The following is a 72,089-nucleotide window of genomic DNA, read 5'->3' as shown; positions in this document are numbered from 1 at the left end:
GATCTGCGGAGGAGGGTCCGAGCCAAGATGCAGGAGGAACACAACCAGGCCAACGCCACTGGAGGAGGGCCCTCCCGCAGACCCGTACACTACCAGCTCTGGGAGGAGAGGGTGATGGCCATACTGCCGGTGGAGGCAGTGGACACCACCACAGCAGCAGCGCACAGACACACACTACACCCAATGGGTTCCTGGAGATCAGAAACAAACTCACATCAACAAGCCAAGGGCCATTCAATGATCTGCTAACAGTGTGTGCCCAGGAAGCTGGCCTGAGGTGACAGAGGGTGACACACAGAGGGAGGGAGAGGGGGACACAGAGGGAGGGAGAGGGGGACGGAGAGGGAGGGAGAGGGGGACAGAGAGGGTGGGAGAGGGGGACAGAGAGGGTGGGAGAGGGGGACAGAGAGGGTGGGAGACACAGGGACACGGACAGAGGGAGGAGGCTGACACACGGAGGGAGGGAGAGGGGGACAGAGAGGGAGGGAGAGGGGGACAGAGAGGGTGGGAGACACAGGGACACGGACAGAGGGAGGAGGCTGACACACGGAGGGAGGGAGAGGGGGACAGAGAGGGAGGGAGAGGGGGACAGAGAGGGTGGGAGACACAGGGACACGGACAGAGGGAGGAGGCAGACACACGGAGGGAGGGAGAGGGGGACAGAAAGGGAGCAAGACACAGGGAGAGCAAATCAGCCGTGTGGCGTGTGGGAATGTCTGCTCGTCAGCAGGTAGACTGCGTGCATGTAGCCAAGGGTGGCCAGTGCCAGAACCCCCCCTCTTCTCCATGGCAAAACACAGGGCCATGTCACAACCTGTTCACGAGCACAACGACAGCTACCTGCATCATATAAGTGTGTGGATCCACTCCATGTGCACATGTACAGTGCTACACGGAAGGCGCCAATGCATGGCCGCCACACCTGCCCACTCCACTGCTGACTGCAGTCACACTTGACGCAGCAAGTGAGACTGTGCCACACATAGCTAAAGGGGCCAAAGTGGTGCCCAAGGGACACACCCATGCACAAGTGCACTGTGAGTGGAATGCAAGACAGATCCTAATTCCAAGAGGAAAAGTGCCAACTTTGAAACTGATGAAACATGGATGTTGCATGGACCAAAATTAACATTGTCTCTCTCACACACAGGTCAATGTCGTGGTTCACCCCCCAACACTGGGGGGGAAGACTCACAGGACCCGGATCTGCAGGAGCCCGATCCCACCGTCAGCGACCACTCTCACCACTCTGTGGACGACCCCGACCGACCTGGCCCCTCTGGTGTCCAACGACCTGCAGCACCTGCGTCAGGTACAACTGTGCCAACCACCACCCCCACTCCTGCCACATCCCAGGAGACACCCAGGATCCCTTCCCCAACACCACAATGCAGCCAGGCTGGCCAGGAGGGACACGGTGTCCCGGGCACCCAGGAGGAGGCAGGCGACAACGCCAATGCCACCCCTCAGGGGTCCCGGAGACCCGATGTACCCACAAGGGCAGGCCAGGTGCAAGTGGGCAGGGGTGGTGGGAGTGGAGGACGGCGGAGGCGCGAGCCTGACCAGTTGGCTGGGGAACCGGTATTTTCCCATGTCCGTAACATCCTGGACACATTCCGTCAGGACACCACGGGCCTGGCCCAGGTTGTGTCCGTCCTCGAGGGGATCAAGACCCAGCAGGCCCAGCAACATGCGGAGCTACATGCCTGTCTACTGCAACACCAACGGAGGATGGAGGACGGACAGGCTGAGCTTGTGACGGCGTACACGGGAATTCACGATACACTCCGTCGGATGGCCGACAACATGGCCGACCCTCCCTGTGCCAGAAGGTGGAGAACATCACCACCCACAGGGAGGGAGCAGGAGGAGGAGGAGGAAACATCCGATGGAGCATACCAGACGTCGTCACGGCCTGCTTCTGAGGGTCCCCGCAGGAGGGCGGGTCGTCCACGGAAAAGACCGTGAGGGTCGGCGCAACATCACCATCTCCCAGGACACCTGGCCTGGCACCTGGCCCACTGGAGCAACAGCATCACAGCATCAAGAGACATTCACTGCCACATGGCCCTGCTGGTCACTGTCTGACCAATGTTGACAAAGACTGTGGCATGGACTATGAGGATTTCCAATGGCAAGGACACCAACTCCCCTACTGAACTTTGGATTCCAAACTCCCTGAAAGCCCCTCACTTTCGCCCCCCCCCCCCCCCAAAATAATAAATCACACTATGATGAGAAGATGCCTGCTGGTTGCATTATTACCTTACATGTGTCTTGTAAAGTCTAAACATGCCTGAGTTATCTTTTGACTTCAACCATCCACACCCTGGGGCCTGAGTCTGGCACAGGACACACGGGTCACAGTGTATTAGGCAAGACAGACATGGAGCACCATACACACCTGTGATGGGGCCAACCAGCTGAGGGGGTGGCCGCACGACCGTGCTGACAGACACATTGAGTACAGCAACAGTCATGCGCAGAGGTCAGGGATCATGTGGAGTGTCCTGGGGGGCACCCAGGTATGTGTAGACAGGTGGCAGAACCATGTCCTGCAAGCTTGAGTCCGGTGGATGCAGAGAATGGGGGCCTGGCCAACGCTGGATGCATGGGGATGGCACATGTCACAATACCCACACAGTCATGGACATCATGCCCAATACACAGTCTCAGCCCACACACACATCTTGCATCCTGCTACTCGACACATTGACACATAGCCACAATCAGGGTATACCATGCCAGACATGCTGGATGCACCGTGGCAACACACCAGCATTGACTGAGAAGAGGCACCTTGGAGGCATAGGGACACCTTTATTAGTCATGTTTTCGGGATTGCAGAGGCAACTTGAAGTACACATGAACACATCTTGTGGAGTAACATGTGGGTCCAACACTGGCACCCCCCTTCTGCAGCACAAATGCGTGTTCGCCATGGAACTGGCACACAATTGTCGGCCAACAGCTAAACACCCACAGCTGCTCACGGAGAGCCTGCCATACACCATAGATCCGCTGATGTGGAAGTCCCACACCATGTCAAGCCAATGCTAACCGTATGTGTCCGAGGGCAGTGTCACACACATTGATGCCATCATCACAATCCACTATCCCATCACTGATGACTGTCAACCAGTCAGACCATCTATTCAGGTCAAAAACAGCTGCATGTCGTGTCCGATGGTGATGCTACATGGCTGCAGAGGAACCAAACATCCACAGGGGCAGTGTGCATACATCGTGACCAACTCCCACACCCAATACACCCCTGATGCATCCCTTACCCTATGGAGACTTCAAAACGTGTCCGTGCCTGTAACGCTGTGCCACAACAATGCAAGCAGCAGACGTCATGCGCAAGTACCTGGGGAAGAGAGACACACAAGAAGTCAGCCACAAAAAGCACAGCCACTTGCATGTGCATTTACTCGACACATGTATGGATGACAACATGCTAGGTCACAATTATGACTGAGGAAATACAACCATCACTGGCACCATCACTCCAGTGACACACCCACACACACCTCTGACTCACGTGCCATACATGCAGGTGGACACACACATCACAACACATGCCACACGGGGACAAATGCGTGCACACTCAGACACTGGTACTCACCACTAAGCAAAGAAGTCGCGTATGAGCCGAGTCCGGATGTCCTCCTGCGGCTCCACATCCTCCACATCACTAGCCCCATTGCCAAGCCCTTCGTCCTCCACGGGTGGATGGTCCTGGTCATCTTGATCCAGGATGAGTGGCACAGCTTTCTCAACTGCCATGTTGTGCAGCATACAGCAGACCATGAAGATTTTGCAGACCTTCGCAGGGGCATATGGGAGGGCGCCGCCGGTCTTGTGGAGGCATCGAAAGCGGCTCTTCAGCAGACCAAACGTCCTCTCTATCACTCGCCTTGTCCGGCCATGGGCGGTGTTGTAGCGGAGCTGGGCCGGCGTGATGGGGTTGCGGAGAGGTGTGAGCAGCCAAGGCATGTTGGGATAGCCAGCGTCCCCTACATGGGAAGCACATGGACATCGTTAGAACTGGTGAAGCGGTCGTGCAGGTAGGCAATGCAAAATACAGGACAGACAGACTGTACCCACCAACAACACATGCTCTTTCGTTGCGCAGCTGCATCATCATTTCAGGCATCCTGCTACACCTCATGATGTAGGCATCGTGTGCTGATCCTGGAAAACGAGCACAGACATGTGAAATCAACATGTTGGACTGACACACCACAAGGGCATTGATGGAGTGGTAGTGCTTCCGATTGCGGTACGCTACCTCCCGTGCGTGTGGTGGTACCAAAGCTACATGTGTCCCATCTATGGACCCAATGACATGGGGCATCCCTCCCAGGGCATAGAATCCACGCTTGACCGCAGTCAACTGTTCAGGGGTTGGGAACTTGATGAAGTCATCCAGGTGAATCAACATGGCCTCTAAGAAATCATGCAGCACACGGCAGAACATGCTCTGGGACATGCCACCAACATGAGCTATGGTATATTGAAAGGTACCCGTGGCGAGAAAATGTAGGGCTGCCATTACCTTCAGCTGGGGTGTCAGTGCCGTAGGATACCTGTGCTGCGGTTCCAGGTGTGGTGCCAGTCTCGCCGTCAACTCCTGAATCAACCGTCGTGGGAAGCGGTAGCTCCGGATCCGATCATTCTCCCACATGTCAGCCAAGTCCGGCATTGCTCGGGGAAGAGGCGGCGCTCTGCAGTAATTTGGAAGTGACAAGGAAGAGTGAGTGCACCACAACAACAAATCATTTGTACTGAGCACTTGTTAATCTGTCAATACACATATGCTACATAGGGAGTCAGGTATGTGCTACATGCCCAGGACAGGTATGGCTGCCAGGTGACACTCCTACCAAGACCCAGCTACACACGGAGATTGAGAACCTCCCCATGCCATGCCATGGGAATAGCTGTGTCCCAGTGCAAGTGAACAGCCAGACGCAAGACAGGAGTGACATACGCCCACACATCAGCAGAAGTAGGATGCCGATTGCAGAGACTGGTAGCGGAACACTAGAGCCACAGGGCACATGACATTACACTAGGACAGCCCACACACCTTGCCATGAAGTTGCACATGTCATGAATCACCACACAATCATTGTGAGGATGCAGACATGTCCTTGTCACGCTACTCCGTGTCCCATGCATACATGTGCACCTCACATCCGATACCACATGTGGCATGGTGTGCGGAACAGTGTGCTATGTCAATCTACACACAGACACATGTTGGTTGCTGCTACAGCTGCAGCTTTTGAGTGTGCTCCAACATCAACCTGATGGGAAGCCCCCACACATACATGACATAGTCACATTGTGCACCGTGGGTAGTGACAAGGCAGGTGTGGTAACCCCTGTACAGGGCATCAGGGGACACTTCCGTGTGTTGGTGTCCGTGCCATGCCAGTGACGCTCACCCCAAGTGTGCAGTACGACATGCACACATGTCAAAGGAGTCAAGGGCATGCCTGGCACACATTGCACCGTCACACAGTACACCTGTACACATCTCATCATACATGTGGTGCCTTCTCCACTCAGGAGTAATGTTCCACATCACAGCCTGTCACACCTGTGCCCCACACATGTAGTAATGCACAGACGATGGCTTGATGTCCATTCCTGGACAAGTATGTCCATCCATGGACAAGTATGTCCATCCATGGACTAGTATGTCCGCCCTATTCCTACCTGTGTGCCCCTATCAACACTGTGATGTGTAAAAACTAGGCCTGGGCGGTAAATTCCGTTCCGTTCGCGGAATTTGCGGACTTTGGGTAATTTCGCGTTCCGCGGAGAACGCGAAATTGCCCAAAAATCTGCGTTCCGCGACTTCGCGAAATTTCTTGCTTGTTCGCGTTCTCAATATGCGTGTTCGCGAGATATTTCACCCCGAGCACGCAAACAGCGATCGCGAACAGGAAAAAAGTATCGCGAACAAGCAATTCCGCGTGTTCGCGGCATTTCTGCGTGTTCGCGGAGATTTTTTACCGTTTCGCGGAGATTTGCGTAACGCGATTACGCAAATTCCGCCCACCCCTAGTAAAAACCGCCGTACTGCTGCTAAGAGGGCCTGTGTACGTTCCCAAATCACTATGGGAGTGCTGCCGTATGTGTACCCATCGTGATGGCGAGCGTACAGGCATTTGTACGGTCCGTACTACTACGAGTACGCATACGCGAGCAGACCCATACTGATAGTGAGCGTAGATGCGTGTGTACGGCCCGTACCACTACGAGTACGCATACGCGAGGACAGCCATAGTGATAGGGCCGTACGCACGCATGTACGCTCACTATCAGTATGGGTCTCCTCGCGTATGGGTACTCGTAGTGGTACGGGCCGTACACAGGCATGTACGCTCACTATCAGTTTGGGTCTCCTCGCGTATGGGTACTCGTAGTGGTACGGGCCGTACACACGCATGTACGCTCACTATCAGTATGGGTCTCCTCGCGTATGCGTACTCGTAGTGGTACGGGCCGTACACACGCATGTACGCTCACTATCACTACGAGTACGCATACGCGAGGACACCCATAGTGATAGTGAACTTAGGCACGTGTGTACGGGCCGTTGCAATGCATTTGGGGTGCCCTAGGGCCCCGAAACGCACCGTACCTGTGTGTGACGCTCCAAATTACATAGGGGACAAGTATTAAGGCCTACATGCATGCTGGTTGTCATGGAGACCAAGTTCAAATTTCGAAATTCTTCTGGAAGGTGCACAGCAGAAGTCAGTTGGAATTATTCAACTTTGTTGCAATGTGTTTGTGGGGCTGACATCATGCAGGAGAATGAAACCGATAGAGAACCCACAGACTGCTAGGTTTGAAGGGATTGGAGGAAACATAGGATGCAAATGTGAGTGACCAATCACTCTGTACTCCTGTGCATGAGATGGGCCAGCAAGGCAGATATAAGGCAGCCAGGTCCCATGAGGGAGCACTTGCCTGCACATCTCTGTATTCCACGACCCAGCTGCTGCTACTGATTCCCTGGAACCATGTCAAGGGCTGTGGAGAGGTCACAGCCATTCACCCTGGAGGAGAACATGGCTTTGGTGGATGTGATCCTCCCACGGTACCCCATGCTGTATGGGCGACCAGGTTATCAGGTGAGTGCAGTGTCCACTGCCACAGACTGTGTCCCTTTTTTGTGACTGTGACTTCTGCCATTGTGTCCAGGTGTGACACACATGCCATGTACTGTAGGGGGGGTGCCAGGGGGGGAATGCCTGATGTCTCCCAGCAGTGCCCTGAGACAGGAGGGGTAGGTGCAGAGTCCTCCCAGCAGTGCCCTGAGACAGGAGGTGTGGGTGCAGAGCCCTCCCAGCAGTGCCCTGAGACAGGAGGGGTGGGGGCCTATCACTCCCAGCAGTGCCCTGAGACAGGAGGGGTGTGTGCAGAGTCCTCCCAGCAGTGCCCTGAGACAGGAGGGGTGTTTGCAGAGTCCTCCCAGCAGTGCCCTGAGACAGGAGGGGTGTGTGCAGAGTCCTCCCAGCAGTGCCCTGAGACAGGAGGGGTGGGGGCCTATCACTCCCAGCAGTGCCCTGAGACAGGAGGGGTGTTTGCAGAGTCCTCCCAGCAGTGCCCTGAGACAGGAGGGGTGTTTGCAGAGTCCTCCCAGCAGTGCCCTGAGACAGGAGGGGTGGGGGCCTATCACTCCCAGCAGTGCCCTGAGACAGGAGGGGTGTTTGCTGAGTCCTCCCAGCAGTGCCCTGAGACAGGAGGGGTGGGTGCAGAGTCCTCCCAGCAGTGCCCTGAGACAGGAGGGGTGGGTGTGATGCACAGTGTGAGGCTGGATCTTTGATTGTGTCGTTGCCCTCATTCCACCTGTGTCCTTTCAATGGCACGTACTGCTTTTGCCCTTCCCCAGAGGATCATGTCCCTATGAAAAAGGTGCAATGCGTTGGATGCATACTAGGCCTTGTTGTAAACAGCGAATGTGTTCTAATCTGTGTCCCTGTGACATGTGCCAGGTGTATTGATGTAGTGTCACTTGTCCATCCTCACAGGTAGACGCCTCTGCCAAGGAGCAGATATGGCTGGACGCCGTCAGCGCCGTGAGGAGGGCGGAAGGTCGGAAGCGGCGCCTGACCCAGGTGAGGAAACGCTGGCAGGATATCCGGTGCTGGACGCGGAGGATCGCACGGGTCCTGCTGGGGGACTCACCTGAGAGCCACAAGAACCGCGGGCGCCGCCGTCTCTCCCACATCCAGAAACGTGTGCTGGCGGTGGTCTTTCCTGACTTGGACAGGCGTCTACAGGAGATGCAGCAGCCGGAAGGGGGTAGGTACATGTGTGTGTTTGTTGTGTTTCACCAGCATTTGTAAGTGCAATGTTCCATGGATACACTTCAAGGGTTTATGGTGCTGTGCAGATCCTATTCCCCACAGTATTGCAGTGCTCTCCTGCCTGCCTTCCCCTCCTTGCAATGTGTTCCCTGGTCTGTGTGTAGTCACTCCATCACAAGGTTATGTAGCCTGACACATTCTCCAAGTGTCCAATGCCTGCAGCATCATGTGTGGGGGTGGTGTGTAACAGGTTTAGTGACCTTGCCTGTGCCCTGTCCAGTTCTGGACTTGTGGGTTCCATGTCAGTTGGCACTAATGCTGATTCCAGACATGGGAGTTAATCTCTTGAGTGCCAGGCCTTCCAGCAGGCATGTCCCATGTGGTGGCCTGTGACATGATGTGCATGATTGTGCGTTACGCATAGTGCAGGGATGTTAGCGTGTGTTGCAGTCATTTCCATTCAGGTGCATGGAGTTGTGTGGCCACTACTGTCCCCAGGGGCATCTTTTCCTAGGTCTCATGTGTGTAAGCCGAGATTGTTGACAATCTCTGTGTCTACAGCATAGGTTGTGCTCTGTGCCATTGTCCCCTGGCACCATGTATATTGATGTGAGATGTATTGCAAGTGTCCACTGTACAGCCTGACCTGATTTTCCTATTACATACTCACGGTGGCCATTGCCTTTGTGTCTTGTTGCAATCATCTGATGATGCCCATTTGTACATGATAATTTGGAAAGCCGCACCTTGGGTAGTTTGTGTGCAATATTGAAGTTTTGCATCCCATGTGTATTTCACCCTGACTAAGAGATGTAAGTGCTTCCTGTGTCTCCACAGATTTGTCTCATGTAGGGGGTGGGTGGTGCGGGCATGGCCTACATGTCAAGACCTGTCATCTCCTTGCTAGGACTGGCCAGTGTGTGATGTTTGTCAGGACATACACTCAAGGTGCATTGTGCCAGTCAGGGTGGGCATGTTCTCAGTATTACCTATGCTGCATGTGCCTCTAGTTCCTGGCTATGGTCCCTGCTCATCCCTATTGACTGCCACGCTGTGTGGTGCAGATGCAGTGCTGGATTGTCCACAGGGCCTTGCTCCTCAGTCAAAATTCCATGTCATCTCATTTGCTATTGTGTCATGCTCTCCATAGTTTTTCCATGGCATGGTGGGTCACACAACTGTGTCTTGCAGGGCCTACATATGTACCTTGTTTTGTAGTTGTAACTCTTCCTTTGTTTCAGGGTATGCACTGTGACCTAAGTAGATTTGACTCATGTGACATATGTATACAGGTCTATGATTAATTTCTGTCTCTTCACCCTGCCCACAGCATCGTCGGGGGACACGGAGGGAGACATGGACACAGACGGCGCGGAGGGACCGAGCACCAGTGCCAGCGGTGACATCGGGGCTGGCACTTCGAGTGGGACTGAGGCGGTGGAGAGTGAACCCGGGGACCTGTCGACTGGCACAACAGAGTATGAAGCTGACGGGTCCGAGGAGGATCACTCCGAGTGGGCGGTGGCTGCACCACCATCTGACAGCAGCCCTACATCTGGCACCGCCCCCTCCATTGCCATCAGCCGCCTCCCACGTGCTCGTGTCTCTTCCCAGCGCGCCCGGTCCCCACATGTCTCCTTCCTGCCAGGCACCGCACCCCCTGCCCCTGTCTCCACTGCTGCCGCCAATGCTGAGTCTGTGGACATCCAGCGGCAGTTGCAGATTGGTCAGACTGCGATCCTTAATGTCCTCCATGGCCACAGCCAGGTCCTCAACAACATGGAGGCATACTTGGAGGGCATTCATTCTTCGCAGGCTGACCAACGCAACTTGCTGAGGTCCATAGACTCCACACTGACTGCAGCAGTGGGTCTCCTGCAGCGCTACGTCCCACCCCCTACCCCTGCTCCTTCCACAATTCCCACTCCCATGCCTGTCCCACATACACACAGACGTAAGCATGCACCCACCACAACAGACACAGGCACCACACCAGCAGGGAAGGTCCGCCGCACACCTCCTGACACGCACACACAGGGTGCAGTAGGCACACCCACTGGGTCGGGGGGAAAACGTGTGACACGCAGCCAGAGTGGGAGTCCGCATTCCACCCAATCCACTCCCTCCAAATCCCCTCCCCTCAGCTCTCCTGGCCACATCTCCCCCAAGGACTCCTTCATGGCCGCTCTGTCCCTGAGCCCCACATTGACACCACCCCGCAAGTGGTCAAGGAGGTCCCCGGTCAGGGTGCTTGAGTCCCCCCCCCCTGTCCACATCCTCCCCCAGTGGCGCTGCGACCCATCCCTCTGACCCCCCCCTCCTTGGGGCCTGTGGTTCCTTCGGGTGCAGGGGAGTCCCTGGAGGACCTTGCGAAGGTGTGCAGTGACATCCTGGCCTCCACCTTTGGGCCTGCCCCTCCCCCTGTGGTGGAGTCCTCCATCCCTGCACCCACGACGCCTACCCTTCACCCTCCTGTCCCTGCAGTGCCTGTTTCCTCACCCCCACATGATGCCCTCACCCCTGTGGAAGACAACGGATTGTAACTGTGCAGGCAAGCTAGGGGACACGCATCCCACTGTGTCCCCCATCCAGCTGGGAATCCTGGACTGCCCTATGGGCTTTGTTAATATTGGACTTACGTCATACTAGTTTTTTGCTCATGCTGAATAAAGCTATTTATTTTTTTCCCTCCGAACACTCCTGCATTGCTGGCATTGCTGTTGGTGGGGCTGCTACATGGTTGTGGGTGTTGGTCATGTGTTGGGTGTGTGGGAAATGTAGTAGTGTGCTGCTCATTGGGTGGACCCTGGGATCTGTGTGCCTCACACGGTGTTAGCTACCTTTCTCCATTCATGTATGCAGTTGCTGCATGTTGCAATTGTCCCAAGGTGTATTCCTTCCTCTGTGTACCCTGACTTCTTCCCTGCAGGGTATCCCCTGACTTTAGCACAGAGCTGTGTGTCCATTAGCTGAGTGTGTGACGGACTCCTTCAACTTTGCACATGCATGCTGAGCGATGTCTCCACCTGCATCATTGGTGGCATCCTTGGTAGTCATTGTACTTGTGTATGTGGCATATTGACATGACTTCATGTGTACATGTTAACTTTTCTGCGCTATGCATGCGTATACTCCCAGCCTCACACACATGTGGTACATGTACTGCAGGGTATTTGTGCACCTGACTGACATTTGTGGGCATGGTATATGTGACTACTAAACCCTTTGCGTTCCATGGGCACTGCTGGGAGTGATAGGCCCCCACCCCTCCTGTCTCAGGGCACTGCTGGGAGGACTCTGCACCCACCCCTCCTGTCTCTGGGCACTGCTGGGAGTGATAGGCCCCCACCCCTCCTGTCTCAGGGCACTGCTGGGAGGACTCTGCACCCACCCCTCCTGTCTCAGGGCACTGCTGGGAGGACTCTGCACACACCCCTCCTGTCTCTGGGCACTGCTGGGAGGACTCTGCACCCACCCCTCCAGTCTCAGGGCACTGCTGGGAGGACTCTGCACCCACCCCTCCTGTCTCTGGGCACTGCTGGGAGGACTCTGCACCCACCCCTCCTGTCTCAGGGCACTGCTGGGAGGACTCTGCACCCACCCCTCCTGTCTCTGGGCACTGCTGGGAGTGATAGGCCCCCACCCCTCCTGTCTCAGGGCACTGCTGGGAGGACTCTGCACCCACCCCTCCTGTCTCTGGGCACTGCTGGGAGTGATAGGCCCCCACCCCTCCTGTCTCAGGGCACTGCTGGGAGGACTCTGCACCCACCCCTCCTGTCTCAGGGCACTGCTGGGAGGACTCTGCACACACCCCTCCTGTCTCTGGGCACTGCTGGGAGGACTCTGCACCCACCCCTCCAGTCTCAGGGCACTGCTGGGAGGACTCTGCACCCACCCCTCCTGTCTCTGGGCACTGCTGGGAGGACTCTGCACCCACCCCTCCTGTCTCAGGGCACTGCTGGGAGGACTCTGCACCCACCCCTCCTGTCTCAGGGCACTGCTGGGAGGACTCTGCACCCACCCCTCCTGTCTCAGGGCACTGCTGGGAGGACTCTGCACCCACCCCTCCTGTCTCAGGGCACTGCTGGGAGGACTCTGCACCCACCCCTCCTGTCTCAGGGCACTGCTGGGAGGACTCTGCACACACCCCTCCTGTCTCTGGGCACTGCTGGGAGGACTCTGCACCCACCCCTCCTGTCTCAGGGCACTGCTGGGAGGACTCTGCACCCACCCCTCCCGTCTCTGGGCACTGCTGGGAGGACTCTGCACCCACCCCTCCTGTCTCAGGGCACTGCTGGGAGGACTCTGCACCCACCCCTCCTGTCTCAGGGCACTACTGGGAGGACTCTGCACCCACCCCTCCTGTCTCAGGGCACTGCTGGGAGGACTCTGCACCCACCCCTCCTGTCTCAGGGCACTGCTGGGAGGACTCTGCACCCACCTCTCCAATTTCACAATATGTACGCTCATGACATGCACGGATGTGGGTACGCTCCATGCATTCGAGGTGGGGGTACGTGTCATACTTACACTGTTGGGGTGGGGGTACGCTCCATGCATTCGAGATGGGGGTACGTGTCGTACTTACACTGTTGGGGTGGGGGTACGCTCCATGCATTCGAGGTGTGGGTACGGGTCGTACTTACACTGTTGGGGTGGGGGTACGCTCCATGCATTCGAGGTGTGGGTACGGGTCGTACTTACACTGTTGGGGTGGGGGTACGCTCCATGCATTGGAGGTGGGGGTACGTGTCGTACTTACACTGTTGGGGTGGGGGTATGCTCCATGCATTGGAGGTGGGGGTACGTGTCGTACTTACACTGTTGGGGTGGGGGTACGCTCCATGCATTCGAGGTGAGGGTACGGGTCGTACTTACACTGTTGGGATGGGGGTACGCTCCATGCATTCGAGGTGAGGGTACGGGTCGTACTTACACTGTTGGGGTGGGGGTACGCTCCATGCATTCGAGGTGAGGGTACGGGTCGTACTTACACTGTTGGGGTGGGGGTACGCTCCATGCATTCGAGGTGAGGGTACGGGTCGTACTTACACTGTTGGGGTGGGGGTACGCTCCATACGTACGCGTGTGAGGGTACGTGTCGTACTTACACTGTTGGGGTGGGGGTACGCTCCATGCATTCGAGGTGAGGGTACGGGTCGTACTTTCACTGTTGGGGTGGGGGTACGCTCCATACGTACGCGTGTGAGGGTACGTGTCGTACTTACACTGTTGGGGTGGCGGTACGCTCCATACGTACGCGGGTGTGGGTACGGGTCGTACTTACACTGTTGGGGTGGGGGTACGCTCCATACGTACGCGTGTGAGGGTACGTGTCGTACTTACACTGTTGGGGTGGGGGTACGCTCCATACGTACGCGGGTGTGGGTACGGGTCGTACTTACACTGTTGGGGTGGGGGTATGCTCCATGCATACGGGGTGGGGGTACGGTCCGTACATGTCCGTCCCCACGCTATGTGATGCTTGTGCGGCCCGTACCCAGGCCTTTGCCACGTGGGTACGAGCCGTCCCGCCATTGTTGGGGTGACGTGGGTGTGGGCGTGGTACGACTCGTACCCACGCTCTTCAGGCGTGGGTACGGGACGTACATGTCTGGTTGTGTTGCTGGTTCGCGTCGTGACGGACTTCCGTTGTGGCGGTCGCTGGCTTAGCTGGACACGCCCCCACCCCCTCGTAGTGACCAGGGCCTGGGAGTCAGGTATGTCCAGGGCATGTGTGCTGTGTGACTTTGGTGGGGGGTTTGTGGCCTGCCCTGGTCCTGCCACCCCCCCCCACCCCACTTTCCCCCCTCCCTTAGTTATTCTGACCTTCTGCGGCGTCTGCGTCGGAACCTGTAGAGGAGGTCGACTGCTATGAGGGCCGGGATGACACGTAGGTTCGGGTCCATGTCTGTCCGTCGCGTACGGGTCCTCCTTGTTCGCGTCGTCCTGTGTGTGCGTCGCGTACGGGTCCTCCTTGTTCGCGTCGTCCTGTGTGTCCGTCGCGTACTGGTCCTCCTTGTTCGCGTCGTCCTGTGTGTCCGTCGCGCACTGGTCCTCCTTGTTCGCGTCGTCCTGTGTGTCCGTCGCGTACTGGTAGTCCTTGTTCGCGTCGTCCTGATTTCCCGGCAGTTTTTGGCAGCCGGAAAATATTCACCGTGCGGGATGACGTCGCTGCGAATCGTAATTCCTGGTTCGTGAATGGCAGGCTGCGAGCGTCCCGACGTCAGGTCGGCGCTTTCCCGGATCGCATTTGTAGGTTTCTTTTGTTCGGTCGGGGTTTTTTACGATTCGTACGGAAATGGTGTTCCCGTGCGAATCGTAATTCCATGTTTGTATATTTTGACGACCGGGTACGCGTCGGACGGAGAATATGCTCCGTCCGACGGTTCGTACCCGGTTTTTACAGGATCGTAATTGGCACCTCTGAGTCTCTCTTGCAGCCACGAGGATACAGTCTCTATCTGATAGTTTCATATTTTGGCGATTATTGCCCAGGGGTGACCCCCTGGGGGAAGAGGGTGGAAGCACCTAGGCTCTGTGTAGTACGAAGAAGACTGATAAGCCCCTCGGACGCAACTGAGCGCGTATCCATCGCTCCAAGAATTGCTGTCCTGGCCTCCTCAACTCGTTCAGGGAACCCCAGGACTCTTATGTTGCTGCACCTTGCATGCCCCTCCGCATCCTCAGCCCGACGCTCAAGGGCCCTCATGGCTGAGGACATCAGGGCCATCTGCTGCGTAAGTGTCACCACTTCTCCTTATAAGTCCACTACGTCTCCCTCTGCTCTGGATACTTTGTCTGCTACTTTATGTAAAGCGAATGTGTGACAGAATATTGACGGACAGAAAATCGACCTGCAAAAATATCGACACAGAAATATAGAAGTCAAAAATATCGAAGTCCAATCTACATAGAGGTAAGTACAAAAATATCGAAAAAGATATATAGGTGCCGATTCCGATCCGTTAAAAATATTCCCCGTACGAATCGTATCCGGATTTTTTTACGTACGAATCGTACAAGTCCCGTACAAACTGCCAAGTACGATTCGTATGTTAAAAAATCCATACGAATCGCATTGGGAAAATTCCCCGACACGTCCTCGGGTCGGAAAAAGTGTCCGACACGTCCCCGGACAGTTTTACGTACGAATCGGGAAACTGAAGTCCGAGCGTGCGAGTACGATCCGTCACGTCCGTCCGAATGCACAACCGTATGGAAAAAACACCGTACGGAGCGAACTTCCATAGCAACCATGGAGACGTCCAAACATGTGCCTGCATACGCGCCGAACACCCCCCCAGCCCACACCCCCCAAGTACGTGCCGTACCCCCAGCCCCCCCCAAGTACGTGCCGTAACCCCACCCCCGTAGGCACGGAGCGTACCCCCACCCCATGTAGGTATGGAGCGTACCCCCACCCCACCCTGTAGGTATGGAGCGTACCCCCACCCCCCGTATGTACGGTGTGTACCCCCAGCACATAGCGCTGGGGGTACGCACCGTACATACGGGGGGTGGGGGTACACACCGTACATACGAGGGGTACGCACCGTACATACGGGGGGTGGGGGTACGCACCGTACATACGAGGGGTACGCACCGTACATACGGGGGTGGGGGTACGGCGAGGACATGGGGGGGTGCTGGGGTATGGCGCGGACATGGGGGGGCTGGGGGTATGGTGCGGACGTGTAGGGATGGGGGTACGGTGCGTACCGGGCCCCCTTTTCGCCATGCATCATGGCGTACTTAGCTTTTCCGGCACTTTTTGGGTCCCGTAAAAATATTGCTGTGCGAAGTGCTGTGGGTACGAATCATACTTGCTGGTCCGTAAAACGCTGCCTGACTCCGTGCGAATGTCGCGTACGCGGTGTCCCGGATCGGAATTGTGGGTATATTTAAGCCGGTCGATGTTTTTTATGATTCGTACGGAAATGGTGTTTCTGTACGAATAGTACTTGCGGGTTGGTAAGGTGGTTTTCCCGGGTACGAGTCGGACGGAGAAAACGCTCCGTCCGACGATTCGTACCCGGTTTTTCCAGGATCGGAATCGGCCCCATAGTTGTCAAAAATATCGAAGTTAAAAATTTCGTTTTTTAAAAGGTTTTAATAATAATGTAAAATTAAGTAAATAATACATATAATTAAAAGTAATATAGTTGAAAATATTAAAAGATATTTAAAAATAATAACTACTACATTAAGAGGCCCATTAGTATGTCAGGCGGATCACCACCGATCCGCCCGACATTTCCTCCCGCCCGCATGTAAATTCCCCCCGCCATATTACTGTGGTGGGGGACCCCGGCGGACGGAAAGACCGTCTGCCGGTTTTCCGCCCGGTCGATGAGTCGACCGGGCGGAAAAGCTGGTAATATGGTGGCGGTGTCTGGTAGACACTGTCATCCATATTAAGATACATGCAGGGTTATGCCTTTCGTTGCCGCCTTGGAAAGGCATGCAGTCTTCTACATTGGGGGCCCATAGCGAGCCCCCAGAGATTCTGGAGAGTCGAGGGTGCACATGGGGGGTACCTATGGTACCCCCCTACATTTCAATGTACAACATGGCAGGCACCACGTGGTGCCTGTCACATTGTGCATTTCAATGCACAACTTGCATTTTTGGCATTGCGGCGGGCGGTGCTTTCAGCACAGCCCACCGCAATGTTAGGAATGACGGATGCGCCCGCCAGTGTAGCAGGTGCATCCTAATGGTATGTGCGGGACCGCTGCATGCATTGTGGCCAGTCCCATTTCCCGGGGGCATGCTAATGCCCCCTAAATGTTAAAATAAATTAAACATATACATATAAATTAATATAAATACTTACTCCGAATAGTGCAACATTAGGGAAAGCGTTGGATAGCGTAGGGGTAAAAATTACTGTTCCCACTCCAGAGAGTGCAACAGTAGGGAAAGCGCTGGATAGCGTAGGGGTAAATTTTACTATTCCCGCTCCAGAAAGTGCAACAGTAGGGAACACGCTGGATAGCGTAGGGGTAAAAATTACTATTCCCACTCCAGGGAGTGCAACAGTAGGGAAAGCGTTGGATAGCGTAGTAGTAAAAATTACTATTCCCACCCCAGAGTGCAACAGTAGGGAAAGCGCTGGATAGCGTAGGGGTAAAAATTACTATTCCCACTCCAGTGAGTGCAACAGTAGGGAAAGCGTTGGACAACGTAGATGTTAAAAATAGCATGCTTATAAATTAAATAAATATTGTAATTAAATAATGATTTATTAATAAACTTAGAAAAAAAATACAAATATATCAAAAATAATAATAACTTTAATAATATTAAATACTTCCCACCCTATTCACCAATAAACACACAACACACTCCACATAAAATTTCACAAAATTAAATTAATTTGCAATTAATGAATTAATAAAAATTAATTTGCAATTAATAATTACATAAAAAAGTAATTATCAATAACAATAAATAATATGTCATAAACATTAATAACCAATTAATGATTAATTAACAAAAATACTTATCAATACCAATAAATAATATTTTTAATACAAATTAATAACACATTAATAAGTAATGGAAACAATATCAATACAAAAAAATAATATTTATTACAAATTAATAACCAATTAATAATTAATTAACTAAAAATATCAATGCCAGTAAATAATATTTAATACAAATGAATACCCAATTAATAATTAATTAACAAACAATTTAATTATCAATACTCTTTTTCTTAATTAATTACTTAATTACAAACAATGTACTTATAACCCTATTCCCCTAAAAACACACAACCCACTCCAAAAATAAATTAATACAAATAAAAAAATGATCAATTAATAATAATTAATTACCAATTAATAATTAATTAGCAATACAATAATTATTAATAACAATAATTAACAAATATTAATTACTTAATTAAAATTAAATCACTTCCCACCCTATTCCCCTATAAACCCACAACCCACTACAGAAATAAAACACAAAATGTAATTAAAATAAATTAATAATTCCTAAAAATTATTATTTAATTTACTATAATTAAATTACTTCCCACCCTATTCCCCTATAAACCCACAATCCGCTACGGTGCTAAAACTCAAAATTTACTTTAAAAATATTACTAATTTTTAAACATTTATACATATATTTGAAAAAACAGTATAATACTTAACAAAAAATATAGAACACATACATATTAAATACATAATAAAATACATAACACTCATAAATATCGATATTATTAACATCGATAATTTAACTATCGATATTACTAACATCTATATTTCTTACCTTAACTTCGATATTCTGGTTGTAGATATTCTTGACTTCGATTTATTGTCCCTACGATATTTAAAACTCGATAGAACTGTGCTACGATATGTAAAAATCGATATTTTGACTGTCCACCACATAAAGTGGCTCTCAGTAGGTTCAAGTCGATAGAAGCAGTCTCAATTTGGCTTTCCAGTGCCTTCCTGGAACCCTGGATGGCCGCTAGGAGCTCAGCGCGTGTTGATTCGTCGGTAGCACCGTCTTCTCCCTCTCAAACTCAAAACTACAGTAAGGAGTTGGCATTTTTAAGTGTGTTTTAGCTTGGCCTCTTTAAGCTTTTAATCATTATTTCTCCCACTCTGTTAAATAGAATTTGCTTAAAGGAGCGCATCTTAGGGGTTAGCAGTCCAGCTTTTTTGACACCTAGCCCATAAATGGAAAGGAAGGACCGTACACGCAGCGGACGCAAGACTACAGTAAAGAGTTGGCGTTTTTAAGCATTTTTAACGTTGGCGTCTTTAAGCTTTTAATCATTATTTCTCCCGCTCTGTTAAATAGAATAGCGCTTAATAGAGCTCAGCACTACCTGCTACTGAGGGGCCGAATCCGATACCGGCCGCAAAACGAACTGACCGACACGGACCCTGACCCAATACCGACCGACACGGACCAGCGCCGTACGACCCATGCAGTACGAGGCAACGCGAGTGAATTACAACCGACAAGTACGGAATACAAGCCGTACGACCGAGCCATAGGGAAAATAGTGATCCGGCTGGAAAACCGACGCGAATTTCACCGACCGACACGAACCCGGAATTAACCCGACCGACCCGTACCCGCGATGTCCAATCCGCGCAGTACGATACAATGCGTGTAAAACCAGACCGACTCGCACGGAGACCAAGCCGCACGATCGACACGCACAGAAAACTGGGCACACAAGCAATAGAGACCTTCACGACCGACACGTATCAAACACAGAAGATAGGCATAGTGAACAAGGCGGAGAAGCCCGCACGAGACAACAGCAGCGTCCATTTCTGTCACATGAACATCTCCTTCATGCCTACAAAACCCAAAGGAAAAAAGACAAAAAAGGACCAAAGAAGCGATGACAAAGCCAATAAATACCAAATAAAGAAACATGGGACAAATACACACCCAAAACTCCAACTATATAGAGGACTACAATCACTACCATCATCCCTTGCAAACAGGAGACACAGCTAGCAGCAAACACCATTACACAGCAACCACAGACACACTCACAACTCACACATCACACAAACCACTCACCATCAGCACCTCATACAAAAGCACACACACATACAGCCAGCAAAACCAACACTAACCCACCCTCACTTGCACCCTCACACACACACATCCCTCACCACCACAACCCATCACCATGCCCCCAAAGAAGAATCCAAAGTTCACAGATAGTGAGTTAGAAGTGCTGGTAGACGAGATCATGAGAGTAGAGCCACATTTGTTTGGTACATTGGTCCAAAGGACCCCCATGTCACAGAAAACAAAGATGTGGGTGAGAATTGTGGACAAGGTGAACGCCCAAGCACCAGCAAGGCGCACAAAGGATGATATCCAGAACAGGGGGTATGACGTGCGCAGGAGGGTCAAGAAACTCTTCGAAAAAGATCATGCCCTGAGTCAGTGCATCGGCAGTGGCCCTCCTGCCAAACCAGTCTACTTCAGGACCTGGGAGGAGAAGGTGCGGGACATCCTACCACCAGAGAGCGTCCATGGCCTAACAGACATACCAGACCTGGTGAGTACACAAACAACATACCCAAGATTTTGTGGCAAGCGACAGTGAAACCATGCACCGCAAGCAAAGCTACACTAACCAATAGATAATCATCCCAAGATGTGTATGCCAGTCAGACAAACACAATACCTGCCATCTCATAGTGACTTGGAACTGTGTCATGACATGCACCAACCTAAAAACAAATAGAGCAAGCCAGTGGCACAAAGCTAAATAGACACTGCCAGACAGTTTGCCACCACAAACACACTACCTCACAGTGCAGCTGACTGACAGGAAGGATTTGTGGGGATGCAGGTGAAGTTAGTGTATGCAAAAGCATGATGGGGCCTGTAGTCACAGAGAATGCTCCCCCTCCTGATAGGCCCATCAAGACTTTACTGAAACATGCCCACATCACAGGGAGTGGAAAATGACTGACAAGATGGCTGACACTGGCTCCTGATGTGGGGAGTACAAGGCCCTGCTAGGGGGTGTGTGCAAATCAGAAGCAGGACACCACTGACTGACATCCTGAAAGACAACTTGCACGCCCTACAATGGAAGCACGTTTCATGATGGGAAGGAGGACTGGCAGCCCTGACCATACCTACCAGCATGTGGAGACACCCCCCCCCCCTCAACACAAACTCCACACAACTCACCGGGTAGAATGCATTGACACACACCTCATTGAAATATCAGCAAAAGATACCCCATACTGGGTGCTGCTGTGTGACGCACAGGGGCTCTCTTTGGACTTGTAGCCAAACAAACACCAGGATTTCACAGTCAGCCATCTTGCCATTGCTGTCACACCCCCTCACAGGGAAGCAGAGTAAAGAGGAAGGAAGTATGGGCATTCTGGGAAGGGGGGTGTAGCCAAAAGTATGATGGGAGTCGCAGTCACAGACAATCTACACCCACCCACATGGCCCAGCAAGCTCACACTGAACCATACTCGCCTCACAGGGAGTGGGAAGAGACTGACAAGATGTCTGACACTGGGCTCTGTTGTGGGAGCACTAGGCCATGCTGGGAAATGGCCAACCACAAACACCAGGACTGCACAATCAGCCATCTTGCCATTGCTGTCACACCCCCTCACAGGGAAGCAGAGTCAAGAGGAAGGAAGTATGGGCATGCTGGGAAGGGGGGGTGTAGCCAAGAGTATGATGGGAGTCGCAGTCACAGACAATCTACACCCACCCACATGGCCCAGCAATCTCACACTGAACCATACTCACCTCACAGGGAGTGGGAAGGGACTGACAAGATGTCTGACACTGGGCACTGTTGTGGGGAGCACAAGGTCATCCTGGGAAATGGCCAACAACAATATCAAACTCTGTCTGTGACAAGCTGGGAAAAAGCAGTGTACAGGCAGGCATCTGTTCGAAAAGTAGAAAAGGTCATGTTTGTGGACCATCAATGCATGCAGAAACATAACTCACATTGTCTCTTCCAAACACAGGTGGTGCTGGCCACCCAGCACAAAATGATGAGGATTCCCCGGCCCAGACTCTGGCAGACACTGAGCTCTCTGGTCTGACTCTCTCTCTGTCCTCTTCTGATGACGACGACCAACCTGGCACCTCCGGTGTGAGCCATCATGCAGCACCAGCAGCATCAACATCTGCACCCCCTGTACCCACGCCTCCAGCATCTGTACACCGACAGGGCACCACCGCCAACACGGACAGACCAAGGCCAATGAACACCCACAGCACAGGGACAAAGGACCCCCAGGAAGCTACAGCAAACATCACCAGCAACACCACCCAAGGCGTCCCAGTGTCACCTGTGCATTCCGCCGCTGGTCCTGCCCGTGTGGATATGGGTGCTTGGAGGGGTGGGAGGCAGAGGGCGCGCCTTGCAGAGGGGTCTGGACTGCATGATGACCCCCACCTGGCACGCATCCTAGATGCGTACCAGGATAGCACCGGAGGATTTGGCCAGGTAGTGGGGATCCTCAAGGACATGCAACACGAGCAGGTGGCCCACCATGCCCGCATGGAGGCCAAGTGGGATGCCCTTACTGCGGTGCATCGGGACATACTCCAATGCCTCCGCCAGATCAACACCAACCTGTCCACACCTCTCTGGGTGGCCACAACATCTGTCGCAACACCATCTGCCAGCGCCACAGGGAGGGAGGAGGACTCTGGCGGAGAGTCCCCTGCACCGCAGAGGCCTGCACATGAGGATCCTCCCCCCCGGAAGAAGACGGGTCGTCCGAAGAAGGACATGTGAGAGGCAGATGTCCCAGCACATCTCCCAGGGACTCTAAACCTGTTCTGGAAACTGTTCTTTGTGCGCAACCCGCTCACGTTGTCCAATCGCACACAACTCGCCCACATGACATGGAGGGTTCATGTTGGGCCAATGAAGCAGATGACTGTGGACTTTACTCTGGACATTTCATCTACCAGCACTTCCAACTCTAATGTGAACTTTGGGTTCCAAAAACAATGTACAGCACCCACCATCCTGTGCACTTCCCTCACACATGTTTGAAAATAAATTCACCAGTACACCATACTTGCCTCTGTTGTGATTCCAACTTGTCATGTTCAGGGAGATGTAGATCTGCTACACAACACAGTGCATGTCAAATACTGCAACAATGTGACCAAGGTGAGTCATGGTGATGTGACACATGTGAGGGAGACACACCACTATGGCACCACAATACATACTCACCATGCCATGTTACTCATCACACAGAATGATGTTGACCTGAAACACATTGGCATGCACAGACACAACACCAACCCCAGTCAGTGGTCACAAGTCCACAGGTGAGGTAAGCAGATGTCACTCAGATGTGGGAAGACAGATAACGCACATAACAAAGCGTAGCACAGGCTTATTACACATCAGCAACACATTTATTCCACAATAGTTGCATGGTAATTCCACTTAACAGTGGACACACACTCACAAATTGTTGGAGAATTGAAGTCCAGGGAGGGTGGTACATCAGTTAATGGGAATTGACAACATCCACATTGGTGTTGGCTTCTGGGTGTTGGGGGTTAGTGTTGACCAAACAACAGGCAAAGTACCCTGGGAAGGACAGACACTAGACATAGTCAAAAGCACAGCAGAACAGGAGAGAAATGCAATACACATGCACAAAACATGTTGCAAGAAACCTACACAAAAACAAGTTAGCAATACTACCCTATTGTGGAGTACACACCACCTGAATGGACACATCACTGCACGCATCCAGTCAAGTGGCACACAGACACACTCAGACAGCAACAGAGCTGCCACAACACATTCCAGGCTACATCCATACATTCACAGAACAACACTTGAAACTCACATTCAGCTGAAGAAGTTGTTGATGAGCTGTGAGCGGTCGTCACCCTCATCCTCATCATCACTGGCATCTTGGCCCAGCCCGGGATCCTCCACAGGTGCCGGCAGTTGGTCATCGTCATCCTGGATGAGAGGCACCTCTTTCCTCACTGCCATGTTGTGTAGCATGCAGCATACAAGGATTATTTTGCACACCTTTACAGGCTCATATGGGAGGGCCCCACCGGTCTTGTCCAGGCAGCGAAAGCAGCTTTTAAGTAGGCCAAATGTCCGCTCAATCACCCTCCTACTCCGACCATGTGCCTCATTGTAGCACAGCTCGGTTGGTGCCACAGGGTTCCTGAGGGGTGTCAGCAACCACGGCATGTTGGGGTATCCGGAGTCACCTACACACACAAAAATGAACAAGTAGCTGAGTTTTGTAGGAGTGCGGAATACAACATTGGCAAACACACACAATGAGAAACAGTCAGTACACACCGACAAGCCAGGCATGCTGAGCTGGCATCTGTAACATCAGCGTTGCAATGAGACTACTCCTCATAATGTAGGCATCGTGCGCAGAACCAGGGAACCGTGCACACACATGTGTGATAGACATGTCTGCAAGACATACCACCAGAGCATTGATGGAGTGGTAGTGCTTCCTGTTCCGGTATGCCTGCTCATGTGCCTGTGGTGGTATCAGGGCCACATGTGTCCCATCAATAGATCCGATGACGTTCGGCATCCTCCCCAGTTTATAAAAGGCATCCTTTATCTCCGGGAGTTCAGCTGGGCTAGGGAACTTGATGTAAAGGTCTAGGAAATGCAACATCCCCTCCAAGAGTTCGCGTAGCACCCGACTAAACATCGTTTGCGACATACCACCAGCAGTAGCCACAGTGTACTGGAAGGTATCAGTAGCAAAGAAGTGCAGGGCTGCCATCACCTTCCCCTCTGGGGTCAGTGCTGTAGGGTATGTCCGGCCAGGTAGCAGATGTGCTGCCAACTGCTCCGCCCACTCCTCAATCAGTGGCCTGGTGAAGCAGTACCGTCTGATGCAGTCGCGTTCCTGCATGGTTGCAAGGTCTGGGAATGGTCGATGGACAGCTGGTGCCCTGCAGTACAGAGATGCACAAAGGAAGATTGTCAGTTCATCCACCCATGTGGCCATGACCAGGCTCAATCGCACATGATAGATCATGGCATTACACAATGTACTGAGTTGTGTGCTGTTGTGCATGGACACATATTTCACCTACAAGACCACCACCTCACATCTCAATTCCACATATCCACATAAGTCCCATGTAGTGCAAAGGCCAATCATCTGGCTCTGTCAACCAACTTATGTACTGCTGCAACGTTCCAAACACACACCACAGTGACTAGTGAGGCCTGATGGCTCCCAGGCATCACAGATCATGCAGAAACACAGGGTTCCTGTATTGCCACATCAACACTGGCATGGACATAGTGTATCATGTACCCACCACAAGGCAAGCGTAAGTCCCACAGGTAGTGGCCACTGTTGTTCCTGCCGGCCCTACATGTACGTCTCTTAGACACACACACACACCGTCAAGGCTGATGCACATACCACATGGATGTGGAGATTACCTCCCATTGGGCACATTTGAACAGACACATCTGAGACACAACATGCACACAGACTGTGGGTGCACATCAGTATTGTGGCTTCAGGTCTCACTGTGACGTACATGCCATCAGCCCTTGAACTCAGGGTGTATGTGACATGCCCCAAACCTATCCAACATGAAACTGTGTCCGTGACTCATGCCCATTACTGTACAATTGCACATCACAGTGGTAATGTGCACAACACACAAAGGATTCTGCCCCCATGTACACGTGCACAGCCTGGGAGAGGCTGCACAAAAGTGCCACCCAACAAAGCAGATGTGGCCCCCCCAAACCAGGGAATGCAGCCTTACATGCCATGGGACACTGTGTGGCCAATGCTGTAGTGTGGTAGGTGTGCACAGGTGTCCCTGGCCAGTAAATGTGTGTTGCATCCGTAGAATAGTCTCACCAATGAGGTCCGACGCGGGTGACAATGCGTACGCATTGCACGGTTCATGACCGAGCTGTGCGTACGCTTTGTCATTGAATACAATGAGGTCCGACGTGGGTGACAATGCGTATGCATTGCACGGTTCATTACCGAGCCGTGCGTACGCTTTGTAATTGAATGCTATGAGGTCCGACGCGGGTGACAATGTGTATGCATTGCACGGTTCATGCCCGAGCCGTGCGTACGCTTTGTCATTAAATGCTATGAGGTCCGACATGGGTGACTATCATGCATACTCGTCGGGCAGGCATGGTCTGAGACAGGCGTACGCCTTGGCCATTGAATCGTATGGAGACGGGTGCATAAGTATTTTCAAAATACGCGTTGTACAGTCAGTTGAACGAGCCGGGCGCACCCATTGGCTCTGGACTGTCATGGAGATGGATGCAGATTCAAAACTTGTACGAGTTGTGCACTGGAAATTCAGTTGGATGCCTACAACAATGTTGCAATTTCAAGTGTTTCATGAAGGTGAAGATTTGAACAATGCGGAAGGCGTGTACGAGTCTTACATTTAAATGGATTGGCCAGATTCATAGAATGCAACCATGTTGGACCTATCACTTTAGACACATGGCACAGATTCTGCCTCTGCAGCACAGATATAAGGCTGGCTGGCCCCCAGGGAGCTCACTTGCCTGCACTAAATGCTACTGGACCACATCCCTGCTATCACTGCTGCTGTCTCTGCATCCTCTGGCTCCTGCTATGGTAAGTACTCTGGAAAGGGCCCCAGCCTTCACTGAGGGGGAGAACCAGGCCCTGCTGGACGGGCTCCTTCTACAGTACAGCAAGCTCTATGGGAAACCAGGGGAGCAGGTGAGTGTGCAGTCCACTGCCTTCCTAATTATGCATGTTGTCTGACTAGCAGGACTAGCAGTGTGTACACCATTGGCAAGCATTCTCACTGACTACTTTCATGACCCAAAGTGTGTAGGTACATGTAATGAACAGGTGTCCTGCTGCTAAAGTGCATTGGTGCTAGCTTAAACTATCCAGGCATTGTTAACATGTCAGACATGCAGGTGATTTTTCCTTCCCCAGGTTGCACTACCTGTGTAACTCATGTCCCTTTGTGATGATGACATGTATATCCAAATGTGTGCTGCACAAATCTGGGGCATGTGTGTTAATGTACTTTTCACTTTGTCATCCTCACAGGTTGATGCCCATCAGAAGCAGGAGATCTGGTTGACCATCGCCCGGGCTGTTCGTTCGGTGGGGGTCTACAAGCGCCGGATCCGCAACTGCCAGAAGAGGTGGCAGGACCTTCGGGGCTGGACCCGGAGGATAGCTAGAGTCCAGCTGAAGCTGTAACCTCCGCGCAGGAGAGGCGGACATCGGACCCTGACCCCGCACATGCTCCGGATCCTGGCGGGGCTCTTCCCGGACCTGGATAGGCAGCTGAAGGCCAGACAGCAGCAGGAAGGGGGTACATCCATGTCTAATCTGTGTACTATGTCTGACATGCCAATTGCAGTCTTTTGGCCTGGTCACACTTCCACATTATGTAGGTCTTGTAGTCCAATACTCAGGTCCCTCAATTGTGTGATGCACCCTCCTCATCTGTTCCACAGGTGTGGCCCCTACAGTCTGTTGCTTGTGTCACTGGGGCACTGTGTCCCTGCAGTCAGCTATGCTTCATCTACCGGACAACATCTGTTCCCGTGACTTTGGTGTGTGTTGCATGGGTGAGACAATTGTTTACCCAATGCCTGAGATCTGACATGTGATCTGTGTGTGCCCTTGAGATGTGTTCCAATTGCTGGTCTGACTCGCCACATGTGGCTGGGGTATTCCAAACAAACCCATGCAGCAGGAGTCTCCAATTTTGGGGCCTCAGGAGTATGTATATCAAGTATGTCACACTTGCTTAGCCACCTGATTACTGTCCAGGGCCAAACACTGTTTCATGTAGACCTGGCCAGTCATGGCTCCTCAAGGGCATTTAGAAACACTCTGTAATCCCACTCCTGTGTATCAAATAACAGGTTGTGCTTAGTGACATGTGCCCTCAGGTGTCTGCCTCTGTGTCATTAGGGTGTGGCTTGGTATTACGTACAACTGGGGTGTCTATGATTCAGAGGTTCAGCATGGCATCTGAGATGTGACTGTGAGAGACAAGACCTGTGTGACATATAGGTGTGTGATCATCTGACAGCGCACAATGGTGTATGCAACTGTGTCCTTCATGCAGCTGGGTTACATGCATGGCAGACTGTGATGTGTTAATCTACAGGGAGTTGTGTTTGCAGAGACTCATGTGTCTGATTTGCATGATGTGGGGTCTTCTGGGTCCTGTACATGTTGTTTGCAGGAGATGGGCAAGTGCGCCGGTCATCTGCAGAGTTAGCTTTACCCCTGAGCTAGGATTGTGAGTCAGTGCATATTGTTGTTGTCTGGATGCCCTGCCCCTGTGACAGGAGACAGTGTTGACTGACTTTCTGGGCATCCCAGTGCCATGGCATTTAACTTGCTATGAGTGATCCTGTATTGTGTTCAAGTGTGCACCATGCACCCCATTGTGGCATTGCCCATCAGGTCATGAGAACAAGCATTTGAAATGAGTCTCTGTCCATCCCTTCATCCGGACACCTGTACTGAGTCAGTTGCAAAAGATGTGCTGTGTGTATAGTGACATACTCCTACATGTTCACTTGCATATCCACATGAGGTGTGGGTGGTGCATGTCGGCTCATTGGGGTGTTAGCATCCAACATGCAACAGACATATGTGTGCAAGTCAAGGAGGGATATGTGTGCCATGGTTGATGTTGTGAATGACAATTGGCTTATTCTAAACAGTGTTGGCACTTTGAGCTGTGTTCAGCTGATGATGCCAGGGCTTGCCCTGTGATGTGATGAACTCACTGTGGTGTGTGCAGTCGGTGCAGGTGACTGATGTTGTTCTTTTACTTGCTATTCCTATCCAGATACATCCACGGCCACTGGAGGGGGCAGCTCCACGGACCAGGAGGAGCCACAGAGCCTGACAGGGACAGAAGGAGAGGAGTTGGGGGGACCCAGTGGCACAGAGGGCGAGTGGAGCCACACAGAGGAGTTGTCAGCACCATCACCCCCAGCTGAGGGCCACAGCAGCTCTGAGGATGACTCCCTTGTGGAGGCGGGTGTCAGCAGCCATCAAACCCCAACTAGTGGCTGTCCCTGCCACTACCACCACCACCACCACCACCACCCTCCCATCGGCTCCCATCCCTGAGGTCCCTGTAGGCTCCCGTGTTCGTGAGTATGTCTCCTTTGTGCCAGGCACCGCACCCCCTGTCCCTGTGTCCCCTGCTGCCCTGAGTGAGGAGTCTGTGGTCTTACTTAGACAGATTCATGTAGGGCAGACGTCGATGATGAAGGTCCTCCATGCACACACAAGTCTGTTGACACAACTGGTGTCGTTCATGGAGGGCATTTCCTCGGGCATGTCTGCCCTACAGAGGACCAATCAGTCCATGGCCTCCTCCCTGACGGCAGCAGTGTCCCTCCTCCAACAGTCCCACACCCCTCCTACCCCTGCACCACCCACGAGCCTACCTGTCCCAAGCACACAAACACCCAAACCAAGGTCTAGACGTGCACACAAGCAAGCGCAGGGGACTGATACCACACTCACAGGGGTTGTTTTGCAGACACACACACAGTTATCCACAACCACTCCGCAGTCCTCCGAGACCTCTCCCTCCCAGCCCCCTTTCCTGGCATCGCCTGCAACCCCATCTCCCCAGAAGCTCTTCCTCTGTGACCATGGCCTCTTCCCCACCGACCCAGCAGATCCTGATTACAAGGGGAAGAGGAAGTCCCCACACACAGAGGGGAGTGCCCTTCACACCCGGACACCCTCCCCCAGGTGCAGTCAGACTGAGACCCCCACCTGCAATCCCCCCGAAGCCGGAAGAGCAAGACCCCCCTGCCACCACACAGCTCCAAGGCAAAGTCTCCGTCCTCCATCCCCCAGACCACCACTTCAGAGGTTTCCACGCCACTCCCTGCCCTGGGTTTACCCACCCACAGATACACCATCCCCAAAATGCTAAGGCCATCCCCCCTACCACTTGCTCCTACACACCTAGTCAGACGGTTAGTGCCACTGATGTGGGGACCATGTCCCCCCTGTCCTGCCGACCTCACCTGCCCCCCATTCCACTCCCATGGATGTGGGCACTGCAGTGGAGTTCATGACCACCCATCTGACTTGGGCACTGAAGTGGGGACCCAATTCACTCCATCTGACCTGCATACTGGAGTTGTGCCGGCACCCACACCATTTGACTTGTGCCCCATAGTTGTGACCGCACCCACCACTTCAGTCAGCTCCACTGCAGTTGCAAGTGTCTCGCCTGCATCCACCACCTCTTCACTGCCTCCTTCTGCTGCGCCCTGATCCTGTCCCTGCGGTGCCTGGCCTGCCCCCATGTATGCCCCTCCGAGGGGATGACCCCGGTCCTTAGCAGTGCAGGCAAGCAACGTGTGACAGTTGTCACTCTAGTTCACTCCTTGCCATTTGGACATGGACTGGCCATTGGCCTTTTGTTTGAACGGATGTTTAACTTTTAAAATATGCTGAATAAAGCTTTTTTCTTTATCCCTGTGAACTTGATTTAGCTGTACATTATGTTGATGATGTTTAACATGCCCTTGCACCTGTAATGCTTGGTTTCCAATGTTGAATACTGATGTGTTGCTGTGAGGTACGCCATGTGGTCCATGAGATATGTATCCTATTCTGGTGGGTATCCATGTCATCCTTTGCAGCTACCTGGGTTTGTCATGATCAACTATTTGTGGACATCTCTGTGAACATTTCATTTGCAAGGTCACATCTCTGGCTTGCACCCATGCACATATGATGTGCTTCCCATTGTCCAATTTGTCAATTCCACAAACTTTGTGCACATCACCACTGGACCTACAGGTGTGGGCATCATTAGTATTGGAGCAACTAGGTCCTCTGTGCATCTTGCTAGACATATGTTTTGAGTATGTGCAGATGACTTAGGGGAGACCCACGTACCCAGGCTGTTGTGACCAGAGCCTTCATTGTGTGGTAACTGATGGCTGACTGACCAAGTGTTCTGCAGACATGAGTGAGAGGTGCTGTGAATATGTTTGGCACAGCTGGGCTTCCACAGGAGTTGGGTCCCCTCAAGTAAGTGTGTTGTCCCGTGACATAGCCTGGGCCCATGGTGTGTGTTTTATGAGCATGTGTGTGTGTCCACATCCCTGTTCATACACAGGCAGTGTTCCCTTGATATGTTCCTGTTGTTGATGCTTGCTGAGTGGTACTGGGTTCATGCCACTACTTTGCAATGTGCTACCAGCTGTGTGGGTGCATGACACACTACTGTTAATTGGTGTATCAGCATTGGAATTTGTCAGTTCTGAGTGGTGATGATGTTGTCAGACACAGATGGGACACAGTCAGCGTTCCCCAAGGCACTTGTTTATTTGCAAAATCATGTAATTGTCCCTAGGTGGTACCTTTCAGGGATTGACACATTTGTATGTGTGTCTGACCGCTCCCACTTGTCAGTTTCATGGCTGCAACGTTGGCAGGTGTCAGCATGTGTGCCTTGTGGTTCTCCTTGGCTTCTGCATTGTCCTGGGACTATGGCAGGTATTCTGAAGGTTACGTGAGCTTTGAAGTCCTGGCCATGTACTGCATACTGTGCAGTGTGTCTGTCATTCCCCAGGGTTGTAAACTGTCCTTGTGTGATGTTTCTGTGCACCTTAGTTCCTCCCAACATTCCTGTGTTTGTCATGGGTGCATGTGCAATGTCACCTGTCCATGTGGGCTTCACAGATGCACATTGTTGCAGTTCAGGGTGCGTGGTGTTGAGGCTGGACTGATGTAAATGTTTGCATGGATGGTCCCCTAGCTCCCGTTTGTCCATGGATGAGGGGCCATGCTGAGTGATTTGTGTTTGTGTATGTGTGATGTACGTTTGTGGAACAGGACACATGCCTGGGTTTCCCAGTTTTTACGGCATCTGCCTTTGTCATCACATTGGAGGTGTCATGCATGCTTGTGTCACCCCAATGTCTGGTCCCTGGGGGTATTGCTGTTGTGTGTCAGTCTCTTGCTATGTTAGTTGGTATTCATTCCAGCTTGTGTCAAATGTGTCTTTTGTGCTCCCTCTCATCTCACAATGCCTGATTGCCCACTAAGGGTGTCCCAATGATGGTTTACTTTTGCATGGCACTGTGTCCACATCTGTGTCACTGTGGATCAGCCCCCCTTATGTGTTGTGTAGTTGCCTTGGGATACTGTGACACACACACACACACACCTGCTGTATCAGATGTGCAGTGTGAGGTTGCCTGTTTCTGTTTGTGCATCTGCATCAGTGCATTGGTATTGCTGTTGTGGGCCTTTGTCTGGATGCTGTTTCTGTGATTTTCCCTGCTGTCCCTGTGAGTCATATCACGTCATTGTGCACATTCATCCTGGTTGTTAGGTGCCATTGCTGGCATGGAATGGGAGTTTGTGAGCTGAAACCTACAGTCTACACAGGTTGTTTTGATTGGTGTGTCTATTTTTGAGATGTGTGTATGCTTGGTGATGGTCAATTCTGCCCTTGTGTCATTGTACACTGTATGCATTGTCAGCCCACATGTGTGGTGCTTGTCTGCACATGGCCAAGAGTGTGTTAGGTTTTCACAGCACTGTTAGCCTCACCACATCGCTGTGGGAATGGGACAAAACCACTACTTTGCCACAGAAGTGTTTAATGTGTTGGGAGCAGGGATCATACATGCTGTTTATTATTTGCAGCTTTGACCATGATGACACTTACCTTTTGGTCACTGTGATGAAGGGGGTTTAGACCCCATCACCACAATGCTCAACAACTGCTGCAGTTTGGAAGACCACACTTAACTTCTGTTCTTCTCAGTGAGGGGGTGTTCTTTTTACATTGCCACAGTGCTATGGTGATGCTTGCCTTGTGTAGGGCACACTCATTTGTTGGTCACACATGTGCTGTTAGTTACATTGTATGTTCGAAGTCATAATCACTGTTGTGGGCATTTGTCACAGACTACACACTGTTGTCATGATGTTAGGGGGGGTGTATTTTGCTGACATACCTAATGTTGGAGTATGATGGATGTGTGGCGCATCACCCATCCTATGAGTGGGGGTGACAGGGGTGATGGGCAACAGGTCCCCTAGGGGTCAGGGTAGCAGGGGTGATGGGCAACATTAGCCGTATGGCTGGGGGTGGCAGGGGTGACGGGCAACATTAGCCCTATGGCTGGGGGTGGCAGGGGTGATGGGCAACATTAGCCCTATGAGTAGGGGTGGCAGGGGTGATGGCCAACATTAGCCCTATGGCTGGGGGTGGCAGGGGTGATGGGCAACAGGTCCCCTATGAGTGGGGGTGGCAGTAGTGATGGGCAACAGGTCCCCTATGAGTGGGGTGGCAGGGGTGATGGGCAACAGGTCCCCTATGAGTGGGGGTGGCAGGGGTGATAGGCAACAGGTCCCCTATAAGTGGGGGTGGCAGGGGTGATGGGCAACATTAGCCCTATGGGTGGAGGTGGCAGGGGTGATGGGCAACAGGTCCCCTATGAGTGGGGGTGGCAGTAGTGATGGGCAACAGGTCCCCTATGAGTGGGGGTGGCAGGGGTGATGGGCAACATTAGTCCTATGGCTGGGGGTGGCAGGGGTGATGGGCAACAGGTCCCCTATGAGTGGGGGTGGCAGGGGTGATGGGCAACATAAGCCCTATGAGTGGGGGTGGCAGGGGTATTGGGCAACATTAGCCCTATGGCTGAGGGTGGCAGGGGTGATGGGCAACATTAGCCCTATGGCTGGGGGTTCCAGGGGTGATGGGCAACATAAGCCCTATGAGTGGGGGTGGCAGGGGTGATGGCCAACATTAGCCCAATGGCTGCGGGTGGCAGGGGTGATGGGCAACAGGTCCCCTATGAGTGGGGGTGGCAGTAGTGATGGGCAACAGGTCCCCTATGAGTGGGGGTGGCAGGGGTGCTGGGCAACAGGTCCCCTATGAGTGGGGGTGGCAGTAGTGATGGGCAACAGGTCCCCTATGAGTAGGGGGTGGCAGGGGTGATGGGCAACATTAGCCCTATGGCTGGGGGTGGCAGGGGTGATGGGCAACAGGTCTCCTATGAGTGGGGGTGGCAATCTCTGCTGCTGTAGGGGCGACAGACAGCCAAGTGGCAGGGAGCATTTACTCTTGCATGTTACTCAATTCAAGGTTCCTCATTAAAAATAAATATGAATTTGCAGATTTCATGTTTCAACACGATCCACATATCACCTTTTTCACAGAGACCTCGACAGACAGTCTTTCTGACCCAGATATTAAAATTGCCATCCCCAATGGCTTCAATATTGAAAGGCTAGATAGAACAGATAAGAGAGGTGAGGGGATCGCGGTTGTGTATCGAAGCTCAGTCAATGCCATCTTTCAGCCAATACCCCATCTAGAGTGCGAGGCCCTCTGTTTCAGTATAAAAATAAACAACTCATACAGGTTCCAGGGACTATTAGTCTATTGAACACCAGGCCCAACGGCCAGTTTCATCCCAAAAATTTCAGACCTTTATGTAATCTTGCACAAATTACTTGAGTTTCACAATTGTAGGGGATTTTAACTTACACCTTGAGCTTTCTATACATATATATCTAACGCGGATACGGATCACTTAGTTGACACTCTTAACAGCTTTCAATCTACACCAGTTAATCGAAGAACCCACCTATTTGACCAATCATAAGCTGGATGGAATTTTCACAAACAATCAAGAACTTAAAATAAATAAAGTCTTGCCACTTTTATGGTCATACCATAAGGCCATTTTTTTCTCAATAAAAGTTCCATGTAATAAAGCGATACCTAACAATACAGCTAGAACTGTTAAATAACGGCGGTGGAAAAATCTTAGGGGCATATCAACAACAACCGGCGATAATTATCTCTAAGCGCACTTAGCGCTAGGATAATTATCGCCGGCTAGCGTGAATTTTCATCGCTGAGATAGCGTGCTATTAGCAACGCTTATCTCAATAGCGATAAAAATCCTCACGCTAACAGGCTAACGTGAGATTATCGCTGGAAACCCAGCGATAATCTCACGTTACCTTGTTGATAGGGACAGGCAAACTTAGCCATGATATCCTCCTTCCATAGGATATCATGGCTAAGTCAGAAAAATACCAGACTTAAAAAAGCAGCGTTAACCGCGGTTAGCGCTGCTTTTTTTGTCTCTAACAGGGTTAGCGACATTCTTGATAATAGGAGAAATGTCGCTTAGCGACATTACTCCTATTATTGTACTCTGAAACGCCCCCTTTACATCTCATTAGAGATGCAAGGGGAAGCGTAGAATAAAAGGGTGCTAACATGCAAATTTGCATGTTAGCACCCTGTTGTTGATAGGGCGCTAGTTTTATCTCTGCTTTTTTGGCTTTTAAAGCCAAAAAAGTAGAGATAAAGCCCTTGTTGATATGCCCCTTAATGCGGAGGCATTGAAGGGCATACTCTGAAAATCAGTTCCTGTTGTAGACAATAATGTCAACAATGCAGCAATCAATTCTACACATTGGTTAGACACAGCATTCCAAAGATTGGTACCGGAAAAAACATTTAAGACTGGAGGAGGACCATCCACTGCAGAGCAGCCAACCCCCCATGAGGAGCTCGTGGAGTCTACTCTCCTGCCTGAGAGCGTTGGTGGTGTGGCTGACATAGACAGCTCCGACCCTGCATCCAGCAGCCAAGGTAAGATGCATGCAAAATCAATCTGCACTCCTCCCCATCCCTTGCACACTTCCCCAATTGCGCATAGTAAACTCCCAAAATGTCAATCCAGGCCAGGTCTTACAGCACACCCAGCAATGCATCATGGGACTCGTAGTACTGTGTCTGATTGTGTGTCCATGACACTATCAAACTTAAATGCAACATGTGTGTTTTGGGGATAAGTGAATGAAACTGTGTCAGAGGATAGCCTTAAACAAAAAGTAACTTTACTGATTTCCACATGCAGACAGTAACACAAACTCATGTAGTCCCCTTTACATCCACAGCACATGGCATGCCACAAGCAGACAGCGCAGAGGGAGAGGAGCCTGCAGACCCTGCGGACTCCAGCGATGACACAGAGCAGCAGCCAATTCAGCGCAGGAAGCACGCACATGTGCCCCCACTGCCCCCATTTGAGGACGAATTCCCAGCAACAGGGGATGACACCAACAGGAGAGAGTGGAGTCAGGGTGTGACACAAACGCTCAGGCATGACGCACAAACCCCAAGGCGAAGGGCACAGGAGACATCCAGATCAAGGCCCAGGAGCAGCACTGCGACAGAATCTGAAGGGTCCGTGTTCTCCGGCCTGGAAGGGAGCATGCTGCAGGAACAGCGCCTGCAAAGTAAGGCACTGCGGTCAATTAATCGCCAGCTATGCCGCATACATAAGGACCAGAGGAACATGGCAGCGGCAATCCATGAGCTCTGTGCCACTTTGAGGGACACTCAGGCTGCCAATGACAGGGCTGGACGATGTGCCAATGCACGCCTACACAATTATACTAAGGCAGTGAACCGCCTCTGCACCACCACCAGCGCCCTCACACGCAGAAGCGTAACAATGCAGGTAGACATGGCACATTGCTGCCAGGACACTGCCCGAGGGCTTGCGCAGGTAACCACTGCTGTGGAGCAGCTGCAGACAGCCAATGCTGGTGGCAGCGCACTAATGGCCTCTGCTGAGAGTGAGGACACATCAAGTCGCAGCAGCATCACTCCCACCTTGCCAGGGGAAAGACGCCGCAGTGCCAAACAGGGTGCAGGCCAAGGGGACAACATGGGGGGCACTCAGCCTGGACGGCACCGAAGGAGGTGATCATCTGTGGGGACACTGACTGCAACACGGGTGCATTAACCCGAAAATGCTGTTTGCACAATTACTTGTGCCTTATCTGCACTGTGTGCACAACATGTGCTGGGGACAGCTACTATTTCTTGCATGTGAAGTGTGATTAAACACTTGACACATCATCAAGCTTTGTTGTCTCATTTCATCATTACTCACCTAGAAGTAGTTTTGTGTGATCTCAGTCCGTCTCTGGCGTCCAGCAGCTGCCCCAACTCCTGCTGCTGGTCTGGCAGGGGGAGCAGGGCGCTCGTCATCCGATGTGTCTGTATCGGTCACATCAATTGGGGTGCCTTTCCTCATTGCCATGTTATGTAGCATTGCACAGCTTGCCACGATTTTACAGCAGGTCTCAGGGCTGTATTGCAGTGCGCCTCCACTTTTATGCAGGCACCTGAAGCGGCTCTTCAGGATTCCAAAGGTTCACTCAATGACGCAGCGTGTAGATCTGTGTGCCCTGTTGTAGCTCCTCTCATTTGCATTTGCAGGATCCAGGTATGGGGTCAGGATGAAGTCGCGCACTGCTTAGGCACTGTCACCTGCATGGAAAAAAACACAATAGGTAAGTCAATGTCCCCCCCCTCAAGTGATGTAGTGGATGTATTGATGTGTGCAATGTATTTACCAAGCAGGTACCCCTCCCCAAACTCTCCAGCACTCAGACGTCTGTGTATTCCACTGTGTCGGAAGATGAAGGAGTCATGTGTACTGCCGGGGTATTTGGGTACGATGTCTGTGATGAGATACTTAGCGTTGCACACAATCTGTATGTTGAGGGAATGGTAGCATTTCCGATTCCTGTAGACATATTCAGTTGCTGCTGGGGGTGTGATGGCCACATGGGTCCCGTCAATGCAGCCAATGACGTGGGGGAAACGTGCAATCTGGTAGAAGTCCAGTATTGTTTGCTGTAATGCCTGTTGGGTGGTGGGGAAGTAAATGTGATGTGAGAGCCTCTGTAGCATTGCATCTAGGAAGGCATGGAAGAAGCGCGAAAGTGCACTCTGTAACACCCCACCAACCTCCGCTATGACCCGTTGAAAACTCCCTGACGCCAGGAGGTGCAGGGAGCACAGGACCTGCACATGTGTGGGAATTGTTTGTGTCCTGCTTGTAGGGTGCTCCAAGTAGGGTTTCAGCTCCTCAATCAGGTACATTATGGTCTGTGGGTGCAGTCTGTACTTGTCATAGATGTCCTCTTCAGTGTGCTGGAACAGGGTGATGCGCAGCCTGAATATACGTTCCTGTCTCATTCTCCTGTGAGCAAGGGCCCGAATACGCAGCCTCCTGGCTATCACGAACATTGCTGCCATTGTGGGTGGGTCTGTTGCATTGTGGGGTGGTTTATGAACCTTGAACCAGTTTACCATCTGCAAGCAATTGGCGTTAATAGCGATTTCTTAAATTGCGAATTCTGGAAATTCGCAAATTGCGACTTTTTAATACATGCGCTTGCGATTTCTTAGTTTGCGATTTCTTATTTTGCGATTTTCGCTAGGCTAAGAAATCGCAACTTAGGTATTCGCTCGATATTTCGCAGTTTTGCTGTGTCGCAGCCTAAGAAATCGCTAATTTAGCAATTTCTTAATTTTCTATGTGGAAGTGTGTCATACATCTGGAATAGCTGTTTTTAGCGATTCGCAGCGTTTGCGACTGATTTTTCCTTTCATACATATGCCCCCTAGATTTGAAAGGTTCTCACCTTTGACTAAGGAAAACATAATTAGTCTCATGAGTTCCATTAAATCTGGGGCCCCTTCGGACCCCTGTCCTCCTAAGGTTATTAACCTAGTGGCCAGCTCTGTAGCCGGAACACTTATAGATTTAACAAGACACTGATTTCTGGGCAATTTCCATCCTTCCATTGGTGAAAAAACCCTCTTTGGACCCTAAGCAGGTGTAAAGTTATAGACCTATATCCTGCCTTCCTCTTCCTGCCAAGATTCTAGAGAAGGCAATGAATGAGGAAATACACATTTTTTTAGATGACAACCAGTTGTTTGATTCTCCTCAATATGGTTCTAGAGCAAACCAGTTTACTGAATCAGCTTTGGTAGCAGCGTCAGAGGAATTAAAAAGAGTGGTTGACAAGGGCGGTAGAGCAGTACTGATTTTATTAGACCGCTCTGTCGCCTTTGATACGCTTCACAATGCACTTCTCATCAAATGACTTCACTCGCTTGGTTTTAGGAATGCTGCACTAACATTGTTGATTTTGATCCTTAACAATATACAAGAGGCCTTTCTCTCTTCCTTGTGGGGTGCGCCATGGGTCTGCTCTTAGTCCCATACTTTTTAATGTATATGTCACTGCCCTTGTTAATCTCATTCACATTTATGGCTTGGCTGTATTCTCCTCTGTCGATGATATGCAAATAGTGTTGTCTATTTAACCGGATGTGAGAAAGGAGGCAAGTAATTTATGTAGATGTATGTCGCAGGTTGTAGGCTGGATGCAGAGAAACTGTCTCAAGCTGAACTCGGAAAAAAATGAAGTTCTGCTCTTTGGAAATGAGACCACCTGTTGGAATGCTTCATGGTGGCTTACGAACCTAGGTACATTACCGAGGCCAGCTCAGAAGGCCAGAAATGTGGGTGTCATTTTGACACCAAACTATGTTTTACAGAACAAATCAATGCTGTTACCTCATCTGGATTCTTTAATAGATTATCCTGTTTATTACTTTTGATCTACAAAAAGACGGTGATGGTGGCTCCCATTTTCTCAAAGATGGATTACTGCAATGCCTTATATTTAGGTACCCTTAAACACATGATAAAGAAACTGCAGCCCTTGCAGAACACAGCAGCAAGGATGCGGCTGAAGGTCCCTAAGTTTGCACTAATATCTCCCCTAATGCACGGCCTGTACTGGGTCCCCATGGAAAAGAGGATTACTTTCAATTCCCAAGGCCCTCTACAGGGCTGGCCCACCCTACTTTCAGGATTGGTTCTCTTAGTAAACTCCCAGCAGGAACCTCAGATCGACCTCTGCATGAATGATTACTGTCCCAAGAATAAACAAAGCAAAATGGGGTGGAAGAATGTTTTCTATTACTGTGGAGGGAAACTATGGAATTCCTTGCCTCTTGCTCTACCCTCACAACCCATCATACAGGAATTCAGAGAACAGTTGAAGACCTGGCTGTTTACTCAATAGATCAATGAGCTGGCCAGATGTGTACATCTGGCAGGAGGTCTCCTTATTATTGTCTGTGTAGCGCTAAGACACCCTTGGATATTGCGGGCTCTATAAAAGTATTTAATTCATTCATTAATTCTTCGCTAGCACATTGTGGGGAGTGTCGATGGGTAGTATTGTATTGACTCCAGTGGAGCGGGCTGTCTTGTCCTTGCCCATCTTGTGTGCACCAGGAACCCCCCTTGCTCTAGACTCAAGGACTTCTTGCTGCGGGTTACGGGTGGTGAGCGCTCGATTTTGCAGCCATCGCCCCCCCGCCTCGTCTTCCTCTTGCTGCCCGTTCCGGAGGCTTGCCTCTGCCTCCCTGTAATTGCTGTTTCCTGATGAGTCTGAATTCCTCTTAAAAAGGAGGTGTGGCCGCTGACAGCCCACTGCCACCTTCCTCACTTGATGATTCTCCCCCTGTTACCTCTGATTCTGAGGTATCCTGGACGTTTGTCAATGACTGCATTGTTTTTTGTTGTAGTTCTTTACTGGAGTTGTCTTATTTCCTGGCAAAGGTCAATACCCTGCCTTGGCTGTAGTCTTTCTTGTCACCAACAAATTTCTGCTCCTTCCCCTGTTTGATCTTTTCTTCATAGTTTTTTAATCTTTTTTTCATCTGTTCCCATATTTCTTCCAGTTTTGTTTGATCTTCTTCTTTTAATAATTCTTCTTCCAATTCCTTGATTTTTTCCAAAGCCTTCTCACGGTCACTCCATGTGAACCTTACGAGTATCTCCAACATCCCCTTATGGGATTGGGCTGTGTGTTCCGCCCATGCATCCAACAACAGGGGATCAGGGTTTTCATAGGCGGGGACAGTGTATATACAAAGGCCCCTGGGGACTCTACCGACCTCTATATAATTTTCTAATTTCCCGCTCATAGAGGCGTTCTAGAGCGGAAAATTATAAGCCATATGAATTACATGCATTATATAAGCCATATGACGAGTGAAATTTATCGGGTGGGTCATTATCATATAAATGTACCATACCGGAGTTCCATCATAGCTATTACAAGATGGCGAAACATTTGCTGGTTATAATGCAATGTGATGTGAACTAGTCCTTTCACAGTTTTGTTTGCCCAGAAATTGACAATGTGTTTGTGTATAGGTAATGCATATAAAAAAGAAATGGCGGCGCCGGCGCTCGTGCAAATATGTGACGTCATGAGCAGTGCGTTGCGGGGGCACGAGTTATAGTTAGCTGAACTAACAATAACGGTGATATTTCTATGGTTTTGTACGAGTGAAATGTACAGCTAACTATAATGCCCCTGAAACCTATGTTTTTTTCAGTGAATTTCTAAGGTTTTTTAAATGCAGTTTCTAACTATAACTTCTGTAAAACCTATGGTTTTTTCAGTGAATTTCAAAGTTTTTTTAAATACTAATTTCTAACTACAATGTCCCTATAACCTATAATCTTTATAAAGTACATTTTAAAAAGACGTGTATAATTTTTATAGTGAAAACTAACTTAACAGTAGTCTTTTATAACTTATAATTATTGCTACTGGTTTTATGGAATTTATTTTTGGGGCAATTCCGTCTGTATTTGTCCATATGTGTTTAAATATTTGTATCTGTATTTACCCATATATATTTTGGGTTTTGTGTAAAAATGAATCTGAAATGAGTATGATTCCACATTTATTTCTCTGATAAATATGCACTCATGCCTGAAGGACTGACCATTTTCAGTCATATAAACACTCTCAGATGATAAAATATGCACAACCTTGATATTAAAATGTGCATGGTTTCTTTTACGAGCATTTATATTGCTGTTTAAGGCTCTTTACTAAAATTCTTTTATTGTTTTAACCCTTTTACATTTAGAACGACAGACCTATTGGCCTGGTAATCAGTAACAGTTTTTAAACTCTCCAACATATGTACATATTAAGGACCTTATACGTGTTACGATGGAAATCGAAACCTTTACAGCTTCACATTTTGTAACTTTTCCCAACACGTGCACAAGTTAAACAGTTAAAACGTGAGCACGTGTAAACTATAAAACGTGACATCTAAATAGGCGGAGCCGTATCATCCTTCCATAGACTACTCAATAACCAAAAAGTATATAAGCCACACCCGTTGTTCAATTAGTTTCATTTTCACGAGTTATTTATCCGTGTCCATTCTGTGATGCAGGTTCCGTTTTCTAGCGTCGGATTCTTGTTTTGCTGCAACAAAACATATTCCGGAGTTGTAAGCTGTTTGATTATGGCATAGTAGATATTTATAATACGTAGCTATTTGTCAATATTTAAATATTTATGTCTAGAAAAAAGTGTAATTGCATGTTTTTGCCTTTTTTTCTGTATCGTCAGCAGCTTGTTTTCAGAAACAGACAGATTACAGCAAAAATTGCTCCTTTTCTTCTCCTTTCAGCTTATATATTGTGACTTTCTATATTATAATATTGACACTGTACATCACTTCCGAGGTGTTGGTGATCCGTCAGCGCAAACCCTCAAGATTTATAATTAACGTCACCAGCTTCAGTTGTTAGTCTGTTTTCTCCTGGGGATCATATACTGTCAATATGTATATTATAATATTAACAGTCATGGGGATCTCAGAGGAGTTCATGACCCGTTGACGCAAAGAGTGAAGATATATAAGCAACGTCACCAGCTTACGGTTTTTAGTCTGTTCCCCCCTTGTGAATATGTATATTCAATTCAATTCAATTCAATTCAATTCAAATCACTTTATTCGATTAATCTCTTGACTGGGGGTGAATGTTTTGATTTGTTCTGCGTGCCGTCCATCAATAGTTCTTTTTGCATTTGTCACCCCGAGTGGGACAGGTATGCGCAGACGTGAGTCCCGTGCTCTCCATGCCACTGGAATCAAGCTATCCCGGCTGAAGAGGGTTGAAACCCCGAAACCAGTCCTAGGATGCTTGTTTCCGGTCCAGGGAGGATCTGACTTAGCAGTTCGGGCTGGACTGTTCCCAAGAGGCACAGGGTGAAGACTGATTTGCATATGGCCAGGTCTAAACTGGGGTGGCATGGTGAGCAAAAGAATGATGGATTTAACCCAGATCTCTTGACTGGGGGTGAATGTTTTGATTTGTTCTGCATTCCGTCCATGAATAGTTATTTTCCCTTTTGATCGGTATACTGTGAATATGTATATTATAATTTTCACAGTCATAATGATCTCAGAGGAGTTTATGACCCATCGCCACGAAGATCAAACATTTCGAAGTCCCGGAGAAAAGAAGCTCTGAAAATATTCACAGCTCGAAAGTAATTCGTTATTGATCTTCTGTTGTATTCATAACTTTATTTTCCTTTTGTTTTTACTGTAACAATGGTGTCCCTCGTTATATTGTAATAGATTGTTCTATTGTTACAGAAGAGGAAATGGAGATTTGTTGGCGCCATCAGAAATACAGCTTACTTAGCTATATAACATACTTGATCAGATATTTTTTCAGTGAGCATATTTTACGAAATTGCAGTCTAAAAAAATATAGCTTTCATACATACTTTCTTACTTTAAACATTTGATAAACCCTACATTTCTGAATGTTATTTTCTAATTTCTATTTTTCTCAGTTGTGGTTCCTATTCACCTTCTACCTATAGAATATATAAGACCAGTACTGTATATTATAGTAGTACTATCCTATATATTCTTAAATGAGTACGTGATTTGTTAGAGGATCAGTGTGCGACCTCTAAGCACTACGACAGAACGTTCCCGAATTCTACAAAATACAAACTTGAAAAATGATAATGCATACATTTCTATGTAATATGTAGTACTTTGTGATAAACTGTGTTTTACTTGTTCTTCTGACCTCAGATGATGTAGTGCGGGAGTCTTTGTTGTAGTACTTCTTTTCTACTTTATCTAAAAGTAACTGATGCCCTCTTATATTATCAAGAATATGGGGCAATACTTTTACAAACTATAGCAGAAAAAGGAGGGTGTGGCCATGCTTAAGTGATATTTTATGAAATTCCATTTTTATTTGTCACCCCTCTAATATATACAGTGTCAGTCTCCGAAGAAAGTTCATTTGTAATTGCTAAATAAAAACCTTTTGAAACCTAAACTGAAATTCTTGCTGCACAACCACACTTCCCCATCAGAAAAGTAAACACCACATTATAAGTAAATAGTGCTCCTGGGAAGTATCCTACCCGCAAACTTAATAAAAAGAAGGCCGTAACACACTCTGTTATTTTTCCGCCATGATTTGCACACCCCACAGCAATTATATAAATAGTCCTTAAAATATTTAAAAAACTAACAATTTTTTCTTCACAGTCCCTCTGCACCACCTTGTGACCACTGTACAGAGTTAATAGTGTTCCTATCCTCCCTTCTACAACTTTTTTATTTTCCCGTACTCCTTCGGAAGTGCATCACAAAATGGCTGACAACAGTGAACCGTTCCCACCCAATAAGGAGCAAACTTGTACTCGGAACACTTTAGCCAATAAAATGTCCATGTTTTTTCGCAGAGGAGGAGGAAATGGCTGCCAACACTTCTACTTGAAATGCTTCACAGCCAATGAACATTAAGCTTGGGAAGGTTCCGCTTGGAACACGTTACCCAATGAGATGTCCCTAATACTCCGGGGAGGGGGAAGGAATCGCTGACAACACTTCTACTTTCAATAGTTTACAGACAATCAACATTAGGCTTGGGAAAGTCCTCCTTGGAACACATCAGCCAATCAGATGTCCCTCCTACTCCGTGGAGGAGAAGGGAATACATACCAACACTTCTACTTTCAATAGTTCGCAACCAATCAACATTAAGCTCTGGAAGGTCCTCCTTATAAGATGTGAGGCAATTAGATGTCCTTGCTACTCTTCGGAGGGGAAGTGAATGGCAGGAAACACTTCTATTTTCGATGGTTTGCAACCAATGAACATTAAGCTTGTTGTTAGAACACCACAGCCAATTAAACATTAATTTTGTTCTGCGCACAGATACAGAACACGCACTACCACATATGAATAAATTTCATGTAACAAAGAGACTCTATCCGCGATAAAAGTGAACGTTGCATAATAAGGAAACATTATTCCGCATTTTATTAAAGGAAGGCCGCAATACGGCTCGTTGTTTTCCCGATATAATTTCCACAGCCTACTGAACCCCCTCCCAACATAAGTGAAGCCCCGGGACTGCAGGGGCCCCAGCGAGCCCCCGCTTTTACTTTTTTTAAGAAATACCACCTGGACCTAGCCCACCCAGGTGCCTCATTAAAATAAAATGCGAGAACCCGCGACCTCAGCGCAAATTGTGCCGATTTTTATTTTTATTTTTAAATGCTTTTTTGGGCCCTGGGGATCCTTCTGGGACTAAATCACTTAGATGAACCAACAATTTGTCGGGTACATCAAACAAGGGTCACAGGGAAAAATGGTTATTGACCACTAGGTTTCTAGTCCCCTAATTCACTATACCTAACAACAAAATAGTGAAACCTAGGGTCAGGATTGCGAGCTCGTGATGAAACTAGTGACTACTTAGGTACATAAAAATGTAAAAAATGTAATTTAATAATCATAAAGAATGAATCCCATCAGCTGCCTAGTTGGTAACCATCATCATTTGGGATTAGGTGTCCCTTGATGTGTACCCCATGACAATCGGGGCAATAACACCAGTAGACAACCAGAGCTTTCAATGATGTGGTGTGGTTAATGCTGATGGAAAAAGCAGTGCAATGTGAAGTGAGAAAACATTAAAATCATCTACTAGAACAAAGCCAGTACTTTATTATTGCTGTACTAGTGACGAAAATAAAATAACAGTGCAAGAGCTGTTTCGGAAAAAATAACTGCTCAAGTTCAGTTAGAAAAAGTGGGTCTACATGTTTCTGCCTATCGATCAAGCGTTGATCAGGCTTTCATCAGGACCTTTGAACTTAGCTACTGCTTTATTTACGTGCAATCCCCAAAGGTGAATACACTCAAAATATGGAAAATATACAACCTACTTTGGTTGCGTATCTCATCCCAGAACACTCAAAATTGATTCTTCATGAGTGTCCTTCCATTTCCTACAAATAAGAAAAAACATTAAATGCCATCCATAGTCTCATAATTAAGTTTTATCCATATTAATTTTAACTGTTCACAGTACTGCCTGCAAAGGTCATGAACAGAAAAAACAAAAGACTTGCTTGCCCGTTCATGTACGGGAGCTCTCCTCACCTCTCCTGGCATCCGCTCAGAGAAATGAGGCCCCGCTCTATGTAAAAGTAAACGGGTATATTATATGTCGGAATAGTTACCCAGTATGTCAATACTATCCAACTGAGAATGTAAAAACACAATAAAACGAAACTCGTGCACATCTCTCATTCCAACAGTCCGAGAAAAAGGAGAAAAATAGATAAGCATCAGTATCTTTCTCGTATAAATAGTTCATACATCTGCCTGCTCATTCTCTACGTGAGTATCGAGAAAATGCAGTTCCTAAAGACTTTATGGAAAGTTGTAATTTAGCTAAGCCATCTTTCATGCCTGTATCTTTAAAAAGCCTCAGCACATATATTTTTTTTGAACTCAAGTTTAAAAGCTGCTTCAGATATAAGTCGTTCTGAACACGTATGGTGACAAAGCTTGAAGCTTTAGGTAAGAGCACTTATTCTTGATACTGAATTGATAACATACCCGTTTGTTAAATTTAAGTTTAAGGTACTCATCAACATCACTCCTCAACTTCAATAGACTTATGTTCCAAAGTCACAGCGTGAATACAGAACTAACCTGTCCGTCGGTACCTCGGTGATTACGCAGAGCAGGAAGGGGAGGCACCGACTGGAAAAGTTCGCCGGTTTAAGTAAACACGGATGTTCTGACGACTGAAACGTGTGTCGGCGTGATGCGCGAAATGCGCGTCACGCCCTCGGTGAATCAAGCTCCCTGGGAGATGTAGTATTCGGACGTGCCGTCAGAAAATTAACGTGCAAGAATTTGTGTCTTTACTCAATTGTACATTCTAAATCTACATCAAAAAGCGTTTCTAAATTAACGCTATGTGCAAGAATATATATACCTAAGAGAACATGTACAAAAGTGAGTAAAATGTGAGATTATACCTATGGGGTGATAAGCCACATACTCACTACGTAAGTACATGTCTTGAATTTAAGAGTTTGGGGGTATCTCAGTGACTTAGAACTCGTTGAGGAAGCGGCATCCATATAATAGAATCTGCTTACACAATGGTAAAGAGCCCAATCTTCCTGAGTAAGCAAAAATGCCCAATCTGCATGAATAGGAAAAATAAATAAACTCTGTGTCTTGATGCTGGCTTACAAAACAATAATGTCAATAAAGACAACATTTAGCCAAATAGTGAGCCGAATCAGGATCATACAAATGGCTGCTCCATATCTTGATTTGGAGAACCTTACGGATAAGGCAATGTTCTAGTAACCGTTATGTTTCATCGGCCTTTACTGTGAAGATTTAGCAGAGACATCATGACCAAAAATCAACAGAATAATAATGCTGAATATCTAATCATGGCTTCAAACCCACCATGGAGTTTATGATATTACAGAGAGACCAACTGTAAGTAGGACACACCCTGTATGTCAATTTGAGAATGTCTCTACAGTGCTGTCCACGGTATTTCGTCGTTCAATCCCTGTATATCACTCTTCAATCTGTAAATCCATTTCTGTTCCCTCTGGAAGAGAAACCGAGTGATGTCACTTATATGAGAGGGAATATGAGGTTGTTCCAGCACTAGCCATCTTAAGTCCTCGACCTTATGTTTGTGGACTAGAAAATGATCAGTGAGTCTTGTAGATTGTTTCTTACAGCGAATTGTACTTTTGTGTTCATTTATCCGGATTTTAACTTTCCGCGTGGTCATGCCTACATACCTAAGATGACAAGGACATGTAATCAGATAGATGACCTTTTCTGAATTACAATTTGTATGTTTGTGTAGGATCCACGGTCTGGTGGTGCCTATGTCTACTTGTTTGATCTGTTGTGTTTGGGCACACACCGAGCACATGCCGCAAGGAAAGTGTCCTTGTACTGCGGGAAGATTCCACAGTGTATTCGTTCTTGTTGTAGTAACGCTCTTAGGTCTTGTATGAACCAGACTATCGCGTATATTGCTCCCTCTTTTAAGTGAAAAGAGTGGGGGAGGAAGCGATTCTGAGCCGATATTCAAAATACGCCAATGTTTGCGTATGGTTTGTTGTACACGGTTCGTCCAAGTACTGAACGTATGCACAAAAGTCAACCTTGTCATTGGTGGTTTCTGAATAGGGGGTTCTAGAAGGGCCTCACGGTTGTTATTAGAGGTTCTCCTCCAGGCTTTCCTAACCAGTTTGTGTGGATAACCACGTTCTTTCAAATGTGTGGACAGGACTTTTGCATGTTTTTGAAACAAGGATACCTCAGAACAATTTCTCAGAATACGGAGAAATTGGCCAACTGACAAATTCTCTCGTAGAGATTTGGGGTGATGACTCTCAAAAGTCAAGAGTGAGTTCCTAGCCATAGGTTTTTTGTACAATTCACTTCCCAAATAGCCTTGGCACGGAAGAATAGAGATATCTAGAAAGGGCAACCTTTCTTTGTTAAATTCCACTGTGAACCTTAAAAAGGTGTTCTGTTGGTTAAGCCATTGGTGGAAAGCTGTGATCTCAGATGCTGTCCCTCTAAAAACAACAAAGATATCATCTATATATCGCTTCCAGAGCAATATCTGATCTCTAAATAGATTGGTCTGGGTAAGGACATGGTCTTGCTCAAAGAGATGTACATACAGATTCGCTAACGAAGGAGCAAAAATGCTGCCCATCGAGGTGCCCGAGATTTGAAGATAGATGTCATCTTCAAATCTAAAAAAATTCTCGGTCATAGCGATTCTCGCACATTCAAGAATGAACGGGACTAGGGTGATCGTATCCGCATTGACCATAGTCTGTTCCAAAAGCCCTCTGATGGCATCCAGGGTTTCTCCTTGTGGAATGGATGTATACAAAGATTCAATATCGAATGATATCAAATAATCTTTGTCAGGATCAAAAGGTGTTTCTGATAAAGCCTCAGGATGTCTTTTGTGTCCTGTAAGTAGGTAGGCATCGTACTGACCATAGGTTTCAAGAAAAAATCCACAAACGTTGACAATGGCTCAAGTAATGAGCCAATCCCTGAGATGATCGGGCGACCAGGAGGGGGTCGCTGAACTTTATGTATTTTCGGGAGGGTATAAAACTGAGGCATGATTGGATGTTTTGTCACTAAAAACTCAGCTTCATTGGATGTGATCCATCCTTCCGATTTAGCTTCTTCAACCAGATTAGTAATTTCATAAGTCAGTCTGGGTGTAGGGTCTGTTTGTAACAGACGATAAGCTCGTGTATCACCCAGTTGACGAAGACATTCTTCTCGGTATGTTACCGAGTCTTGGATCACTATCGCTCCCCCTTTGTCTGCTGGTTTGATCGTTATTGTGACATCTTTAGATAAAGTAGTCAGGGCATTTTTCTCTTTGGTAGATAAGTTCTGATACGATTTCTCTAAAGAATTGTTCAGAGTTTCTATATCATGTAACACGGCCTTTTCGAAAGTAAGTACCTGATGTGGTATTAGGTGATGAGGTGGGTTAAAATTCGAAGGTGGTTTAAGGCCTGTGTTTGTCGTTGATGTATCGATAGATGTTACAGAACTATCTTCTTTGTTCTTAAAGAAGAAATCAAGACGGATCTTTCTAAAAAAACGTGCTAATTCGCATCTCAATTGAAAGGGGTCGCCAGTGTTTGTAGGCACAAAACATAATCCTCGATCAAGTACCTGATTCTCTTCGATGGTACGTTCCCTAGAGCTAAGATTAACTACTAGGTTGTCAGGTTTGTATTCGTGCTGGGTTGTGGTTGGCCCTTCCTGCTTCTCGTATTGGGAGGAAGGGGATCTTGTTCCCACCGCACTTGTTGTTGTCCTCTTCTCTTTCCTCTGTTTCTCCCCCGGCCCTGTCCTAAAAAAGACTGATTCTCATAGAATTGTGGTTGTGATGTAAAATGTGGCATGGGGTGCTGAAATTGAGGAAATTGAGGAAATGGGTAATTCCATGGTGCTGGTTGCCACCACGGACCGTGTTGTTGGTATGAACCTTGTCTGCCCCGTCTCCTATTGTTTCTAGAGTAAGGTCTGGGTCCCTGATGTTCTTGTCCCTCGGTGAAAGATGACTCTGAGTCACTTGAAACATTTTCAGATCCTGAGGAGGAATAATTGGAGCCAGTGCGTCTGCCTCTTTGATTGAACTCTGGAGCTACATATCCTTCCTTGGTATATGGATATACCTTCTCCATTGAGAATTTTGCTAGGTCTTTTTTAAATTTATCAATCTTACTAACCAAAATGGAGTCTTTATATTCTTTGATTGATTTATTGGTCTCTTCCAAATTCTTCTTAAAAAGAGTATTAGTAATGGTGGTCTTAATTTGCCCTTCTAGCACCTGAATCTCAATTAGTATGGCATCAACAATCCTTTTTGCCGTACTAATAATGAGGATCAGCCAATCGCGTGTGCAGCGCCACGCGATCAGCGACCAATCCTTCATAAAGATTTTGTCAGTGAGAAAGAGGCGAGGGGCATTGGTTACCAATAGACCTGTGGGAGCACAGTTGCCTCTAAGATATTCAGCCATTATTGCCCCATGAATAAATGTCCGTGTGTGTGTCCTTTTCAAATCAAGTAAGGATTGCCATTCGTCTTGCGAACTATGTGGTGTCTCTTGAATTGTATCTAAAATACTCGGATTGGCAGCGAGAATGGATTGTAAGACATTGTCATCAAATGACAAGCCTATATTTTCAGCCATGGTAGAAAGATGTGCACGTTTCGTAAATGTGAATGCTTAAGAATCTAACTCACATTGGAAAGATTCAAAATAGACAAGACCCGCAGCCGTGGCTGCTCCAAACACTAAATCACTTAGATGAACCAACAATTTGTCGGGTACATCAAACAAGGGTCAAAGGGAAAAATGTTTATTGACCACTAGGTTTCTAGTCCCCTAATTCACTATACCTAACAACAAAATAGTGAAACCTAGGGTCAGGATTGCGAGCTCGTGATGAAACTAGTGACTACTTAGGCACATAAAAATGTAAAAAATGTAATGTAATAATCATAAAGAATGAATCCCATCAGCTACCTAGTTGGTAACCATCATCATTTGGGATTAGGTGTCCCTTGATGTGTACCCCATGACAATCGGGGCAATAACACCAGTAGACAACCAGAGCTTTCAATGATGTGGTGTGGTTAATGCTGATGGAAAAAGCAGTGCAATGTGAAGTGAGAAAACATTAAAATAATCTACTAGAACAAAGCCAGTACTTTATAATTGCTGTACTAGTGACGAAAATAAAATAACAGTGCAAGAGCTGTTTCGGAAAAAATAACTGCTCAAGTTCAGTTAGAAAAAGTGGGTCTACATGTTTCTGCCTATCGATCAAGCGTTGATCAGGCTTTCATCAGGACCTTTGAACTTAGCTACTGCTTTATTTACGTGCAATCCCCAAAGGTGAATACACTCAAAATATGGAAAATATACAACCTACTTTGGTTGCGTATCTCATCCCAGAACACTCAAAATTGATTCTTCATGAGTGTCCTGGTTTAACACAATTCTATGAGAATCAGTCTTTTTTAGGACAGGGCCGGGGGAGAAACAGAGGAAAGTGAAGAGGACAACAACAAGTGCGGTGGGAACAAGATCCCCTTCCTCCCAATACGAGAAGCAGGAAGGGCCAACCACAACCCAGCACGAGTACAAACCTGACAACCTAGTAGTTAATCTTAGCTCTAGGGAACTTACCATCGAAGAGAATCAGGTACTTGATCGAGGATTAGGTTTTGTGCCTACAAACACTGGCGATCCCTTTCAATTGAGATGCGAATTAGCATGTTTTTTTAGAAAGATCCGTCTTCATTTCTTCTTTAAGAACAAAGAAGATAGTTCTGTAACATCTATCGATACATCAACGACAAACACAGGCCTTAAACCACCTTCGAATTTTAACCCACCTCATCACCTAATACCAGATCAGGTACTTACTTTCGAAAAGGCCGTGTTACATGATATAGAAACTCTGAACAATTCTTTAGAGAAATCGTATCACAACTTACCTACCAAAGAGAAAAATGCCCTGACTACTTTATCTAAAGATGTCACAATAACGATCAAACCAGCAGACAAAGGGGGAGCGATAGTGATCCAAGACTCGGTAACATACCGAGAAGAATGTCTTCGTCAACTGGGTGATACACGACCTTATCGTCTGTTACAAACAGACCCTACACCCAGACTGACTTATGAAATTACTAATCTGGTTGAAGAAGCTAAATCGGAAGGATGGATCACATCCAATAAAGCTGAGTTTTTAGTGACAAAACATCAAATCATGCCTCAGTTTTATACCCTCCCGAAAATACATAAAGTTCAGCGACCCCCTCCTGGTCGCCCGATCATCTCAGGGATTGGCTCATTACTTGAGCCATTGTCCACGTTTGTGGATTTTTTTCTTGAAACCTATGGTCAGTACGATGCCTACTTACTTACAGGACACAAAAGACATCCTGAGGCTTTTATCAGAAACACCTTTTGATCCTGACAAAGATTATCTGATATCATTCGATATTGAATCTTTGTATACATCCATTCCACAAGGAGAAACCCTGGATGCCATCAGAGGGTTTTGGAACAGACTATGGTCAATGCGGATACGATCACCCCAGTCCCGTTCATTCTTGAATGTGCGAGAATCGCTATGACCGAGAATTTTTTTAGATTTGAAGATGACATCTATCTTCAAATCTCGGGCACCTCGATGGGCAGCATTTTTGCTCCTTCGTTAGCGAATCTGTATGTACATCTCTTTGAGCAAGACCATGTCCTTACCCAGACCAATCCATTTAGAGATCAGATATTGCTCTGGAAGCGATATATAGATGATATCCTTGTTGTTTTTAGAGGGACAGCATCAGAGATCACAGCTTTCCACCAATGGCTTAACCAACAGAACACCTTTTTAAGGTTCACAGTGGAATTTAACAAAGAAAGGTTGCCCTTTCTAGATATCTCTATTTTTCCGTGCCAAGGCTATTTGGGAAGTGAATTGTACAAAAAACCTATGGCTAGGAACTCACTCTTGACTTTTGAGAGTCATCACCCCAAATCTCTACGAGAGAATTTGCCAGTTGGCCAATTTCTCCGTATTCGGAGAAATTGTTCTGAGGTATCCTTGTTTCAAAAACATGCAAAAGTCCTGTCCACACATTTGAAAGAATGTGGTTATCCACACAAACTGGTTAGGAAAGCCTGGAAGAGAGCCTCTAATAACAACCGTGAGGCCCTTCTAGAACCCCCTATTCAGAAACCACCAATGACAAGGTTGACTTTTGTGCATACGTTCAGTACTTGGACGAACCGTGTACAACAAACCATACGCAAACATTGGCGTATTTTGAGTATAGGCTCAGAATCGCTTCCTCCCCCACTCTTTTCACTTAAAAGAGGGAGCAATATACGCGATAGTCTGGTTCATACAAGACCTAAGAGCGTTACTACAACAAGAACGAATACACTGTGGAATCTACCCGCAGTACAAGGACACTTTCCTTGCGGCATGTGCTTGGTGTGTGCCCAAACACAACAGATCAAACAAGTAGACATAGGCACCACCAGACCTTGGATCCTACACAAACATACAAATTGTAATTCAGAAAAGGTCATCTATCTGATTACATGTCCTTGTCATCTTAGGTATGTAGGCATGACCACGCGGAAAGTTAAAATCCGGATAAATGAGCACAAAAGTACAATTCCTGTAAGAAACAATCTACAAGACTCACTGATCATTTTCTAGTCCACAAACATAAGGTCGAGGACTTAAGATGGCTAGTGCTGGAACAACCTCATATTCCCTCTCATATAAGTGACATCACTCGGTTTCTCTTCCAGAGGGAACAGAAATGGATTTACAGATTGAAGAGTGATATACAGGGATTGAACGACGAAATACCGTGGACAGCACTGTAGAGACATTCTCAAATTGACATACAGGGTGTGTCCTACTTACAGTTGTTCTTTCTGTAATATCATAAACTCCATGATGGGTTTGAAGCCATGATTAGATATTCAGCATTATTATTCTGTTGATTTTTGGTCAAGATGTCTCTGCTAAATCTTCACAGTAAAGGCCGATGAAACATAACGGTTACTAGAACATTGCCTTATCCGTAAGGTTCTCCAAATCAAGATATGGAGCAGCCATTTGTATGATCCTGATTCGGCTCACTATTTGGCTAAATGTTGTCTTTATTGACATTATTGTTTTGTAAGCCAGCATCAAGACACAGAGTTTATTTATTTTTCCTATTCATGCAGATTGGGCATTTTTGCTTACTCAGGAAGATTGGGCTCTTTACCATTGTGTAAGCAGATTCTATTATATGGTTGCCGCTTCCTCAACGAGTTCTAATTCACTGAGATGCCCCCAAACTCTTAAATTCAAGACATGTACTTACGTAGTGAGTATGTGGCTTATCACCCCATAGCTATAATCTCACATTTTACTCACTTTTGTACATGTTCTCTTAGGTATATATATTCTTGCACATAGCGTTAATTTAGAAACGCTTTTTGATGTAGATTTAGAATGTACAATTGAGTAAAGACACGAATTCTTGCACGTTAATTTTCTGACGGCACCTCCGAATACTACATCTCCCAGGGAGCTTGATTCAGCGAGGGCGTGACGCGCATTTCGCGCATCACGCCGACACACGTTTCAGTCGTCAGAACATCCGTGTTTACTTAAACCGGCGAACTTTTCCAGTCGGTGCCTCCCCTTCCTGCTCTGCGTAATCACCGAGGTACCGACGGACAGGTTAGTTCTGTATTCACGCTGTGACTTTGGAACATAAGTCTATTGAAGTTGAGGAGTGATGTTGATGAGTACCTTAAACTTAAATTTAATAAACGGGTATGTTATCAATTCAGTATCAAGAATAAGTGCTCTTACCTAAAGCTTCAAGCTTTGTCACCATACGCGTTCAGAACGACTTATATCTGATGCAGCTTTTAAACTTGAGTTCAAAAAAAATATATGTGCTGAGGCTTTTTAAAGATATAGGCATGAATGACGGCTTAGCTAAATTACAACTTTCCATAAAGTCTTTAGGAACTGCATTTTCTCGATACTCACGTAGAAAATGAGCAGGCAGATGTATGAACTATTTATACGAGAAAGATACTGATGCTTATCTATTTTTCTCCTTTTTCTCGGACTTTTGGAATGAGAGATGTGCACGAGTTTCGTTTTATTGTGTTTTTACATTCTCAGTTGGATAGTATTGACATACTGGGTGACTATTCCGACATATAATATACCCGTTTACTTTTACATAGAACGGGGCCTCATTTCTCTGAGCGGATGCCAGGAGAGGTGAGGAGAGCTCCTGTACATGAACGGGTAAGCGAGTCTTTTGTTTCTTCTGTTCATGACCTTTGCAGGCAGTACTGTGAACAGTTAAAATTAATATGGATAAAACTTAATTATGAGACTATGGATGGCATTTAATGTTTTTTCTTATTTGTAGGAAATTGAAGGACACTCATGAAGAATCAATTTTGAGTGTTCTGGGATGAGATACGCAACCAGACTATCGCGTTTATTGCTCCCTCTTTTAAGTGAAAAGAGTGGGGGAGGAAGCGATTCTGAGCCGATATTCAAAATACGCCAATGTTTGCATATGGTTTGTTGTACACGGTTCGTCCAAGTACTGAACGTATGCACAAAAGTCAACCTTGTCATTGGTGGTTTCTGAATAGGGGGTTCTAGAAGGGCCTCACGGTTGTTATTAGAGGCTCTCTTCCAGGCTTTCCTAACCAGTTTGTGTGGATAACCACGTTCTTTCAAATGTGTGGACAGGACTTTTGCATGTTTTTGAAACAAGGATACCTCAGAACAATTTCTCCGAATACGGAGAAATTGGCCAACTGGCAAATTCTCTCGTAGAGATTTGGGGTGATGACTCTCAAAAGTCAAGACTGAGTTCCTAGCCATAGGTTTTTTGTACAATTCACTTCCCAAATAGCCTTGGCACGGAAAAATAGAGATATCTAGAAAGGGCAACCTTTCTTTGTTAAATTCCACTGTGAACCTTAAAAAGGTGTTCTGTTGGTTAAGCCATTGGTGGAAAGCTGTGATCTCAGATGCTGTCCCTCTAAAAACAACAAGGATATCATCTATATATCGCTTCCAGAGCAATATCTGATGTCTAAATGGATTGGTCTGGGTAAGGACATGGTCTTGCTCAAAGAGATGTACATACAGATTCGCTAACGAAGGAGCAAAAATGCTGCCCATCGAGGTGCCCGAGATTTGAAGATAGATGTCATCTTCAAATCTAAAAAATTCTCGGTCATAGCGATTCTCGCACATTCAAGAATGAACGGGACTGGGGTGATCGTATCCGCATTGACCATAGTCTGTTCCAAAAGCCCTCTGATGGCATCCAGGGTTTCTCCTTGTGGAATGGATGTATACAAAGATTCAATATCGAATGATATCAAATAATCTTTGTCAGGATCAAAACGTGTTTCTGATAAAATCCTCAGGATGTCTTTTGTGTCCTGTAAGTAAGTAGGCATCGTACTGACCATAGGTTTCAAGAAAAAAATCCACAAACGTGGACAATGGCTCAAGTAATGAGCCAATCCCTGAGATGATCGGGCGACCAGGAGGGGGTCGCTGAACTTTATGTATTTTCGGGAGGGTATAAAACTGAGGCATGATTGGATGTTTTGTCACTAAAAACTCAGCTTCATTGGATGTGATCCATCCTTCCGATTTAGCTTCTTCAACCAGATTAGTAATTTCATAAGTCAGTCTGGGTGTAGGGTCTGTTTGTAACAGACGATAAGCTCGTGTATCACCCAGTTGACGAAGTCATTCTTCTCGGTATGTTACCGAGTCTTGGATCACTATCGCTCCCCCTTTGTCTGCTGGTTTGATCGTTATTGTGACATCTTTAGATAAAGTAGTCAGGGCATTTTTCTCTTTGGTAGGTAAGTTGTGATACGATTTCTCTAAAGAATTGTTCAGAGTTTCTATATCATGTAACACGGCCTTTTCGAAAGTAAGTACCTGATCTGGAATTAGGTGATGAGGTGGGTTAAAATTCGAAGGTGGTTTAAGGCCTGTGTTTGTCGTTGATGTATCGATAGATGTTACAGAACTATCTTCTTTGTTCTTAAAGAAGAAATGAAGACGGATCTTTCTAAAAAAACATGCTAATTCGCATCTCAATTGAAAGGGGTCGCCAGTGTTTGTAGGCACAAAACCTAATCCTCGATCAAGTACCTGATTCTCTTGAAGAATCAATTTAGAGTTTTCTGGGATGAGATACGCAACCAAAGTAGGTTGTATATTTTCCATATTTTGAGTGTATTCACCTTTGGGGATTGCACGTAAATAAAGCAGTAGCTAAGTTCAAAGGTCCTGATGAAAGCCTGATCAACGCTTGATCGATAGGCAGAAACATGTAGACCCACTTTTTCTAACTGAACTTGAGCAGTTATTTTTTCCAAAACAGCTCTTGCACTGTTATTTTATTTTCGTCACTAGTACAGCAAAAATAAAGTACTGGCTTTGTTCTAGTAGATGATTTTAATGTTTTCTCACTTCACATTGCACTGCTTTTTCCATCAGCATTAACCACACCACATCATTGAAAGCTCTGGTTGTCTACTGGTGTTATTGCCCCGATTGTCATGGGGTACACATCAAGGGACACCTAATCCCAAATGATGATGGTTACCAACTAGGTAGCTGATGGGATTCATTCTTTATGATTATTACATTACATTTTTTACATTTTTATGTGCCTAAGTAGATCCTTCTGGGACCCCCTAAGCAGGCCTAAGGTGTCAGGGTGTGTCTACCCTGCCCCCTTCTCTTGTTTTATATCTTTGTTTCTAAGTTTTCTGATGACTCGCTTCTACCAAATCACAAGATGGCTGCCAACACTTCCTGGTTTGGAGTGTTGGCAGCCAATCACAGTGAAGCTCATGCACGGGACTTAGGCTCCGCCCAGATATCGAATCTTTTATATTTCAATTTTCTCAGCAAATACTGAACGGATTTACACCATTTAAAAAAAAAAGTTGCTTTCTAATCCAAGCACTACCTTTCTGCCAAATTTGGGGTAATTCCGTTCAGTAGTTTCGGCTGTAGCCTTGCACAAAGTTTCCTATGGGAAATTGATTTTTTCACTCCTATTTTTTCAATTTCTCAAAAACTACTGAACGGATTTACACCATTTAAAAAAAGGTCGCTTTCTGAAGCAAGCTCTACCTTTCTGCCAAATTTGGGGTAATTCCGTTCAGCAGTTCGGGCTGTAGCCCGTCTCAAAATTTCCTATGGAAATTAACATGGGGAAAATGCATTTTGGGACCCCCTTTTTTCTCAGCCCCCGCTTGACGAATCACCCGCAAACTTTCAGGATAGGAGCTGACCTCAATAGACTTTTTTGGGGGGAGAATTTTGCAAAGATTCGTCAAACGACACCAAAGTTATTAGCAAATCAAAAAATGCTTTTCCTATGGAAACTAGGTTGTAACTATAACTACCTACTGGCGACCACCAGTAGGTAATATATATATATATATATATATATCAGATCTCCTCCTCTGCGAAACAACATGGACATTTTATTGGCTAAAGTGCTCCGAGTACAAGTTTGCTTCTTATTGGGTGGGAACGGTTCACAATTGTCAGCAATTTTGTGACGCACTTCCAAAGGAGTAGGGAAAAACAAAGTAGTAGAGGGGAGGGTAGGAACACATTTAACTCTGTACAGTGGTCACAAGGTGGTTGAGAGAGATTTTGAAGGGAAAAATTGTTTTTGATATATTTTAAGGACTATTTATATAATTGCCGTGGGGTGTGCAAATCATGGCAGAAAAATAACAGAGTGTGTTGCAGTCTTCTTTTTATTAAGTTTGCGGGTGGGATACTTCCCAGGAGCACTACTTACTTATAATGTGGTGTTTACTTTTCTGACAGGGAGGTGTGGTTGCGCAGCACAAATTTCAGTTTAGGTTTCAAACAGTTTTTATTTAGAAATTACAAAGAAACTTTCTTTGGATACTGACGCTGTATATATTAAAGGGGTGACAAATAAAACTGGAATTTCATAAAATATCACTTAAGCGTGACCACACCCTCCTTTTTTCTGCTATAGTTTGTAAAAGTGTTGCCCTTATTTTTGATAATATAAGAGGGCGTCAGTTACTTTTAGATAAAGTAGAAAAGAAGTGCTACAACAAACACTCCCGCACTACATCATCAGAGGTCAGAAGAACAAGTAAAACACAGTTTATCACAAATGACTTCATATTACATAAAAATGTATGCATTATCATTTTTCAAGTTTGTATTTTGTAGAATTCGGGAATGTTCTGTCGTAGTGCTTAGAGGTCGCACACTGTTCCGCTAACAAATCACGTACTCATTTAAGAATTTATAGGATAGTACTATTATAATATACAATACTGGTCTTATATATATTCTATAGGGAGAAGGTGAATAGGAACCGCAACTGAGAAAAATAGAAATTAGAAAATAACATTCAGAAATGTAGGGTTTATCAAATGTTTAAAGTAAGAAAGTATGTATGAAAGCTATATTTTTTTAGACTGCAATTTCGTAAAATATGCTCACTGAAAAAATATCTGATCAAGTAAGTTATAAAGCTAAGTAAGCTGTATTTCATATGCCGCCGACAAATCTCCAATTCCTCTTCTGTAACAATAGGACAGTCTATTTAAATATAACGAGTGACAGCATTGTTACAATAAAAAGAAAAGGAAAATAAAGTTATGAATACAACAGAAGATCAATAACGAAACACTTTCGAGCTGTGAATATTTTCAGAGATTCTTTTCTCCGGGACTTCGAAATGTTTGATCTTCGTGGCAACGGGTCAAAACTCCTCTGAGATCATTATGACTGTGAAAATGATAATATACATATTCACAGTATACCGATCAAAAGGGAAAATAACTATTCATGGACGGAATGCAGAACAAATCAAAACATTCACCCCCAGTCAAGAGATCTGGGTTAAATCCATCATTCTTTTGCTCACCATGCCACCCCAGTTTAGACCTGGCCATATGCAAATCAGTCTTCACCCTGTGCCTCTTGGGAACAGTCCAGCCCGAACTGCTAAGTCAGATCCTCCCTGGACCGGAAACAAGCATCCTAGGACTGGTTTCGGGGTTTCAACCCTCTTCAGCCGGGATAGCTTGATTCCAGTGGCATGGAGAGCACGGGACTCACGTCTGCGCATACCTGTCCCACTCGGGGTGACAAATGCAAAAAGAACTATTGATGGACGGAACGCAGAACAAATCAAAACATTCACCCCCAGTCAAGAGATCTGGGTTAAATTAATCATTCTTTTACTCACCATGCCACCCCAGTAACAGACTAAAAACCGGAAGCTGGTGACGTTGCTTATATATCTTTATTCTTTGCGCCGACGGGTCATGAACTCCTCTGAGATCACCATGCCTGTTAATATTATAATATACATTTTGACAGTATATGATCCCCAGGGGAAAACAGACTAATTGGAAGCTGATGACGATAATTATAAATCTTTAGTGTTTGCGCCGACGGATCATCAACACCTCTGAAGTGAAGTACAGTGTAAATATTATAATATAGAAAGTCACAATATATAAATTGAAAGGAGCCAGAAGAGGATTTGCTGTAATCTGTCTGTTTCTGAAAACCAGCTGCTGACGTTACAGAAAAAAAGGCAATAACACATTTTTCTAGATATAAATGTTTACATTTTGACAAATAACTATGTATTATAAATATCTACTATGCCATAATCAAACAACTTACAACTCCGGAATATGTTGCCGCAAAACAAGAATCCGACGCTAGAAAAGGGTACCTGCATCACAGAATAGACAAGGATAAATAACTCGCGAAAACTAAACTAATCGAACAACGGGTGTGGTTTATATACTTTTTGGTTATTGAGTAGTCTATGGAAGGATGATGCGGCTCCGCCTATTTAATCAACACAGAAAACTATTTATTTTACTCTCTGTATTTATTTTAAAGTGCGGATAAAAACGGAAATTGGGTTATTTTTTTAGCGATTCTAAATGCTGTGAATCATGACTACCAGGCCAATAGGTCTGTCGTTCTAAAAGTAAAAGGGTTAAAACAATAAAATAATTTTAGTAAAGAGCCTTAAACAGCAATATATATGCTTGTAAAAGAAAACATGCACATTTTAATATCAAGGTTGTGCATATTCTATCATCTGAGAGTGTTTATATGACTGAAAACGGTCAGTCCTTCAGGCATGAGTGCATATTTATCAGACAAATAAATGCGGAATCATACTCATTTCAGATTCATTTTTACACAAAACCCAAAAGATATATGGGTAAATACAGATACAATTATTTAAAAAATATGGATAAATACAGACGGAATTGCCCAAAAAATAAATACCATAAAACCAGGAGCCATAATTCTAAGTTATAAAAGACTACTGTTAAGTTATTTTTCACTATAAAAAGTATACACGTCTTTTTAAAATTTACTTAAAAAACATTATAGGTTATAGGGCCTTTGTAGTTAGAAATTAACATTTAAAAAACCTTTGAAATTCACTGAAAAAAACATAGGTTTTACAGAAGTTATAGTTAGAAATTTGCATTTAAAAAACCTTAGAAATTCACTGAAAAAAACATAGGTTTCAGGGCCATTGTAGTTAGCTGTACATTTCACTCGTACAAAACCATAGAAATTCCACCGTTATAGTTAGTTCAGCTAACTATAACTCGCACCCCCGCAATGCACTGCTCATGACGTCACATATTACATCATTCATGGCATGGTCAGTGACATCACTGATGACATCACTGATGACATCTCAAATGATATCACTGATGACATCATCCACGTGATAATCCGATGCACCTCCTCACACCCTAATATAACCTTTTATGCACCCATTCTAAAATACAGACTACCATTTTTGAAACCATAGAGACACCAACACCAGTTACTACATACCCACTCACTGATTCTTAGGTCTACACACACATCCAATCATTCACCCATACAATCACTTATACATGCAGTCACTCCTCAATACAACACTATCATATGCAGTCAGACACCTATTCAAATAGTCACATATCGCCACTCATCCATGAAGTTACTCACAGACCTAGATAGTCATGTAAAGAATCAATCACACTCCCATTTACTCACCTATACAGTTATACACACACCACCTCACTAATTCATACAGATAGTAGTGCATACTTACTTTCTTATATAATCAGTGATACAAGTACACACTCATCCATACAGCCACTATCGTAATTACTCACTGTCACATATAGTTATTTATATACACCATCACTCACATAAACTGCCATTTACATATGTAGCTACTCACATGTACCACTGAGATCTCCATTCACTCACGAACACACCCATACACACACTCACCCAGTCATAGAGCTGTTTCCACATGCAGTCTTGAACCCATACACCAAGTGAATCAACTAGTCACACATCTATGCACAGAGTCACACACCTCCAACCCACCCACACACACACTCAGGCACCGCTACAAATACTCAGGCAAACAGTCAATAACCCATATAAACTGTCATGTAGGTACTGACTAAGCCATGTACTAGCTTACATAACAACAGACACACTGATACAGACATTCACACAGTTTAGTCACTAATGCATGCATTCAGTAAGACACGTTTAATCAATCACTTATACAATCAGTCACACATCTCATAAATCCTTCATCCAGACACTTATACACACACTGATTCTTCAATACAGCTTGGCATATATAAAACACATTTAAACTTTACAGAAACACTCAGTCACTGGATGATGTCATCAATGATGTCATCAGTGATGTCATTTGATATGTCATCAGTGATGTCACTGACCATGTCATGAATGATGTAATATGTGACGTCATGAGCAGAGCATTGCCGGGGCGCGAGTTATAGTTAGCTGAACTAACTATAATGGTGGAATTTCTATGGTTTTGTACGAGTGAAGTGTACAGCTAACTATAACGCCCCTGAAACATATGTTTTTTTCAGTGAATATATGTATATACATATATATATAGTCAAGTTACATATTTGTGGAGTTATATATATAGTAAAACTTTGCTTACCTATAGAAACTTACCTTCACAATATCTTTGTCCTCAATATTCATGACATGATATTTTGTCCCATGATATTTTTGTTTCTGATATTCTGTCTAAACACCCATTGCACCATCCACCCTATTTATAGTGGACTTTACAAAGTATTTTTTTCTGCCTGTCACTGCCAGGACAATCCTTACCCTTCCTCCTCCACATTCAAGAAATAAGTCCCCGGGTTGTTACTGAATAACCAGTTGCAACAATTGACTTGAAGTAACCATTACTATATTTGTTCTTGTCGACAACATTGGTCTCTTATGCAACGTTGCAATTTCTGTTACTTTACATTTACCACATGTTTGGTTTGCTCTTTTTCCACATGTGCTCGTTATCTTACCTTATGCTTATTATGTTCGCTTTTACTTGCCAATCTTATCTGCTTCTTTGTACAGTGCTCTGATACACTTACGGGTCATGTCCGCGCTTTATAAAAGTTTTAAAATAAATAAATAATATTCGGTATAATTCCCCTTCCCACAGAGTCTTTCCTAATTAGACTTAAGGTGAAAGATTGTTAACGCACCTGGCAGACATCTGATTTTAACCTGAATCCTATGTGAAAGAGAAGGGCGGTCGAGAGCGCTTCTAGCCAAGAGGCTGTGGTATTTTCGATAGCTTCCATGATAAACTGTGCGGTTATAATTGGGACCTTTCGAGGTAGTCCTAGCTGGGAGACAAGTTCATTTGCATTCAGGGCACTTGTCATGTTCGAGAAGTGAATTAACTGCTGCTTCCACCATTATTGAGCTGAGCTGCAAACAAATGTGGCATCAGATGTCAGAATCTATTTAGCTGATTTAAGTACCTGTTGGTAACACAGCACATTTAGACGCTTATGAAGAGGTCAGATGCAAAGACTTTTATTTTGCTAGATTCTGAGATTTACTGACTAAAAATCTCTAATCTGAGACAAGAATAGAAACGTCCTCTTTCTAGTGCCAGAAATTTCGAGATCCGTAATCAAGCAGTTACATTGTGAATCATTTTTCAATATAAAGGTATGAATCGCAAAAATGACTGGTTATAAAGTTGACACAGTGGTGTCATCTGGTATTTTTGTGAAAAGAACAAAGTAACAAAAATATTAAAGTGTCTCTAATATCATAACTAATAAATGAGTTTATGCGTGACTAGTAAGATTTTTTACTCGCCTAACAAATAGTGTAAAACGAAAATAAGGAAACACAGCAGTGTCTGCTGATAACTGTTTTTGTGTTATGTCCTCAGACATATAGAGCAATGGTGGATATTGTGCATGAATATATGTGTTATTCGCGCAAATAGTTATTGACATGTCTGGGGTTCTGCTGTTCACCACATTGACAATGTACATAATTTAAGTGGTGGGTTAAAATAGTTTTCCCTTTGCAACTTGAATAGCTCAGATGAATAAGTCAGATGTTTTTACTTCATAAATTAAGTACGTTAAATAAAACGTAATTGCATATATTAAATATATAATAAGTAAAATAATGCAGTGTGAATAACACGAGAAGCCTCTAACTTTGCTTAGTGCGCCCTGACAGTTACATAGACAATTTGTAGCTGTACTTTCACTATGTATAGATTTGTAACTCCAAGCTTGTTGTAGATAAATACATCGGCCTTCCTTCTGTCTGCCTGTGTTTCAGCTGGTGGGACAGTCATTGGTAGACAAGGTAAGAGTGTGCATGAAAATTAATTACAAAGCTGTTCCTTTACAAAGGGGATGAGACAATCCATGTATTGAGCAAAGGATTTTAATTGTCGGATATTGTGGCCCTCACACAACCATCGGGGTGTCGTGAATCACGTACCCTTCAGGATGTATCGTGTCATCATCGGGCTGCTCCTGCGTCGAGTCGGCTGGTGCAATACCCGACGGGCTCTTTTTAGGGAGCTCTCTTTTGGAGTTCTTTTTATCCGGTACAGCCGTTGGGTGAGGTGGGAGTGTGGGGCTAATTTTTTATATGATGTAGATGAAAAACAATAATTAAAAATTAAAATAGGGTTCGGAGTGCTTGTCTCAAACTATTTATTTAGGAAGCCTCCTTGCCTAATTAAAACTGTGAGGTGGAGTGTGGGTAACCTAGAATAATGAGCTAAGTTATGTACACTGCCTCATTGGGGTCGACATGTTTCTCGCTCAAGTAGAGAAATTCTCTGGCGATTCTTCAGGACCAAGAATTGTTCTATCTACATGTGAATTTACACTAATAATCCTAAATAACAGTGAGCATTCTCAATATGTAGTTTTTACCTGCAGCTCGGTCTACCCTAAGATTTGCATAGAATAATCCTCTGCAGTTCCTGGTAGGTTTAAGCAAGGAGTTCCTTGCTTTAGACACGCCGAGTCCGTGTCTCTATTTCACCTACCCCTCTCTACCAGGTCTGGGCGCCCTTGAGCGAGAAACATGTCGACCCCAATGAGGCAGTGTACATAACTTAGCTCATTATTCTAGGTTACCCACACTCCACCTCACAGTTTTAATTAGGCAAGGAGGCTTCCTAAATAAATAGTTTAAGACAAGCACTCCGAACCCTATTTTAATTTTTAATTATTGTTCTTCATCTACATCATATAAAAAATTAGCCCCACACTCCCACCTCACCCAACGGCTGTACCGGATAAAAAGAACTCCAAAAGAGAGCTCCCTAAAAAGAGCCCGTCGGGTATTGCACCAGCCGACTCGACGCAGGAGCAGCCCGATGATGACACGATACATCCTGAAGGGTACGTGATTCACGACACCCCGATGGTTGTGTGAGGGCCACAATATCCGACAATTAAAATCCTTTGCTCAATACATGGATTGTCTCATCCCCTTTGTAAAGGAACAGCTTTGTAATTAATTTTCTGTACACTTTAGGGCACACTCAGCTGGACCTCCTTAAAAAGCCCGTTACGCCCCCCCTTTCGTTCTTGATATATAAGAGTGTGCATGAATCAGATGTTTCCAACAGGTTTTGAGTCTATATTAATTGGATAAATGACCTAATCATGAAACATAAAGGCAGCAATCAGTAATTGATATTGCTGCTCAATAAGTGGAGAAGTGTGGCCCAATGATTAGAGCAGCAGACCCTGATGCAGAGGTCTAGCCCGGGACCAGGGTTCAATTCCCCGCCTTGGCAGGTCTTGGGCTCAAAAATTCCACGGACCTGATAATTCTCGCCTCGGTGCCATTCCAATCATGGAGTCCCACTCTGCAACTCTGGGCAATAGCTTGCTTAATCTCCACAACGGCCCCCACAACGCTAAGGATGCCTGGCCTACACCTTGGAGGTGCCCAGGAGTAGACGCCTCACAGGGAAAGCCAGGATGGGTTCCACAGCGGTATTCGTACAAGCGCCTTGAGACCCTTGCCGGTGAGTAGTGCGCTATAAAAGTATCAATTTACATTTACAATGATCTGCAATTGAATTTATAGCGCTCCATTCCCCTGATTAGAGTCTGGTGAGCTTCCATGGATGGGCAGCATGTCTATCCATACAATTTGCACCTTACATGAGACCTAGTGGGACGAATACAGACTGATTCTCTGCTCGAGCCAATGTAACAAAATGTCACTGCAGACGCCTCCTAGTCCGGTTACATGGGGTGTCCTGTTGCCCTGGGGTCTTTAACAGGAAGAATATGATGTTTGACTATATGTCATTTACCTTAAGGCAAAGGTTAGTATTACCCATACCAGGATGTAATCCAGGTGAGATTTTGGCAGCACTGAGTCCACTTGAAGAATATATGATTGGTGCAGTAATTAGGTCTCGTTGTCCTCGTCCGATTCATGACTTAGGGAGATAGCCATCTTCGAGACAGAAAAAGGAACAGAGGAATGCTTTGACCCCTACCCCACCCCCTCCAACTGGGGGTACTTAACCCATCCTTACCCAGCATTGCTCCTGCACTACCAAGTCACTAACAGACAGGCTGGCCATCTGGAAGGGAGGAAGGGGCGTCATGAATGGGACGAGGACGACAGGCCAGGAGTAATGAAGATTACCGGTAGGCAATAGGGCATTACCCCCAGGTCCCTCCAGTCCTCGTCCCATTCATGATTTATGGAGCATACCAAAGCCAGGAACTCGGCCTTCTGAACCCCCAAAGAACACCCAGGACACCGTACCAAAAGCAGCATCCCAAGCAATGCAAACGGGATACCCACACAAACAAACAGGCAGGAGCACACAGCCCGCAACGCTCCCAACCAAAAAAGGTCCGCATCTCCCTGAACAAGCAGGAGACGACCAAGGTGAACAAAAAAGCCGACCAGCAAGCCTACAGTGCTGCCACACAACCTCAGCAAAGGACACCCAACGCCGCACAACCCAGAGGGCAGCCAACCCTCAACGAGATCACCCCAAACCAACACTGGGAGTAGGAGCCACCGTCAAGGAAGCACCAAATACAGCCCTCAACAAAAGTGACAGCGAGGAGGCCACAGATGGAAGTAGACTCAAAGTAGCTAGACACAACAAGCAAATCCAGGGACAGACCAATAGTGACACAACCAAGACCCCGGAAGAACCAGGACCCAACACAACAGCCGGAAACGCCAGCCCCTGAGTCAAACTGAAAGGAAAATCCACCACAGGCACAAAGGAAGCATTCAACCACAGAAAAATGACAGGCAGGGCACTCTGGCCTCCAGAGCCCCCAACCCTCAAAACCGCAGAGCGGAAGTGAGCAAGCCCAGAAAAACACCACGAAGGCGACAAGGCAAGGACAGACAAAACCAAGGCCGGAAAAGAGTCACACCACATAAACCCCAAGCTCATAGGCCAATCCCCAAAAGGGAAATGGTGTCCGAAGCAACCACACCACCAGAATATCTGGCACAAGGAGGGCCAAAACTCACCAAGCACCCCTCAGGGTACTCAAAGCCTGAAAGGGCTTCCACACGGCAACAAGGCCGTCAGCGCTCTGCAAGCCGTTCCAAAGACACAGCTGCAGAACCGACAGAGAGCACTCCAAAGCAGACAACTGAAGGAACTCCCAATAACTCTCCAAGCTCTCACAACCAAACCAAGAGGAGAGCCGAGGGGAAGCAGAGGAACACCAAAAAGCCACCTGCCCCAACCTGGAAGCGAAGAGTGACAGGGGTAACAATGGGACCAACCCAACCGCTACTGAGGAGACTCACAGCAGATCAGCCCAAAAAAAGGCAGGAAGGACCCGCCACCGGGACCAAGGCACACAGCCAGAGGACCAGCCAAGAACAGGACCACACAGCAACACTCCATACACCTGCACATGAACCACAGACATAAAACCGGGGAACAAATGCACGAGGAGGAAAAAAACAAGCCAAACAAGATCAAACCAAAAAGGGAGGAAACACCGACCAAGGAGTAAGCCCACTCCAAACTGATGGACTCTGGCCACCAGAGAGCTCCGCGGACACCAATGCCACCAAAAACCCCGGAAGACGACTAGGCCCCACAGCAAGTACGTCCAGTACCAACCACCAGCGCCAAAACAGGACGACCTCCACAGCACCCAGACAGGGAGAAGGAGCCGGAGATATGGCTCAGGACAGGCTAACAGGCCAAGGCCGATGCATTCACAAAGAATGCAGGGGAAACTGGGTACCAACAACCGGAACCCTGCCCAACAAAGCCACAGTCGCCCCCACCTCTATGGCCAAGAGGAAGCAGGCATGACAAGTGCCAGAACTCCAGACGTCGGAAGACCAACCAGGAGAGCCAGGCAGCCAGAATCCCACACCCCACCTAAACTGGAAAAAACAGGGGTAGAGCCAGAGGCCAGAATCCAGTGAAGCACAACACCCCAACAGGAGAAGAGGCCAACAACAGGGCCCCAACCGAGGCAAGGAAAGACACCCCCAATGGACAGACTCCACAAGACCCCAAACCAGACCTAACTGGACCAGGACCCAAAAACCAGAGAGGACCAAGGGTGGACGAGGCACACCCCCAAGAATGAAATCAGGTGAACCCAAAGACCAAACAGGTACTCCAGGGAAGACCCCACCTCAAAAAACACACACCAAGGACAACACCCCCAACCACAAACACAGGGGTGGACCCAGGGCGAACTAAACAGCTTCAGAGAAAGCCAAACCCACCGGCCACCAGAGACAAGCCACACACCGAACAACAAGAACAGCGACCAGACATCGCACACCCCAGACCCAACAGCTGGGACAAGAGCAAAGGGACACTTGGCCACCCATCTCAAACCGGGAAGAAGGAAACCCCCAACCGAACAACCAGCTGGCCCGGAAGGCAAAGGAAAACACCCAGGAACCACCCTAAATGAGTCCCAACACCAGCCGCAGAAGGGCCAACACAAAGCCCTATGACTGCCCCAGAGCAATCAAAGATGCAGATAGCCACAGGCCCCAGAGCCCCAGGCCAAAAACTGGCAGGAAAAAAATCCCCATGTCACGACCATAAGGACAAGTGAGCCAGAAGCACATCAGAAAAGCGGGACGGCCAACAGTCCAACACCTCCGATGGCCGGAGAGGCACCTGACAAGCCAGCGGACTGAATCACGGACCAGCCAGCAGAGACAGGATGAAGAACCCCATGCCAGCCACCAGCAAGCCAGGCACCAAGACAGGAAGGCCTAAAAAAACCAGAAGAACAAGCAATTGTATGCAACACCCAGGCCAGAGACCCGAGGCCAGAAACAGGGAAACCATAGACCTAAAGGAAGGTGCACAGCCGAGCAGCAGAGCCATCACCAACCACCCCAGGAAACAAGGATCCAATGTGGAAGGCCCCAGCGCATCCCAGAAAGATGGCAGTAAAAGAACTGGCACCAAAATCCCGGACACAACAGCCCCCAGAAGGGGAACAAGGAGGCCACCAACATAGTCACCCCACACACTAGGAAAGAGTGACACAAGGACACCAAACAGCCACACCCCAGAAACACTCCACCCCCAAGGGCAGAGAGAAAGACCGTCGGAACCAGCAGCAACACACTACAAAAAGCAGCCGGGAAGCCAGGACAGAAGCGAACAATCCTGCACGGGGATGGCGGCTCAATGTCCCTGCCCGGCCCCGGGGAAGGCATACACGGATGAAAGGCCAATCAGGAAGGTCTGGAAGGCTGTCCGGGACCCCAGCAATGCCAGGCACAGAACAGTGGACCACAAGGGGGTCCATAGCACCCTCACCCGTGCAAAACACCAAGAGGAGAAAGGCAAGTCAGAACAGCCCACGGACAGACACCCAAAAGACGACGCATCGATGCCCCAATGCCCCCAAAGGCCAGGACCGGACTTCCCCCCTCTGAAGTCCAGCCCCATGAAACCAGTAATCACCCAAACCAGGAGATCACAAGACAGCGAGGCCACAGAAAACAGAGGCCGAAGCCAAAGCCCCACACATCAGACCAGAAGGTCTGCCCAAAGAAGACAGATGCCGCAGTACACATTGCCGCTCAACCCACCGAGCAAACAGATGCTGGAAGTTGCACAGTTCACAAACCGTACCCATACCGACACAACAGCAGCAGGGCAACTAAACACCCGAGAAGACCACCATGCCTCAACCCTGCCAGTGCCATCACATAGGTGCCACCATCCAACAAGCCCTGACTCCTACAAGACAAGAGACAGGACAACCAGCACCCAGCCGGCCAACACCCCTGCCCTGCTGGAATGCTGGCCATGGCAGAAAAACAGCCCCCCAGAAACAACAAGATGCCGAATAACAGGAGGCAAAGGATCATAAACAAAATCCAAGCCACCCCCTCTGGTCTGTGATTGAAATAACATTGTGCATTTTGTCCCCATATCAAAATGACTGTGAAATAATATCTCAAATGACAATTATGTCAAATGAAAAATAACTAGTTTATTTTAATATTTTCTAGGGGAACAATATTGTAGCTGGACTCATCATTTCTTTGGATCACTTTTTAGTATATTATCTCGCTTCCAGCAGCCCTTGTAGTAAATAAAGGTTTGTGAACAATGTCCCTCTAGTCATCATTGGAGGCTCCATCTGAATACTTTCCAATCACAGCTGAAAACCCAGCCACTTTCACTGGTGCTTCTGGTGGTGTCACACAGTTTGTTTGTTTATTTTGCCTGCAATATACATACCGCAAAACTCAGTCGCTTCTAGACACTGGATTTGGTATACATAGTAAAAGACGTTCCATTGAATGAATGGCACACTAGTCAATTTTGGTTACATTCATTGAATATGTGCAGCAAGGCCAGGCCTGCAAATGGATGGGTCCATTTGTGGCTACTGTGGTGTGGACCCTGTATATGTGGAGGGTTGTATGACGGAACCCCGTATGCATCTACCCCGCATTCCTTTACAACATAGTCACTATCCCGACTGTGACTTCACCATATGTTACTTTACCACAAAGTCGTTACAATGACTTGGTTTAGGGGGCGCTCGACTTTGGAACAGAATACATTATTGCTCCAACTCCAGTCTACGCAACAGTAGGGAAGGTGTTGGACTTAAAAATCAAACACCAGTCCAACAACTTGACCCCTAAATCAAGCCACTGTGATGACTTTTGTGATAAAGTAACACCTGGTAACGTCGCAGTTGGGGTAGTACCTGCATTATAAAGGCTGCTGGATAAAGGATGCTTCCATTGTGACAGCATGACTGTTTGGTTGTGGTTACATTGATCAATTTTAAGACCCCCCAGTTTGAAGATGTCTGCTTTAGAGTAATCCTAAAGAAGTTGGAGAGGAGTTTTTGTTTGAGCAGAAGAAATGGGAGTAATTGGGACTTGTGGGCTAAAACTAACCGTGCTAAGGGTGAGGTTGAAAAGGAGGATGGAGTGATCTGATGTTGGTATTAGTAGTGGGGATTAAAAACCATGTAGAAGAGATTGATCAAAGCAATAGCTTCCACTGTGGTGGTAGCCTGGAGAGTAGTTCCATCTGCAGGCCTA

This window comes from Triturus cristatus, chromosome 2_1, assembly GCF_964204655.1.
Source record: "Triturus cristatus chromosome 2_1, aTriCri1.1, whole genome shotgun sequence".
NCBI classification, from domain to species: Eukaryota; Metazoa; Chordata; class Amphibia; order Caudata; family Salamandridae; genus Triturus; species Triturus cristatus.
Note: the sequence above shows the minus strand (reverse complement) of the source record.